The 72,089-nt window shown below is 38.9% G+C and overlaps 4 protein-coding genes across 5 annotated transcripts; all 4 read left to right on the forward strand.

The window, feature by feature from the left end:
• Window positions 1-7,559: 7,559 nt before the first annotated feature.
• Window positions 7,560-8,186, forward strand: LOC145164850 (uncharacterized). The gene has a single exon (XM_079083512.1). The coding sequence runs from the start codon at window positions 7,560-7,562 to the stop codon at window positions 8,184-8,186; it is 627 nt and encodes a 208-aa protein (XP_078939638.1).
• Window positions 8,187-13,297: 5,111 nt separating this feature from the next.
• LOC145167534 (Pentatricopeptide repeat (PPR-like) superfamily protein) lies at window positions 13,298-16,288 on the forward strand. The gene is made up of 3 exons (XM_079086750.1): window positions 13,298-13,396; window positions 14,219-15,772; window positions 15,873-16,288. Exon 2 carries the CDS (start codon window positions 14,308-14,310, stop codon window positions 15,679-15,681), a length of 1,374 nt encoding a protein of 457 aa, XP_078942876.1. The 5' UTR covers window positions 13,298-13,396; window positions 14,219-14,307; the 3' UTR covers window positions 15,682-15,772; window positions 15,873-16,288.
• Window positions 16,289-22,852: 6,564 nt separating this feature from the next.
• LOC145167535 (Pentatricopeptide repeat (PPR) superfamily protein) lies at window positions 22,853-25,769 on the forward strand. 2 transcript variants are annotated; one of them, XM_079086752.1, is made up of 2 exons: window positions 22,853-22,958; window positions 23,562-25,769. In XM_079086752.1, exon 2 carries the CDS (start codon window positions 23,600-23,602, stop codon window positions 25,616-25,618), a length of 2,019 nt encoding a protein of 672 aa, XP_078942878.1. In that variant the 5' UTR covers window positions 22,853-22,958; window positions 23,562-23,599; the 3' UTR covers window positions 25,619-25,769. The 2 variants fall into 2 exon arrangements, with proteins under 2 accessions (XP_078942878.1, XP_078942879.1); XM_079086753.1 differs by having other exon boundaries at window positions 22,860-22,958; window positions 23,572-25,769.
• Window positions 25,770-27,536: 1,767 nt separating this feature from the next.
• Window positions 27,537-28,332, forward strand: LOC145163118 (uncharacterized). The gene has a single exon (XM_079082005.1). It carries the CDS (start codon window positions 27,572-27,574, stop codon window positions 28,169-28,171), a length of 600 nt encoding a protein of 199 aa, XP_078938131.1. The 5' UTR covers window positions 27,537-27,571; the 3' UTR covers window positions 28,172-28,332.
• Window positions 28,333-72,089: the final 43,757 nt, after the last annotated feature.

Genomic DNA, 72,089 nt, shown 5'->3' on the forward strand with positions numbered 1-72,089 from the left:
AGTGTGAGAGGAAATGAAGAGAGAAGTGGAAGAGTGAAGGTTTAAGTTTAATGATTGAGTTTTGGGAAGAGAGAGGACATAGGGAGGGGAGAGTGGCTGGATTTTTGAGGCATTAAGGCCTTCTCTCTCCTCAATTCAAATTTTATAAAAATCCCTCCTTAATTTTTATAAAAGTGATTCTTTAAGCAATTTTTTTTTATTTATTTAAAAATCTTGTTTTTAACTAATAAATTATGATTAATGCATGATAAATTATATTTCTATTTCATTGGTATAATCCATAATTTGATTAATAAAAATTTGATATTAGGAAGTTTATAGCCAAATTTTATAAAGTTTTTAAGCTTTAAGATTTATAAATTTGGATTTTGGGCTCTTTAGGGTTTTTGGAATATTGTTTGATATTCATCATCATAATGAAGTATAATTAGAATATTTTAATTTATTTTTAGGGTTTTATACCCTTTTTCAATTATAACAAAGCTTGAAAGTTTCATTCAAATTATAGCATTGGCATTTCCTATTGTAGTTAAGCAACTTACTAGAATCGTAAGTGTCAAGTATATTAGTCCTAGATCTTAGTTGGGTCCTAGTTTATGCAAGATTTTGACCTAATTTATACTACTAGGCCATGGCATGATGTGCATGAATGGTTATTATAAAGATGCATGAGTCCGAGAATGACCTGAATTCACAGTTGTCACATTAATTGTCTGGTGATTAAACATAATAATTATATTATTGTGGGTTGAAAACCCTATGTACTCACCAGGTTTCCCAACCTGACCCACTCAGTTTATTTGTATCACAGGTGTCTATATGAAGTTACATTACACTGAGAGATTAAGGAGATGTAAATCACTAGTGATAATGAGGTAAGTTCTGTTTATGCTTATGTTTCTGTATTGACGATGACATCCCAATGTTTTAAAAATGAATAAAATACATTTCTTCGGAAATGTTTGATAACGTATTTATCATGTTTTTCTAGGAAACAAATTCCGCAACACTTTTATTTAAAAGGTTACTCTGATTTTATAATAAGCATAAATAAATTTTTTAAAACGGCTATGAATTTGGGGATGTCACATGCCCCGTCTTGCCGCACTTGTAGCAACTCGATCCCCCAGCCCTGCATTCTCCCTCGTGTGGCTTGCCACACTTCCCGTAGCGGATCCGGCTCTGATGGCCCTTCGACCTAGAGTCGAATCCCTTGGGTTTCTTCCCTGAAACCCCAGTACCCTACCCAGCCTCTGCCTTCCTCTTCCTGAGGTGCTCAATGTCAATCTCCCTCTCCCTCGCCCTGGCAATCATGTCATCTAGGGTCGGACAAGCTGAATGGCTTACATGTTTCCGAATGTCAGCTCTCAACATGTCATGGTAGCGGGTCTACCACATCTCCTCATCCCCCGCATACTGAGGCACCAACAAGGCCATCTCCCTGAACTTGGCGGTAATCTCCGCTACCGACTCAGTAGTCTGTCACATGTCCATAACTCCTTGGCCAGCTGCTGAAGCTCCACAGCTGGTGTAAACTCCGCCCTAAATCTGGTCACAAAATCTGACCAAGACATCGCCTCAATATCCTGGGCTCCCAGCGAGTCACTAACTGCCTCCCACCAGTCCCTCGCTCTCTCCCTCAAACATCATGCAGCTAACCGGACCTTCAACCCCTCAGGGCAGAAGCTCGTCAACTGCGCAGACTCGATGTCTGCGATCCATCTCCTGTCTACGATGGGGTCCTTCACCCCATGGAAGTCTGGTGCACCACTCCTCCTGAAGTCCTTTAAGGACAGTGTGTGCGTGCCTAACTGGCTGGACGCCATGTCACTCCGAAATGCCCTGAGGCGATCCTCAATCAGCTTAATAATCCCTTCCTTGATCGACCCGAAAATCACCGGGGTCAACTAAAGGATGCCTCTCGTGATCTCAGAAGCAATGAACTCACGTAGTCCCTCATCAACTGGCTCGACACCTGATCCTGAGCTTCATCCTAACCCTGAACCTCCCCGTCCGTGTAGCATAATCATCACCATTATGAAACAAAACACATAATCTTCAGGGTCATACATAACCTCAAGAGGTCTCACACATTCTACAAGTTCTCTGGTTCTACCTCGGCCCTCCTTGACTCGAGTATGGATCCTATGTTTTCAATAGTACGGGCCTATACTATCTTCCACATCTATCCGTACTTTCCTCAAGGATTGCCTTGACTTTACCAAGTCCCTTTCACTACCACTGCTCGCTGCACTGACCTCATCCAAGGCTTACCCTAGGGTAACTCTCCGACTTACTCTCCACCATCAGCTGCATAAGAAATCCCTATTACCTTTACCTAACTAGCTCGTGAATACCATTACATATCACTAAGACCAGATAATTCTTCGAATGAGAGGCCCTACCCTACAACGGTTGGACTCAGACAAGAGCTGCGAAATAGGGCTAGACCTAACCTTCTGAAATTATTTAGTCCTCGCAACATGTAACTTACGTATTTGTTTGCTGGTTAATTAAAGATAACTAGGAATTCTAAAAGCACAAAGCACGCAGCATTCGGACATTGAGTAACCCAAACCAAGCGTATTCTAATCAGGCTATCATATCACTGACTATTCAGTTCTAGCATGAATCTCAATAAGCACATATAGCAGGCACATAAGACATCTTCCTAGATCCTTAGTCCTAAACTAGCATGCAGTTCTCACAAACATATCATAACATAGCATATATGGGTATCTTGGGGAAAACTTACTTGAGCTCGGCTGATTGCACACATCACACACCTTGTTCTTTTCAAAGGTCCTTTCAAATTTATTTTTATGAAATGATTTTTCTTTTGAAAATTTTCATACCAAGTCCTTAGTTTGAGTCCAGACACACCCGAGAGTGTGCATGAATCCCTCAAACCAAGGCTCTGATACCAACTTGTAACATCCCATAAATCATGACCAAAAATTTCGTTTTGAAATAAGCAACTTATAAAACGGTTTACTGAAAAACATCATCGATATCATATCAAACCCATAAACCCATAAGTCAAATGCCATAAAACATGTCATGGAATAATAATAATATCAATGTATAATCCCAAGAACATCATAGTGCGGAAATCATGTGTATAATGCGCTGCAGTCAAGCCGGCTCCTTTCCCCGCGAGGAAGATGTACCTAAAACCAAAACTGAAAACCGTAAGCACGAAGCTTAGTGAGTTCCCCCATCATACCACATATCATACCAGTACATATTGTCAGGGATACCGGGGTGCCCGACCTACCCCTGACAGGTATATCTGGGTGCCCGACCTACCCTGTTAAGCATACCGGGGTGCTCAACCTACCCCTTGTCAGACATACAGGGGTGTCTGACCTACCCCTTCCGGTTTATCTCAACCGGTTCTAAGGACTATTTCACCCCTACCACTACCACATAATAACATAACATAACGTACTGCTAGGCATGCATGGGTAATGGCTACCCCTTCGGTATATTTCAACCAGTATCCGAGGACTATTTCACCCCTACTACTACTAACACATATAACATAGCATCCTAGCACATAAAGCATATCAGATAATGACAAACCAGATAATTATCACAAAGACAATCATCTCATAAAACATCTCCTACTAGTGGGCCGACATTGTGGCCTTATACCCACTTCTACTGGAAGGTAACTCACCTCAATGTCGTGCAGTAACTGAACTATCATCGGTGCTGGAATCGACTCTGCTCAAACTGCTACGCATAACAGTCTCCTTCAGTTACCCATTCATGTACATATCCCCTTTAAGGGTCAATCTTGGGTAATGGTCAAAGTCAAAGTCAAGGTCAACGCCCTGGTCAAAGTCAACATCCTGGTTGACTCAACTCGTCGAGTTACCTCCTAACTCGACGAGTCCCTGCACTATTCAGACTCGTGATCAACCGAGTCAACTCGTCGAGTCCCTTTACAAACTCGTTGTGCTCTACCTGGTATAAAATCGGGACTAAGCAACTCAACTCGTCGAGTCCCCCTCTAGGCTTGCCGAGTTCCCCTGTCTGTTTGGCTATCTCAAAGGATTAAGCCCCTACACTTCAGATCCAAGCTTCAAACTCCATCTACACACTGGGAATACACCTTTAAGGGTAAAGTTTCCAACTTTACCCGCTCTTAGTCCTTCTTAATGGGTTTGGCTCACACCCTAACTTACTAGAACATAGATCTTGGTCAACAAGCCATAATACCTTAAACCAAGGCATACTAAACTAGATCTAGGCTCTGAAAATCAGTTGAACACATAAAGTTCCAAGCTTTTCCTCCATGCATGGCCTTCTAGGGCTAAAAAGGCCATATGAATGCTTAAAAGCTTGCATGGGCTTCCATGGTCATAAAGTTTGCACCTTTATGCCATGGAACTCCTCCTAGATCCCAGATCTGAGATATAAGTCACTTGGGATGTCCAAATCCCAAAGGCCAAGGTTCTTGAATCAAAACCCTCAGAAAAGGGAAGTAGATAGATCTAAGAAAGGAATGATCGAGTTAGAGACTTGATTACCAAAGAATGTGTAGCTCCTGGATCTACTCCTTCCCTCTTGAGCCCTTTATCTTCTCCTTCTTCCACAAGCTTCAAAAGTGCACAAAGATCCCTCAAAATGGCACTCAAACACACACAAAGCTCAAAAATGGCGGTTTAGGGTTTTCTGGACGTTGGGAGGTGATAAGGGAGGCCACAAGGGCCTTATGTTCCTTTAAATAGGGTGCCAAACCCTTAAAATTAGGGTTTCCATCAGGAAGCCCTACTCGTCGAGTCGAGGCTCCCGACTCGTTGAGTAGGTCACTTAAACCCCGCGTCCAAATAGGTTTCTAGTCGATGAGTTAGGGCTACCAGCTCATCGAGTAGCTCTTACAAAATGAATGCTTAAATGATTTAAAAGCATACCAGGACTCGGGTGTTACACTAACTCTTCATAAATAACCTTGTACAAACTAATATGATTCCTATAAATCATATTATTACTTTCAACTCAAAAATAACAACCCTTAATATTATGAATCAATTTTTCCGATAATTAACGATTTCAAAATATAAAATGGAAAATGGGGCGTTATAGGAAGTTAAATTGAGGTCTTGGGTCTGCCCAAAAGTTGGGTATATCTCCATGGAAGTTAAATATATGACTTCGAGGAATGAGGCCAGCTCTCACGTTTGTCCAAATGGCACTATTGCCCATTGCCCAGAGGAATAGTACTCTTATTGGATCCTTATCGAGGATGATTGTATATAGTATGCGTAATGTTCAGTTACAGAGTAATCAATTTTTGTTATCACGTATTTTAATGTTTTAGTGAAGATTAAAATTTTGTTTTCCCATGCAGATACATTATGAAGACGGGCATGTTAGTTACTTACTAAGCTTTACATAGCTTACTGTTTTGTTTTGTTTATATATATATATATATATATATATATATATATATATATATATATATATATATATATATATATCTTTCATGGTTACATGTGTTAGTAGCAAATATAATAAGTTGACTTGACTTGAAGATATTTAGAAAGATTTAGAAGATAATCTTCTTTGTAGTTTTTGTATATATAAAAATGTAACATCCCGTTAGGTTAACTTTTTGTAGTAAACTATGGTTAGTGATATGCATGTATGCTTAGCTAGTTCAATGTACACCTCTTGTTGTGTTAAATAATTTCAAATCAATAAATTTTTTAAGTGTACCTTGTTCTAGTTTTAGGGTGTTGCACTGAACTAATATCAAATCATTAGTAAAATCAAACACAAACAAACATAGAATATAATATTGAGAATTATGTGCCGAATCGTCGCAAATAATAAATCACATTATTTTTTATTTATCAAGTTTCGTCTACAAATCAGACTGATCATTTACAATCAAATATGAGACAAAAAATAAAACCAATCTGAAGATTGACGATTCTTAACCTTTGAACTAAACAAAATGCCTATTATTCTCAAAGGTATTACGATGTTCAATGGTTGTAAGCTTCAAAGTAAAATCCATATTTTAATGCAAATTATCATTTGTTTCAACAACTATGGAAGAACCGGTAAACGTAAAGCGGATACTTGGAAACTCGGAAGAACTCAAATTGCCTCGTTGCAAATCGTAAGGAAAGAGGAAGAGGAATAGATCTTGATTTTGGGGTGTTGAATATGGCTCCAATAGAATTTTATATATATATATTCACATAAACCATATGAAGACGTCAAAAAATAAAAGCTCCTCATCTCCTTCGGAAGTGCAAAAGGCACAATTTCGCAAACCTCATGTCTCGTGTCTTCAACCCTGCTAGTTGAAAATGTGGGTTTTGCCCATCTGTTCACTTTCACTAAAGGGGAAAATGCCAACTTGTAATTTAACCCTCTAAATTTCCAACATAACCTAGGAAGCTTACATTCTAAGATGGTTAACTTATGTGAAATATTCATGAAATTGATGTTTTTTATGAAACCAAATTGTGAATCCATGGGAGAATGAAGAGAGCTACTGACTAAAATCTAGAGGTGGTGTTACCTTAAGACTAAGGTGTTGTTTGTTTTTTTAAAGCGAAAACGGCTGAAGTCTGCGGACCACCTCTGCAACCCTACAACCCTCTGTGGCAGAAGAGGTAGACCAAACGACTGCAACATGTAATAAAAAGTCTGTTTGTTTTTTAACGTCTGTAGACTACTGCAATAAGTTAAAGTAAGGTGTGAAAAGGTTTGAAGCAGATGGTCCAGTGATGCACCACGCAACACACACACACACACACACCAGTTTTTAAGTCAGAAGTCTTCTGAAAAACAAACAGCTGCGAATGACTAAGTGTTGCACGTGTGCTGCGCGGCGCAACAATAATTGGTTAAAAGTGGTTTTTTAGAAAAAACAAACAGTCCCAAAGGGTGTCCATGGACACCCATGACTTGGGATTTTTTTTGTAGCTTTTATGGTGAAATTTATGTGGATGCCTGTAGGAAACCGAAAAAGAACACTTGTGGGAAACAAATAAAATGCAAATTTTTTTTACCAATTTTGAAATCTTCAAATTATCTCAATGTATAAGGGAGTTAACCAAAAAAATCTATATTGTAGATATCATAATTGATTTTAATATTTTAAACATGTAAAATACAATATAAGATGAAAAATAATAATAATAAAAGAAGTGTGGAAAAGTACAAAGTTTACAATAAATTTGGGATCATCAAACAATGCTGCCGCCAACCTCAACCTCTCTTTGTTGCAACTAATTAGTTGATTATTTGTTTTCTGTAAGGCCATGTGGTATACTCTCAATGAGAGCATCCGTGGTCCATGTGGCCATGAGAAATGTTCGTGCACACCACCCCGACAAATCGTGGTCGGGCGTGGTCGTTGTGCATCGTGTTGCCGACGATGATTCTAAACGCAAAACTTGATTGGTGCATCGCTTTCTCGACCGTTGAACGACTATTTGGCCATTTTTTGTCAAACTCAATTCAATACCTATAAATAAAACCCTCTATTTTCATCAAATCTTACAACTTCATTCTCTAAAACCACAAAACACATGGATTCCACAAAACACATGGAATTCTTAAAAACTTTTGACTCGGATGACAACGTAGAATTTATTGAGACATTCTTCAACGTTGTGCAACACATTCACGACGAAGAAAGTTCGAATGTTGCTCGTACAAGGGCGGTCGTCAATCATGATCGTCAAGCCGCACACGACTTATTGGTACGTGATTACTTTACCGATAACTGTCTTTATAATGACGACTTGTTCGAACGCCGTTTTCGTCTAAATAAGGCTATATTTTTACGTATTAGTAATGTTTTAGAATCTCGTTATGATTTTTTCAAACAAAAACCCGACGCTAGAGGAAGAATGGGTTTTAGTAGTATACAAAAATGTGCGGCTGCTCTTAGGTATTTAGGATACGGTATAGCATTTGATGCATCTGGCGAATACTTGAAAGTGTCCGAAAGGACCGCAGTTGAATGTGTAGATTGGTTTTCTGCATGTGTGTATAAGGTTTTTCACGAACAATATTTGCGCAAACCTACTCAACGTGATATTAAGAGATTATATTTGGCTCATGAAGAGAGACATGGATTTCCGGGTATGCTTGGCAGTCTAGATTGTATGCATGTGGCTTGGGAAAAATATCCAAATGCATGGCGTGGTTAGTTCACTCGAGGAGATATAGGTGAACCAAGTATCATCCTAGAAGCTGTTGCATCTCAAGAATTGTAGATATGGCATGCCTTCTTTGGAGTAGCGGGGTCTAACAACGACATTAATGTTCTTGGTCAGTCTCCTCTTTTCAACGATATTTGGACCGGCAAAGCACCTGATATGACGTTCACGGTGAACGGGAACACGTACAAATACAGTTACTATCTTGGTGATGGTATATAAACGGATTATTCTACATTGATGAAGGCATACTCGGTTCCTCGAAGTGAAAAGGCAAAGTTGTTTACAAAATAAAAAATAGGAATCGGCGAGAAAGAATATCGAGAGGGCATTTGGAGTCTTCAAGCATGCATGACATGTAGTGAAATATGCTATACGACTCTGGGATAAAGAAAGAATTAAACGAATGGTCCTAGCATGTATTATAATGCATAATATGATTATTGAAGATGAGTGTCGATCGATTTGCACGTATGATCCGAACGACGTTGTCATTCCAATTGAGGAGTTCGTACCGGGAACGAGTGAGTTTTTATAGCGAGTTGTTGAAATTCATAACAGTGAAATGTGTTTCAATCTTTAAGAAGATGTCGCGGAACATTTGTACCAACGTAACATGAATGGAGATTAGTTTTTTTATATGTATGTTTGTTTTTTTTAATTAATGTAATGTTTTTGTATTTCTAGATTAATTAAGTAATGTAGTTTGAAGTTGTAATTTTATTTTTATAATTAATGAAAAACTAGTTAAAAAATGAATGTTTTTTTAATTATTAAAAATGTAATTTTATTGTATTTTTGAATTAAAAAAAATAAAAATAATGATGTGGAGTGGTGTGTTAGTGGCATGTATCCCATGTTAGTGGTAGGGGAAGGTAGTGCTGATGTGGCACCCACCACATATGTGGTATGTGGTGGGTATAACAGATGGTCTAATTTGTCTTCGTTTACCTCGCTACCTATCTCATCTTATCGGTTCCTTTACTGTCGTCATTTGTTTCAACAATTTTGCTCATCTTCGCATATATGTGCGTATCTTCGGCACTGCTTCTTCACATTCTCAGTTTGCTTTTCCTTTGAGTTCTCACTGTCCAAATTTTTTTACGGGAAAATGACTCTTGAGGGTAACTAACTGTTGCGTTTGTTTTCATTTGGTCTCTTTCATTTTTTTTTGTACTCAATATACCATCGAACTTGTTGTTTGTGTTCACCATAACCCTTTTGACCGGCTTTTGACCTGTAATAGCCGGTCAAAGGGTTATGATGAACACAAACAACAAGTTCGATGGTATATTGAGTACAAAAAAAGGAAAGGGACCAAATGAGAACAAACTTAACAATTGGTTACCTTCCTGAGTCATTTTACCTTTACTCATTTACAACAAATCCCACGTCATCTCTTGCTGATATTAATGACTTTATGAGATTCATTATTGCTTCTCTTCAAAACATAACCCATGAAAGAACATTATTCATACATGTACAACTTTGTAATGCACTTGAATATTTATTAGGGGAATCTTGACTAAGCAGGTGCATTTCATGACTAAATTTACATTTCCAATCAAATGATTTATCGTATCATGGATTCTAGACAAGTCTACAAACGCATGGAATCACAAGTGCTGTGATTTTTGAGTTTACTTAGCTTTCAGATCGAATTCATGGGATAACATACAACATCAATATGTACAATATCATGCAGATTTTGTAGACACATCACCATAATATACCTTGAGGTAAACGTTTATGCTGATAAATATACCTCTCATACATAGTCATATCCTTTTGCAGAGAGGTGTTGACAACTAACCATAGTAAGCATATCACAGACCATGTTTTAACGAAGTTACCCCTCCGAAACGCTCTTCATATACGTTATGGCCAAAGAAGGTTGCAGTCTTTGATAATTTTGCAACTTTAATTTCATTTAATTTTTCGGGAAAAATGACTCAGGAGGGTTACCAACTGCTGAGTTTGTTCTCATTTGGTCATTTTTTTGTGTACTCAATATACCATCGAACTTGTTGTTTGTATTCAGCATAACCCTTTGACCGGCTATCACAGGTCAAAAGTCGGTCAAAAGGGTTATGGTGAACATAAACAACAAGTTCGATGGTATATTGAGTACAAAAAAAGGAAAGTGACCAAATGAAAACAAAAGTAACAGTTAGTTACCCTCAAGAGTCATTTTCCATTTTTACTGAACACGAGCCTTCAACACGATGTTAAAGCAACAAATTAAAATTGTGAGAAAAAGAAAAATAGACTAATTTCATCAGTACTTTTCAAGATTTAAACAAAAGTTAGAGAGCTTACCAACATCTCCACTAATTTTGTACATGTCATAGGTGAAATTTAAAGAAATAACGTTATTTCGAAAAACTATATCTAAAAACCTAAAAATAAAAATTTACAAATGTCATCAGTGAAAACCTAGGATTTATATGTGAAAAAAAAGGTTGTGTTAGAAGGTCATCGAAAACCATTTTTATAAGGGCCAATGAAAGCCTGATATTGTAGATATTGTAGTTGTGATATGCTAATGTGACAAACAAATAGATTCCTCACCATGGATTTAACGGATGGAGCCGAAGATTTTAGCGATGTCATTTGTGAAATTCATATGAGAAAACTTTTGAAAAACATTTGGAGTTTTTTAAAAGTTTCTTTTATTTTTATTTTTTTGTGATAGGAATCTTCAAAAAACTTTTATATCAAGAGGAATATTGAAGTTTTAGAAACGATAAAAGAAAATAAAGAACAAAATAATTTCTTATAATTTTTAAAAGATTTATCAAATGGATCTAAGGATTGAGGTAAGTTACAATTGAGAAAATAAAAAAGGTTGAGAATTAGGGAATCATTCTCACCCACTCATTTATTTTTGTCGCAAAAGCCTCCGTTGTACCAGCGGAAATGGATAAGGAATACTGTTTCAAATAAAACATGTTAATGATTAAACTATGTTAATCATTACCTTAATATATAAAAAAACATAGTTTTTTTTCGATTTTTTAATTTTTAAGAAGCTATTTTTATCGAAAAATGATTTAAATATATCAAAATTCATGATTTTTTATTCTCTACAAATAGACATCCATATTGATATACTTTTAAGATAATATATATATATATATATATATATATATATATATATATATATATATATATATATATATATATTTTATATTTTTAGCTATCGTTATTCATAAGTGAATAAAAATGCATCAGATTTTTGCTACAGTACATTCGTTATTCACTTATGAATAAAAATATATAATTAATTTTTTTTACAGTTTAAGTATCATCTATACTACTTATTCATATATAAATAACAAATTAACTATAACAAAAATCTGATAAATGTTTTATTCATATATGAATATAAAATATGACGACAACTAATACACATTTTATTCATATATAAATATAATATATGACGAAAGAAGATGTAAAAAATATATTTTAAGTAAGAAAACTTATTACGTGTCATATTCATATATGAACGATACCTAAACTATAAAAAAAAAGTTAAACATACGTTTTATTCATAAGTGAATAACGAATGTACTCTAATAAAAATCTATCTTTTATTCACTTATGAATAACAAGAGGTGAAACTTAAAAAAAAATAACTTTTTTTATTTTATCTTAAAACTATATCAATATGGATGTCTATTTATAGAGAATAAAAAATTATGAATTTTAATATATTTAAAATAATTTTTCGATAAAAATGGCTTTCTAAAAATAAAAAAAACAAAAAAAAGTATATTTTTGTGTATATTAAGGTTAGGGGTGAGCATTTGGACCGGTGGATCGGACCGGACCGGTGGACCGGACCGGACCGGACCGTTTTTTTGGACCCCCGGGGCCGGTTCTTGGTTTTAGGAATCCATCAAAACCGGTCCGGTTTTTTCCCCGGTCCGGTCCGGTTTTTACCGGGTTTAGAAGCGGTTGGACCCGATTTAAAAAAAATTATAATCTTTAAACAACCATAACTCATTCGTTTTAAGTCGTATTGACACGCGGTTTTTTCTAACGTTTAATTTACAGTTTGTAGATGAATTTATACTATAATTTTATTGATTTTGGTATTATACTCAATGAGTTACAGTCTTTCAAAGTTGAGCTATCAAAGATGAAAAATTTCAGCTTTTCAGCAAGATTTTTAAAATTTTGTGATCTGTGAAAATTTTTAAACAACCATAACTCATTCGTTTTAAGTCGGATTGACTTGCGGTTTTTTCTAACATTTAATTTACAGTTTGTAGATGAATTTAGACTATAATGTTGTTGATTTTGGTATTATATTCGATGAGTTACAATCCTTCAAAGTTGAACTATCAAAGCTGAAATATTTCAACTTTTTAACTATTATTTTAGACTATAATTCTGAATTTTATGTATCTTTGACAGATAAATCATATGAAAGGGATCTTGGTGAACTTGATTTATATGTTAGTTGTTTTTATTTGGAAAATTAATTTTGTAAGTTATAATATTATAACATCAAGGTAGATTAGTTATGCAGTAAACGGAAACGTAATCATTTTTACAAGTTGTATCGTATCAAACCCAATAACATATTCGTTTTAACGAGTTCTATCAAACCCAAAAACTTATTTTAACGATATGTACTCTATGCAATTAAAGTTGTACCAGTCCAAACGGGTCCAAGAACCGGAAAACTCGGACCTGGACCCGGACCCGGACCCGGACACGGACACGGACACGACTCATCCGGTCCGGTCCACGGTCCATAATATTCTCCATAACCGGTCCGGTCCAAAAGCCGGTCCGGTTCGGTCCAAATGCTCACCCCTAATTAAGGTAATGATTAGCATAGTTTAAGGAAACATGTTTGGTTGGAGAACACATGTTTATCGGTTATCCATTTCCGAGGGTACGCCTAAGTGTTTTGCGGCAAAATAAATATGTCGCTGAAAATGATTCCCCCATTCTCAACTTTTTTTTTTCTCAATTTAACCCTCTATCCAAGGATTCATATGGATAAATCTTGTGAAATTAAACCCATTGTTATACCTGAAATCCCTACTTTACCCCTACGTTTAATTGCACCCAATTTCCAAGGGAGTCGACCCTCCAAACATCAAACCCACTTCTAACTCAACAAAACGGAAATCTTCACTTCACTTCTCTCCGCCTGTCACCGGCAATCTTCCAAGTCAATTCAGGTGCCTCTCTTGCCATTTTTATCTTCCAATTTATATTCTATGAAAATGAGCGGCAAACGACTTCACAAAAAGTTCTATATACGTGCTTAACTACGTCCCATGGATCAAAATCATGGCTGTAACTGGTAAAAAATCTCAATTGATGAACGGGGATTTTGTAGGTTCAAGATTTGTTTGATATGGAAACTTTATGGCGTTAATCTAAAATGTTATTTTATTGGGATTGAAAGAGCAGACCTTATATCTACAGAAAATTGTGGACATATATGCGCATAGAGATCTTTGACGAGGCACATTTTGCTAATTATATATGAAAAGATGCTAAAAACACCTGTGTTTGATCTTTGTATTTGTGAAATTCTTCATTTGGTGGGTTTATTTGTTTTGAGCAATAACGCAGGATGAAAATTTAAATGAAGTGTTAAGCACACCAGTTGTTCGATGAAATGCCTTGTTATTGAAACTTCTAAACCTCTGTGGATACCTTGTTGTGGAGTGCATATTATGCATAAATAAACTACATCTAATAGATATTAGTGACATCTTTCTTTCTAATTTTCAATATACACTCTAATGTTTCAAGAACTCCATTAGTTTTGAATAGAGGCTCCACACTCCTGCAATAAATATTTTGCTATCATTGTCTCATATTTTGCACTTGCTTTTCTTAGCAAGTTTGAAGCTTTAATCACTTATTTTCCTTATTGTCATTGTTATAATTTGTGAATAGTTTTTGTCTTTCTTCAACTATTGCCTCTTTCTTGTTCTTATATATCTAACAAAATCTAGTTTCTAATATACATTTGTTCAAAAACCCTGTAGGTCATTGGCTTCATTTTGTACAAATACACACATGATCTGACATACAAAGATTTCCCATTTTCTCCCTCAAATTCATCTACCCTCGTAGAATGGTTTGTAAATTATCAACAAAGCTGATGAATATCTGTGTAGCTTCATTTTGTAAACTCCAACAATTGGAAAAAGCCGAATCAGTCATCATCGATGCCATAAGGTTAGGAACACTACCCGATGTTGTCACATACAACACATTAGTCTCTGCATATTGTCATTTTGTTGATCTTGATTCCGGATATTTAATCCTAAATAGAATGAAAGAAGCCAAAATACACCCAAATGTAATAACTTACAATTCTTTACTTTCGGGTGCTTCAAAGCATTCATTACATTCAAAATGCATAGAATTATTCAACGAAATGGGTACAATGGGAATTCAACCCGATGTATGGAGTTACAACATTCTAATACAATGCTACTTTAGATTAGGAAAACCAGAAGAAGCCAACATGATATTCCATAGTTTCAAATCCCAAAACCTTTCCCCTTGTTCAACCACATTCAACACCATGTTCAACGGTTTCTTCAAAACCGGATACACACACCACGCGTTATCCCTATTCCGGAGTTCACAACGGAATGGAATCTTCACTCCGGAGTTACTCACATACAACATATTAATCAATGGATTATGTAAATCCGGATGGATACGTGCAGCAAGAATGATTCTCAAAGAGCTTAAAGAATCCGGATTTAAACCCAATGCAATCACCTACACTACAATCATGAAACACTGCTTTAAATCAAGAAAATTCCAAGAAGGAATTGAAGTATTCAATGAAATGAAAAACAACGGGTATACATACGATGCTTTCTCTTATTCCACACTCAGTAGTGCTTTTGCTAAAAAGGGTAGATTAGAAGAAGCATATAGAATCTTTAAGTTAATGACCGAAAAGGGTATTGAAAAAGATCTTGTGTCATACAATATTTTGGTTAACATGTATTGCATAGAGGGAAAGATAGATAAAGCTAATGACTTGTTGTCTGAAATTCAAGAATTTGGATTACAATGTGACCAATATACCCATACTACTTTTCTTGATGGGCTTTGTAGATCAGGGGAAATTGATCGAGCTTTGGAATATTTGAAATATATGGATACATTAGGGTTTGATTCGAATTTGGTTGCGTATAATTGTATGGTGGATAGGTTATGTAAAGTGGGGTGTAGTAATGATGCTTTGAGGATTTTTGAAAGAATGGAGGTTAAAGATTGTATAACTTATACTTCCATGGTGCATAATCTTTGTAAAGAAAGGAAATTTTTAACTGCTTCAAAGGTTTTGTTGGCTTGTTTGAATAGAGGAATGAAGGTGTTGAGAGGTACTCAAAGGGTTGTTGTGAAAGGTCTTCATTCTTTAGGGTTATATTCGGAAGCAAGAAAAGTTCAGTTGAAAATTCGATTATCAAGATTTGAGCATTAACCAAAGGATTAATTGTGAAAATTAGAGAAAATTACAGACTGAATGGTTCAGAACTTCAGATTTTTTGACTGCTTAATGGAAGTTGTTTGAGGTAAAGCATATAATTATTGAGATGATTTGATGTGATAAAGAATTAAAGATAAAGTCTAATCCAATATTTGATTAATTACAATTTTGCCATTTTGTTTCAGGTATTTATTCCATTGAGTGGCTGGGCATGCTAGGTGGCGGGCCCACAAAGAGCATTAAAAGTCCCACACTCTATTCTAGTGTGACTCGAACCCTTGACCATTTCTGCAAGTAGAATCAAATTGGGGCTATGGTTTAGTGTTCTTTTTGAAGTCTCATGGAAGTGATTTTTAATCGAATTGGGTGATGGTTGGATCTGCTAAATGAGAATTTTTAGGGAAAGATAATGTAACAATGATCTTACATATAATATATACTTTTCAAATCATATTGTGCAAAGTTAGAAGTTAATAGGGAAAGTCTTCTTTTTCATAAGTTATTCGTTCTTTATTAGGCACAAATGAAACACTTGTAGATATCTCAGGGATTTATTTTAAATGGAAACAACACCCTATGCATTCAAAGATGTTTACTTTAAGATTGTTTCTCCTACTAATTGGTTATTAAATCTGTCTTTGTTAATAATCCATACATACTTATGTCTTACTCATTTATCTCTTAAGGGTTAATTACATATAAGATAAAGCATTTTTCATTTTTATGGTTTAAACCTAAACTTTCATTTTTTTTCTAAAAAAACCCTTGAGAAGTACTTTTTTTGTTTCACAAATTTAGCTGGTTTCCACGTTAACTCCCGGTTTGGCTTTATATTTATTCCACAAAAGACCCAATATTAATTTTCTCAAAAGACCTACATTTTGACATTTTTTTCGTTTTAAACCTAGTCACTATTCTATGCTATTCTATTATAATTTGATGATGATGAGTTTATGTTGATTATGGTTCTTTGATGCTTTAATGATGAGTTTATGGGGGTTATGACGACAATTACGATGCTTTCATAGGTGTGATGACTTTATGTGGTTCAAACATTTTACGAGGTTTTTGAGGCTTATCGCTCATGCACTTTGTATTTTCTTGGGTCTGTTTCATCCTTCATATCTCTTGCATATCCTTAGTCCTAATTGCATGATTTAGACACTTTATGAGGTTTTTGTGGTTTATCAAGGGCATTGACCATTCCAAATAAGTTTTCCCTAGCGATATTGTACATAATGGGTGAAAAACCAATTCATAGACATGCAAGCATATGAGGCATGAAGCAAAAGCCCATGGTACATATGTGATGAAGCAGACTCATCGCAACAATATGAACAAGTTTGTGTATGTGGATACTTTGGTTGATTCATCCTAATATAAGGGTTCTATATGTTCACATTGTGAAGCAACATCTTGTTTTCTTCTTTAACCTCTTTTAAAGCACAAGTTTTACTTTGATTGCCCAAAAATGTTGTCTCAATGCACATGATTCTTTAAATTGTTCTAAATTGTTTATTCCATTCATCAATTGTGTGGAGAGAGCTGATGTTATGTGTTCAACATTTTTTGTTTACACTTATGTTTATTTTTCAATTCCAAAGGTCAGTGGGAAAACCACCACTTATAACGCACAAATATGCATTTTTTTTTTGTTAACGCTATGCTGCAGAATTCCACACAAGAAGTCAAGGGTTCAAACCATGGCACACCCAAAACATCATTAGTGTTCTACAATTGACCTCCTATATGGACCTTGAGAGAGATTGATGTGGGCCGCTAAGATGGTGCGGTTAACCATTTTCAAACATATATTATTTTTTTCAAATGTATGTGTAATATTTTTATAAGTGCATGTGTAATATTCATAAAATGGAGTATGTTATATATGTAATATTTTTATTAATAAATGTTGTTTTAATAAATCATAATTAATTTGAATTAATTATATACAAATAATGTATTTTATTTTAATTTGATGATTATATAATTTTTTGATAAAGTTTTATTTTTATTTTTTTATAAAGGAGGGTGACACTTCCGATAATTAACAAAGTTATTGTAATAAAAAGATGTAATTCATATTTGTTAAAAGTTAATTAACATAATTAGTGTTTTAATAATCCATAGTTTACCAAAAAAAATGAGAATACACTTTTTTTTTGTATAAAAATGCTATAGAGTTTAAGATAAAATATTATTTATAATATTTTTTATCTGTATGTAAAAATGAAGTTAGGTTGACGACTTTATTAAGTATTAATCATTAGCTGCTACGTGTCATTCTTTTTCATTTATACAACCAAGTTTTATTTTTCAGACAAATATATAGTATTGTTTAATCTCTTGGTAAAATTATGTAATGTATGTATTCCTATGATTTGTATAACAACGCTTTTATCTTTATATCATTTTATACCATTAGCATGAATTATGTCAGGAATTTTTAACTTTAAAAATGTTGTGAGCAAAATATCAAATATACGCATTCTCGAATAAGAGTAATTACATATTCTATTTAAAATCATTTATCAAATAAAGTGGAAAATATATAGAACTAGTGGGTGGCTCGTGGGTTGGCTCGAGTTTATTAATCTTATATTTTCCATATAATTTCTCTAATGTTTAGAACATTGGGAAAATGACTTATCAAGGTAATTAACTTTTCGGTATGTTTACATCTGGGTAACTATTTTTTTTTTACACATCTAGGTAACAAACTTGTTGGAAGTGTTCACATATGACCATTATGACCTGCTGTAGCAGGTTACATCCTAGATGTGAACACTTTTGACAAGTTCGTTACCTAGATGTGTACAAAAAAAATAGTTACCCAAATATGAACAAAACGAAAAATAAGAGTAAATTACACGAATGGTCCCTGTGATTTGGAGGAATTTGTGTTTTTGTCCCTAACTTATTTTTTTAACTCGGATTGTCCCCTACTATTTATTTTTGTGTTGCACGTTTGGTCCCTGTCTTACATAAAAAGACTATTGTGCCCTTATTAATTTATTTTTTAATTAATTTTCTTATTTATATATTTATTTTTTATATATTTAAAAAAATTAATAGACCGCACATATCTGTATCTCCTCGGATGATCACTACTGTTTATTTTTTAATTAATTTATTTTTTTTTAACTCTGATGATCTCTACTGTTTATTTTTGTTATGCGTTTGGTCTCTGTCTTACCTAAAAATACTATTGTGCCCTTATTAATTAATTATTTTTAATTAATTTTCTTATTTATGTATTTATTCTTTATATATTTAAAAAAAATTAATAGACCCTACATATCTGTATCTCCTCACCATCACATCTCTCATCCTCCTCAACTTCTATTTTATTTTTCATCTTTAGTGATATTGACGTCTTCACCATCCCTTCTTTTTTCCGTCCTTCAACTCCGTCGAATTAACACCACAACCGAGTGAACCCACTAAAGATGAAGAGACAGTGGGTTATGGTGTTGGTTCGCCAGAGTTGAAGGACCAAAAAAAGAAGCATGGTGAAGACGTCGATGTCACTAAAGATGGAAAAGAAATAGAAGTTGAGGAGTATGAGAGATAGGATAGTGACCGGTGAGACCCAAATTAAATTTCTCAAATGTGGTTTCAGGTTTACGGTGAGGAGATACAAATATGTAGGGTCTATTAATTTTTTTTAAATATATAAAAAATAAATACATAAATAATAAAATTAACTAAAAAATAAATTAATAAGGTCACAATAGTCTTTTTAGGTAAGACAGGGACCAAACGTGCAACAAAAATAAACAGTAGGGACCATCCGAGTTAAAAAAATAAGTTAGGGACCAAAAACATAAATTTCCCGAAACCACAGGGACCATTCGTGTAATTTACTCTTACTTTTCGTTTTGTTCATATTTGGGTAACTACTTTTTTTGTACACATCTAGGTAACGAACTTGTTGAAAGTGTTCACATCTAGGATGTAACCTGCTACAGCAGGTCATAATGGTCATATGTGAACACTTCCAACAAGTTTGTTACCTAGATGTGTACAAAAAAAGATAGTTACCCAGATGTGAACATACTGAAAAGTTAATTACCTTGATAAGTTATTTTCCCTAGAACATTTTTTATGAACTTGGTATTAGACATTAACCATTTCTTTAGTTGTGTGAAATGTAAGCGTAATTTCTATAATTTTGTTTTTGGTAGGGATTATTTCTGTTATTTTATGAAAAGAAAGGAAAGTTTCTAAAATTTTGTGAACTATATGGGCCATTTATGTAAATTTGCTAATAGGCAGGGCCATATTATAATTTTTTGAAACATAAGAATCATTTCTATAAATTTGTTATTATGTTGGGGCCATTTATATAACTTTTCTAATTTGAGGAACCGTCCTTATAAAAATAATTATGCATAGGGATTTAGGCTCCGTTTGATAGAAGTTTTTCAAGATCCAAATAGATCTTTCTGACTAAATTTGCCAAAAGGATTTTTTGATTTGTAAAAAAAAATGATCTTTCCCAACAAGATATGTCTTTCTCACAAAGCCTCAAAACCATATATTTTTTGCTGAATGGGTCGGAAAGACAATTGTGCCCCAAATCCCGCATCTTTCTTTCTTCTCTTCGGTGCTCTTCATTAGACATCATCACCTCCTCACCAAGCTCCCTACTTCGTCACCGGCTAGCCTTCCCCCGCCGGAGTGCCGCTGCAGCCACGGTAACCATCTCATATATTATTATTATTATTATTATTATTATTATTATTATTATTATTTGTTTCTTTCGATTGGAGAGTACCATACGTAAACTTCATTTGTTTTATCTTATTTTCTTTCTTCTGATTTTCGAGCATAGGATTTAGAATGACCATTTCATATACAAAGTTTCAATCAGAAATTCTGATTTTAACATACATTTTGTGTAATTTTGATTTTGTATGCAATTTGTATTTCAATTTTTAAATGATTATTATGTAAACTAAGGGAACTGTTTTTGTAATTTGTTTTATATATAAAGACATTTATGCAATTTTATTTTAAAATAGGGACCATTTTATATTAGAGGGACCATTTTTGTAGAGAATTGTTTTTGGATGCAAATATCGAATAAATCTAAGGAGTTATAGAATCAAGAATCGTACCTTTCTAAGGTCGGACGGTATGGTGAGCAGGGAAGGCCGCGGGAAACGTCCTGCATGGAGAAACACCGCACCGGGGGTGCGGGAAAGGAAACGCGGGAAAGAGGTGGGGGAGGGAGTCTCGCACTCTCTCTCTTCACTTGATTGGGTGTTTAATTTTTTTTTTCTTTTTTTATTCCAAACGGCTATATAGCCGTTATATACAAAAAAAAATTTCTTTCCCTTTTCTTAAACTATAAATACTACAACATCCTATCTTTTTTTAACCCATAACCTATATTTCTCTCCAAAAAATATTATTCAAAATGTCATCATCTTCATCATCCGATTCGACGGCTGTAGAGGAGGCTAAGTTTATCGGTTCCGTCATGGCGAAAACGGTTACATACTATCAAAACCGACTAGGCGAAACATCACGTGCACGATCTAAACCAAGAAAGCCGCGGTTGCGTAGAAATCACGAAGCCGGACACGATCGCCTTATAGAAGATTATTTTGCAGATGACGCCATCTACGCTGTAAAGTTTCGACGTCGGTTCCGGATGAGGAAGGAACTATTCCTACGTATTATTGGCGATTTGGAAGGCCGCTTTCCATATTTCCAATTGAAAATGGATGCAAGGCGGATAAAAGGTTTCTCTCCCATTCAAAAATGCACGACTGCAATTCGTTAGCTAGCATACGGCATGGGCGCAGACAAATGGGATGGGTATTTTAGGATGTCAGAGCGTACCGTGCGGGAGTGTGTGTACAAGTTCTGCAAAGTGATCTGTTTGGTTTATGGGCAATGATATTTGCGCAAACCAACTATCAACGATATCCACCAATTGTACACGGTGCATGAAGGCAAGCATGGATTCCCTGGAATGCTAGGTAGTATCGATTGCATGCATTGGAGTTGGTCATTATGCCCCAACGCATGGCGTGGTCAGTACATGAGAGGCGACCACAAAGAGCCGACGATCATTCTAGAGGTTATCGCATCACATGATCTTTGGATATGGCATGCATTCTTTGGTTCAGCTGGTGCAAACAATGACATCAATGTGCTAGACCAGTCGCCGGTATTCAACGATATCTACCTTGGAAAGTCGCACGATGTACCTTTTCAAGCAAATGGGGTAGCATATAAGCGTGGATACTATCTTACTGACGGTATATATCCTCCCTTGTCTGTTTTTGTGAAATCGTTTACATGTCCTAATGACCCGAAAAGGAAAAAGTTTAAAGAGGCGCAAGCGTCAGCTAGGAAGGATGTGGAGCGAACATTTGGTGTACTTAAGAGACGTTGGCAAGTACTAACGGTCGGGGCAAGGTCATATGAGGTGAAAATGTTACATCACGTAATGTATGCATGTATCATATTGCATAATATGATTCTTGAAGACGAAGGAAGAGCGATATGTCGGTACAACGAAAATGAAGTTTTGCCAAATGTCGAAGGAGTAGCCGTTGGTACACAAGAGTAAAGGGTGAATAGAAGAGAAGTACACAATCGCGACATTCATCACGCCCTTCGTGCTGATTTGGTGGAGCACATTTATAGGGCTCATATTCAGCCCCCGTTAGAGTTTTCTCACGATGATTTGTTTGACGAATCAGGCGAGGATTCTGATATGTTCGTCGAGAGTGAAGATTCTGATGACGAGAGTGACGTTGGGGAGAATGATGAAGACGATCAAGGCGACGACGAGGACGATGACGAAGACGATGATTCCGAGTGACGTAGTTTGGTTTAAATAAAATTATGATATTAATTATGTTTTCTATGTTGTGGGTTGTTTGATATTTTTTTTTTTTTGCGTTTTTATTTTTATTTTTCTACTTATTTAAATATTAGGTTTAATGTAATTTTTATTTTAATTAATGAATTGCTTTTTATTTTTAATTAAATTTTATGTTTAGTATTAATTTAAAAATTATAAATCATAAAAGAAAATTAATATTATTTAATTAAAATAAAATAAAAAAAAAAATTAAAAAAATTAAAAAAATTAAAAAAAAAAAAAAAACCTATTCCTTTAGGTGAGGAAAACAAAAATGAGGGAAAGGGTTTGAGACCTCAGTTCTAAAAGCCCGAAGCTTCACCTTCACCTCCTTCCCCCATAACTCATTCACGTTCGTTCCCGGTAATCTCTACAACCAAATCAGGTACCTCTCTCTCTTTCTCTCTCGCTGTTTTCTACTCTGAAGTTCAATGCAAACTTCAGCTTTCATATGTTTTGGGATCAAATTGATATCTTTACTAGTTCGTAGCACAACTATGTCAAGTTTTATTTTTGAGCTTCAGAATTTGGTAAAATGAGAACCTTGTGATTGTAAGGGATGTTTAATTCGAAAACTGTGATGAAATTTTATGGGAAGGAAAGATTATATGTTATATTTGTAGGAATTCTGTGTAGAGAGCTCTGGTGATGCCTATTCATTAATGGAATTCTTGAATTAATAAAAATACTTGTTTTTGGTTTTATCTGTTTATTCATGACTTGCATTAGTAAAATTATTAATTCGGTTGGAATATTTGTTGAGTTGTTGATGCGAATTAGATAATTTTGAAGAAATTGAGGACGAACGCCAGGTGTTTGATAATATGCCTACTTGAAATTAGTGGGTATTTGTAACTGGAAAATTTAGGAGATCTTTAAGTTCACTGTCCAGCAACAAACTGAGTTATGCAAACTCATTTCTTCTATGATAACTATATTGTTAAGTATTCATAATCCTCTTAAACTTCCTTCTAATAATCATTTTCAGTTTTCTCAAGGTAATATGCATAAACAGCATGGTCACTCATGAGAGCATCCATGTTTCATCTCTACTTAATCCGCTACAATTGCAGCAAGGTTTTTCTTTCAGACATTTTCCCAAAAATACCCTCAAATATCCATCTCAGATATCTCTCCAGTAGCATAAATCCAAGAACACTTTCATGGGAAGGATCTTCCCATGACATTCTACTCAAAAACCTTGAAACTTTTGTAAAAAACCATCAAGTATATGAAGCATGGGAAGCTTACACAGATTTCAAAAAACTTCACGGTTTACCAGACACCCGTTTACTAACCAAATTCATAACCGAATTATCCTACTCATCTGAACCCAAATGGCTTCAAAGAGCATGCGATATAACCCTTTCTCTCTCCAAAGAAAAGTCAAACTTACTTCACATTGACCACCTTCACAACCTCTCACTCTCCTTAGCAAGAGCACAAATGCCAATTCCTGCATCCAAGATTCTCAGAACAATAATTGAGAAAAATATCATTCCATCAAACAACTTATTAGGGTCAATCACTCTTCATATGGTCAAAAAAGAAATAGGTACGTATCTTGCATCAAATATCTTGATTCAAATTTGTGACCATTTTCTTCATTTGGGTTCTAACAAACCGATTAAACCCGATATTGTAATTTTCAACATTGTTCTTGATGCTTGCTCAAGTTATAACTTATCTTTTAAAGCTCACCAAATCATAGAGTTAATGGCTCAAATGGGAGTAATAGGTGATGCGTATACCATCATAAATATTTCCCGAATCCATGTGATTAATGGTCAAAGAGATGAGTTAAAGAAATTCAAAGATTGTGTTGATGAGGTGGCAGGTTTTTTAGGTCATCATTATTTTCAATTTTATGATAGTCTTATGAGTTTACATTTCAAGTTTAATGACATTGATTCGGCTTCTGAACTCATATTGGACATGATTAGTCGGAAAAAAACTCATCCCTATTTAACAGAAAAGAAGCCTTTTGTTATCCCTATTGGATCTCAGAATCTTAAAATGGGATTAAAACTACGGGTTTTACCTCATTTGGTTGATGAAAATCTAATGAAGCAAGAAAGAAACGAGGGACTTGTTATGTATAGAAGCGGAAAGTTTGTTATTTCCAATAATGCCCTTGGAAAGCTCATTGTAGGATATAAGCGACAAGGGCGGGTTAGTGAGTTATCAGATCTTTTATGGCGAATCCAAAAGGAAAATGTTTTATTAAAAATGAAAGATTTGATTTCTAATGTTGTTGAGGCGTGTATTCATGTGGGGTGGCTTGAAACTGCTCATGACATTTTAGATGATATTGAACGAAAAGGCAACGTTATTTGCTCTAATTCATATGCATTGTTGTTAAAAGCTTATTGTGAAAGTAACAAGCATAGGGAAGCCGAAGGACTTTTGAAACAAATCAAGAAACTCGGTATAACAGTATCTGATAAAAGTACAAGAAGGGTCCCACAGATATCTGAGACCTCATTTATGGATTCTCACCTTTTTACTACTAGTAGAAGATCGGATTTGGCTAAATGTATAGTTCAAGAAATAAGAGAAGGGGAAAAAGATTGTTCGATTTACAATTTCAACTCCTCAATTTACTTCTTCACAAAGGCAAAAATGATTGAAGATGCTTTGAAAACATATAAAAGTATGCAAGAAAAGAAAGTGTATCCTAATGTGGCAACATATATATACATGGTGATGGGGTATTCTTCTTTAGAAATGTATCGTGAGATTACTATTTTATGGGGCGACATAAAGAGGAGTTGTGATGATGGAAATGTGACGATTAATAGAGATTTGTATGAGGTTTTGGTTTTGAATTTTTTAAAAGGTGGTTATTTTGAGAGGGTGATGGAGGTCATTGGGTGTATGAAGAAGCATGGTATGTATCTTGATAAGTGGTTGTATAGAAGTAAGTTTTTGAAATTGCATAAGGGTCTTTATAGAAGAATGAAACTATCGGATGCTAGATCTGAGGCTCAAGGAAAAAGGCTTGGACATGTGAAAGCTTTTAGAAAGTGGGTTGGCATTGATTGATGTATGATCATGATTCATGATAAGTTGTATTGAGTGTTTCTTTTTGACTTAATGCAAAAAGGACTTAATCGATGGAAGAAGAACTCGGTTGAGTTTCATCATTCTTGTATGTGCCTTTTCTTCTTGAACAATGTTGGTGTTTAATTGATTATCTGTTGTATGCGTTTATTGCTTGTGAATATATCTATGTTCATGATTCTTCTTCTAAGTAGACAATAAACATAATCTCTTGAAGAGGCTAAGGTGTTGTTTCTTTTTGACTTAATGAACTTTTTAAAAAAAAAAAAAATTCAATAAGCTAGCTATATGCATGTGTTTTTTTATTTGTTTTTATTTGTTTTTTTTTTCAGTTAATATAGAAAGAAACGACTTAACTGAGAAAGTTAGAGAAATAAGTCTACCCTTTTAACTCAAGTAAAAAGGTTTTATGATAGGATGTCTTTCGAAATATTTCGATTGTTTTAGATGCATTCAATATTTTATCTCCTCCTCCTCAAGAGACGACGTAAGGGGTGTGGTAGTCGATCACATCACAAGTAGGGGTGTCAAAAGTTGGCACAGCATGAAACAAAATTAGGACAAAATGTCTCCGTGCTCTTGTTAAAATTTCACTTGCTACTCAACCTTACTTGACACTATTATAAAATAAATTATGTACAAGAAATACAATCAAACAACAATGATATAAAAAATGGAAACCCAAAAGGGAAAACCCCAACATGAACGGCCAGTACTTATACTTATTGAATGGTTACATTGCTGATAAAAGGGAAGTAAAAGATAGAAAAAGATGTAGGAATGGATAAAACTTGACATTTAAATGGATTTATATAGAGCCTTACAAAAGAGTCTAATGTTAATCTAAAACCTTATAAATAGGAAACATTCCTAAAAGATGGCTAACTTGAGAGCCAATCGAAAGCTTTGAGAGCATCTTCAACAAACTCCCCTTTGAAACGAAATTAATCTTCAGCAAAAGAACCGTCAAATTTTAGAAGACATAAATCAAAAATAAATAGTGCCAAAAAGTCCCTAATGACTATACTCTCTTGAATGAGACGAACAGGAAAATGGTGATTGATCAAATCACCTAAACACGATTGGATACGAACCTTCAAACACAATGTAAGTACCTCAAAATTATAAATGCATCAAAATTTGTAAAGATGCCAAACTAATATTCATGCCATAGCATTCCTTCAAATGCACTCGCTAACTAAAACCGATACCTTGCTAAGATACATTGGTAACCGTAAAACAAAGTTCTATCCAAAATTAAAGATGAGATATTAAATAAGTAAAAACTTCTTTAATTAATGAGGCTGATATTTATGTCTTATGAGGCTGATATTAAGGCCTAGAAAAAACCGATCTCGTGGCAGATTTATTGAAACCAAGAAACCAAGATGTGGCTAGAGTTCGCTAAGAAAGAAGCATCTTCAATTTTAAGAAAAACGACCATTATGGGTCTTGTATAAAGATTATATGAGATTGGCATGTGGTTTAATAGAAACAGTTATAAACGACATACATAATATATATAGCAATTATCTGCATACAACTGTTATCATAAATGACGTAGACAATAAAGAATTACACTTGTATATGACAAACGAACTTGTTTTGGCCAAAATGTTTTATTTCTGTTCGATAACGTATCTTCTCAAATAAGTTAACAGTAATTAAATATTTTTGTAAAAAAATATACATGATGGATAACAAATTGTTTGGATAATTTACACGAACATTTTGAGGTTGCTTCCAAGAAGAACCACACTAATTTGGATAAATTCCCGGCTCATTCACAGCCATCAACTTCTCACGTGCCAGTCACGTGTCTCTTTTATTGTAGAAAAGTCGACTCTCTTGACCAACGACCAACGACTAATGACCTACTTTTTGATTATTTAAACAAATTTGTATTCCTTTCACAAATAAGTAAAACCATCAACCATGGCTACCTCCAACAATGAGTGGCTCCAAATTTACCAAAATAACCTCACCGGAACATCACAACCTTCGACCCTGCAGTGGTCCGGTCATGTCACCGACGCCACAACAGTCACCACCACCACCACTACTGCCAGTAGTGTATCTAATGATAAAGAGGGCCGTGTAACACGTCCCACCAACAACGGTCGCAGGTCCAGCAGGACTTCACGGAGGACCCCAACCACCTTACTTAATACTGACATCACCAACTTCCGTTCCATGGTCCAACAGTTCACCGGTCGTGATGGTTCAACGGCGTTTATGGATGCTCCTGCAACTATTACAGCTCCTCTTCAACCTTGGAGCAGTTACAGTGCTAATTCATCCAGTTTTCATTATTATGGGATGGAGTCAAGGATTTCGCCGCCTGATGTGGGTGGTTATAACGTGGAAGTACAGCAACCACCGCCCCAGCAGTACTACACAATGGCGGTGGGCAACCGTGGAGCTGGTGGTGATATTCATCATGGGTTTGTGCAGAGGGTTCAAGACCATAACGAGGTTGCAAACTTTTCCGGTGAGAATAACGATGGTGGCAAGGACAATACTTGCATGTTCTAAGATTTCATGAAAAAAATAATAAATAATAAAAGATTCATTAGGGTTTTCTTTCTCTAAATTTCTTTACAAAATTAGTTTTTTTTTTTCTTTTTTCGGTAATTTAATATGTCGATGGATGTATTTCATATTTGAGCTTTGTATATATTACTTCTTTTTTGACTTTACTAAATTTATTCAAAGAATCATTAGTCATCTTACTAAATGTCTACATTATGAATTACTTTCCTAGTGTTAGCCATGCGGTCCTTTGTGGAGACATAATTGCACTTTAATTGGACAAAGAGGGAAAAAGATGGCAAACTTGAGAAAAACTGGATTTATTTTAGAGATATTCATGATGATATCATACTTCTTAATTATGGTCAAAATATAAGTGGCTGCGAAGTGGGTGGGATGAGTAAGTTTATATCCGAAATTTTGGATCGTGGATCTCAATATCAAAATTTATATCTGAAATTTTAGATACGAATTCGGATAACAATCTAGATATCTGAAAATTTTCATATTTTTTCATTATTTATAAGCAACTAAATTTAAAACATAATCAATATAAAAAAATACTACGATATTAATTCACTACTATAAAAAGGCTAAAAGAACTTGGTTAAATACCTAAAATAATCCGGTTTGCAATTGGTTTTGTTACCCGGTCAAATGCATTATAAGAATTTCTACAAGTTGACTCTTGTTTGATTTCATATAGTTCACCTATTCTCTAAACCGTCTTGGTCAAATGCATTGTCAGAATTTTCCATCCCACCCCGGCCCACTGCCACACTCACACAAACACCCCCGCCTCCCAGACCCTACAACCACACCCACACACATCCCATCACTACATAGTACATATACTCACACCCCCACATCCACACTCACGCTCACACACCCACGTTAATATGTCAAAAACACCAACACGACAACACCGACATCATCCCACCCTACATGTATACCTACACCCATTCGCTCACGTAAATAAGCCAATGTAGGTTTGGATAGGTAAAAATTTAATAATGAAAGTCTTATCATATTTAAATATAATAATAAATCAATAAAAGATTATTTTGATCATATTACCTAATTAATTTCCAATAGCATTGACAAATATTTAATCAAATAGAAAGCATATTTCATTCTTCATCACTATTATCAACATAAACACCTTAAATTTTTCATTCTAGTTTTGTGGCAGTGTAATCAACATCGACACTTTCTAGTTTTGAACACTAAATTAATGATGATTAGATTAATTAATTTACGTAGCATTCTTCATCTTTGTTATAAAAAGGGCATTTTGTGATTGCTTAGTAAGAATCTACTTATATCTTTTTCTATCTTTTTCTTGGAACGGCAAATATAATCTATTATTCCTAAACTACACCTAAGTACCACATATCTTTCTAACGAGACTTGAACTTTCGATTTCAAAGAGGGATGACAACACCTGATATTGTTGTGCTAAAAACCATTTGGTAGAATCTTTTTATATCTAATTCTAAATTTTATAATAGTCATTAGCTTATTGATGTCAAAGAACACAATAATAATAAATAAATAAATAAAAAGCTTTGAGAAGGTATCTTTGTTGATTTAATTCATCTTAAAGTTTAGTACTACTAGTTTATACCATGACAAGTAAATAATTATACATAGGACCTTTTGTTATAAATGTTTTAATACAAGAACGGAGTTATGAACAAATAGGGACATAAATCGCATAATTGGATCGGGTATTACTATGCCGATATAAAAACTAATTAAAGAAGGTTTATAAACAATTTGAAACATCCAAAAATTATGACCCAAAAATTTCATTCTTGATTCACGTAAAAACAATATTCCAAAACATTGTTCATACATCCCGATCGAATAAATATGTCAATCATCATAAAAAAAATTAGAGTATGTCCCATAAACAGAATCCATATGGTGTGCGTGATGCAGTCAACCCGAGTTCTTTCCATTGGAACCGGAAGTACCTGAAACATAAACTAAAAACCGTAAGCACAAAACTTAATGAGTTCCCCAAGATACCGCATACCAAACATATCATATAATGGGCCCCACCCAATGAGATATGAGCCCCATTCATACTCGCATAACGGGGCCCGCCCAATGAGATATGGGCCCCGCTCACTCTCGTATATCGGACCCTACCCAATGAGATACGAGCCCCGCCCACACCGCATAACGGGCCCCGCCCAATAACATACATATACATGCACATGAAAGTATCACACAGACAACAAGTATATAGACATAACCAATCAAGGTTCGGCCTTGGTGTCTTAGACCCGCTAAACCCAGTGAGGAGACTCACCTCGAAAAGCTGAATGAAATGAATGATCCCTGACTGTTGGTCCTACAGCTTCCCGAGCTATCAATTGCCACATAAAAACTAATTAACATTTGGGATCTACATCATAACCCAAAAATCTCTACTTGGGGTAAAAGACCATTTTACCCCTAACCTAGTTTGGTCCAAGAATGAAGCCTATGACCACAATCTAATGGGCCTAAAAGTTAAATCATCCATCAAGGCCCACAATATGGCCCAATTCCAATTGGGCCCAATCCCTTCTCATGGGCCTTAGCCCAAGGTCCAATAACATACTTGGCCCAAAAACTACCAAAATCAGATGGCCCAACTAAACCCTTACCTTCTAAGCCCAAACCAAGGCCCAAACCAAAAGTCCAACATCGAAATGCCATCAGACTGAGTACGTTGGGCGTACTCAACTGGTACGCTAAGCGTACTGGCTCGAGGGCTTGTACGTTGCGCGTACAGGGTTGTACGCTGTAACGACCCAAAAATCCAAGGTAAAATTTTCATTTTTATTATAACCAAAACACTATTGTAATTTTGTTTAAGACATTGAAGAACATTTCAATTAAAACAAATATCAGAGTCTAATCCCAAAGATCACATATTGCGGAAAACACGGGTGTATGCGTTGCGATCGTCCCGAGCTCTTTCATTTGAAAATTGGAGTACCTGGAAAAAAAACTGAAAACCGTAAGCACAAAGCTTAGTGAGTTCCCCAAATACAGCATACCATACATATTCAAAGATCCATACAATTCATACATAACCGCGAGCCACACATATCATTCAGATATCATAATCAATAAAGGTGTTATGTGCTGCACATAGTCTTGCCATTATGCCACGAACCACCTCGTGGTCTTTCTTGCCAGGCCTGGGGCTACAACCCCGGGTCTTACAAACAAGTGCCAGGAGCTACCTCCGGGTCTTCCATGCAAGCATCACAAAGACAACTAGTATACAGTCTACAACTACTTAACTATTAATTGCCAGAGTTCAGACTCTGGTCTTTCATACAGTGTGCCAGGAGCCACCTCCTGGTATTTCATACATGATGCCAAGGGCTAACCCAAAATTCTTCCTACAATTCATAAACCAAATGGGCCGACATTGGTGCCTTTGACCCATACAAACAGTGAGGAGACTCACCTCAAATGCTGAAGCTCACTGCAAGAAATCCCTAGCTGCTGCCCTGACGATTTCCCAAACTAACAAATTACCAACACAATATCCAATTAGCAACTGAATTCCAAACCATGGCCATAATCCAAACTTGGGGTAAAATGACCATTTTACCCCTGGCCCAACAAGACTCACAACCAAGACCCAAGCCCAAAACCAACAAGGCCCAAAACTATAAGATCCATAAAAGCCCATTAATGGCCCAATTTTCCTGGTCCAATAATAATTCTCCGATGGCCCAAAGGTCCAAGCCCATTGGGCCCTCTAAAGTCCAAACCATTGGGCCCACCAAGGCCCAATAAAAATCTTGGCCCAACTAGACATGTCCAAACAGAAGCCCAAGACTCTAAGATTCCCCTGATCAAAAAGCCCAAAACACAAAACCCAAACCCATGCCCGAAGCCCAAGCATGAAACAAACCCATAAGCCCACTGATGCACATACGCGGTGGTACCCCCTTAAGTACGTTCTGCGTACTCGAAGGCAAAAATCGGGGCCTCAGACTAGTACGCGGGGGGTACAAGGACTTACGTGGGGCGTACCCGCAGATTCTCCAAACACCTTTTGTGACTTAACCAATTAAGAACTTTGCGTCTAAACTTTAGGAAACCTCCAAATGAAGCTCCTAATGCATAAAGTTGGCACCTTTATGCATTTGCATAACCCAAAGGGACCTAATAACCAATTCAATCCATTAAAACCTAAAAAGAACATGCATGGACCTCATCTAAGCATCAAGCAAGCATTTTTATAAACTTATAACCTTAGATCTGCCAAGAGTGGCAGCTCAAAGCTTCTGAAGTGGTGTCCAACCACTAAATCTCACTTATGAGGTCAAAATGGGACCAAAAACCCACATAATCATAAATATCAACTTCTAATGAACAAGCTAAGAACTTTTTACCTTCTATGAGCTGAAAATATAACAAGGTGTCCAGATCTACAAGCCCTTCCTTGAACCACCACCTTGTACCAAACATCCACTTCTTGAAATACACTAGAATCCACCAAAAATGCACATACAAGGCAGACAACCCTCTTGGATGAAGATATAAATCGAGATTTAGGGTTTAAGACACTGGAGGATGAAAGAGAGGCACACACCTTGGACTTAAGGTGCTTAAATAGTGAGCCAACCGTTAAAATCAGGGTTTTGAGGATCATGAACGTACGCTGGGTGTACTTCCTGTATGTTGGGTGTATGTCTCCCAAACCCGCGTCCATTTCCCACACATACTTTGGGTGTACCCCAGCTTACACTAGGCGTACTCACGCGCATGCCACCTTGCATGCATGGGAATGCCTCGCCAATTATTTCCATTAGGGACCAAAATTGCTAATAACTTTAAAATACCATAACTCCCTCATTCTAGGCCCATTTCCAACGAACCTTATATCCACGAAAAGGTGGCGAGTAGCCCTACGCTTCTAACAATACACCCAAGCCTTAAAACCTCCTGAACAAAACCCAAAATCTATAAAATACCGAGATACCCAATTACAATCATACTCTTGGCTCTGAAGACTCACTCGAATACTTGGATCACTTATACCATGGCAACTACATCCGCAATGGGCTGAATCCTTCCTTTCTTGAAGCCTTAAGCCTCATGACAACTGATGACTGGGCCGCAGCCCAAGGAAACGGAGCAAATCTGAAACCGAGTGTTACATACGCCTAACATACTCAACCAGATCAACCACCTTCTACTTTAAGCACTTAACTCGTTAAGACTTCACCCCAAAGTGCAGATCTAACCTCCTTAAGTTGAAATATCACGTAAAGTTGCTAACTTTACGTCCATTCATGACCATAAGAAGCTCTAAAGGTCAACAAGGACTTAATGAATGCATGAGGCCCCTAACTCCATAAAGTTGGCACCTTTATGCCAAAGGAGCCCATGAAGACCTTAGATCTGAAAGAATAAGACTTTGGGACTCCTAAACTCAACATCCATCCAAACCATTGCTAAAAGCATCACTATTTAACCCAAAAAGAGATCTAAGCATCTAGCAACCAAGATAAGAACTTGATACCTCAAACTTCTTGCAAAATGGGTAGAGGTTATGGATCCAAGACTTACTTCTCCAAGCTTAGCAACTCAAAGATCGTCTAACTCCTTCACAATGAACAACATGAACACCAAACTCTCTCCAAAGGCTCAAAATCTTGACAATGGAGGCTACAACTTGATTTAGGGTTTTAGAGGCGTTGGGTGCTAGTAAAGAGGCTAGCCCCAGAAGATAAGGATGCTTAAATAGGGTGCAACACCCCCATTTAGGGTTTCATTAAATTCTGCGTACGTGCAGCATACACATGGGTACGCCAAGCATACACGACCTAAGTCCCGTCTCGCCACCAACCCAGTACGCACCGCATACTACTTCAGGGATCAAAATGTAATTATTGAATACTTAAGGGGTTATAAGGCACATACCCGGACACAAATGTTACAATTCTCCCCCACTTGGATCAGATTTCGTCCTCGAAGTCCGCTGCCCCGAACAGCTCTGGATAGTGCTCCGTCATCTCCTCCTCGGGCTCCCAAGTCCACTCTGATCCCTTGCGGTGCTGCCACTGCACCTTCACCAGCTCAACTACCTTGTTCCTCAAGGTCTTCGTTCTTCGATCCAAAATCGCCACGGGTCTCTCAATATAATTCAGGCAGTCATCCACCTGAATATTCTCCAATGGTACCACTACGGAATCATCCTCTAAACACTTCCGCATCTGAGATACATGAAATGTGCTATGAATCTGACTAGGCTCGGTGGAAGATCAAGACGATATGCAACCCGGCCCAGCCGAGCCAAAACCCTGAAGGGACCAACAGACCTGGGGCCCAACTTTCCCGCTTCCTAAATCGGATGACACCTTTCCAAGATGACACCTTCAGGAGAACCGTATCTCCTACCTGGAACTCTAAGTCTGACCGGCACCTGTCGGCATAGCTTTTCTGCCGACTCTGAGCTGTCTGGATCCATCTCCGAACCTACTGAATCATCTCAGAGGTCTTGAGCACCACCTCGGTACTCCCCATAACTCGCTGACCGACCTCACCCCTAACAAATCGGGGTCCTACATTTCCTCCCATAGAGCATATCAAAATGAGGTCGATCGATGTTGGCGTGATAATTGTTCTTATACGAAAATTCCGCCAACGGAAGATATGTATCCCAACTCCCACCAAAATCCAACACGCACGCATGCAACATATCCTCAAGGGTCTGAATAGTTTTCTCACTCTGACCATCGATCTGCGGATGAAATGTCGTACTGAAATGGAGACGAGTGCCCATCTTGTCATGAAACTGCTTCCAAAATCTGGAAGTAAAACGAGCATCCCTTTCTGAAACCACTGATACTGGAACCCCATGGCGGGCCACTACCTCCCGGATATAAATCTCTGCCAACTTCTCTGCAGAAATACTTTCCTAGATCGGAATGAAATGCATGCTCTTGGTCAAACGATCCACGATGACCCAGATAGAATCCACTCCGCGAGCAGTCCTGGAAAGCTTTGTGATAAAATCCATAGTGATGTCTTCCCATTTCCATATGGGAATCTCTAATGGCTTCATCTTGCTGTGAGGTCGCTGATGCTCGGCCTTGACTTTCCTACAAATCAAGAACTGCTCCATGTACCATGCCACATCTCATATAATGCAGGACCACCAATAATCAGAACGAAGATCCCTATACATCTTCGTCGCCCCGGGATGAATGGAGAATCTCGACTTGTGAGCCTCCTCCATCAGAACTTGGTGCACACCACCCCAATACGTAACCCAGCCTCTTCGATGCAGAGTCAACAATCCACGGCTATCATAATCGAAGGAAGCCACCTGACCCACAATACGCTCGCTCTTCCGGTGCTCTTCCTTCATAGCCTCAACCTGTGCCTCACGAAGCCACTCCAAAAACAGAGTAATCACGGTCATCCTCAAACATAGGTCTCTGATCGGAGTCGTGACCGCCTTGCGTTTAAGAGCATCGGCCACCACATTGGCCTTCCCCGGGTGGTACAGGATCTCACAATCATAATCCTTCACCACATCCAACCATCGACGCTGCCTCATGTTCAGATTCGGTTGATCCATCAAGTACCTCAGGCTCTTGTGATCCATGTAGATGGTACATCGGACTCCATAGAGGTAATGCTGCCAAATCTTGAGGGCGAAAACCACAGATCCCAACTCCAAATCATGTGTCGGATAATTCGCCTCATGAGGCTTCAGCTGCCTCGAAGCGTAAGCGATCACGCTACCCCGCTGCATCAACATTGCCCCCAAACCTATGATCGATGCATCACAATAAACCACGAAGTCATCAACACCCTCCGGCAGGGTCATAATAGGCGCCTCACACAACCGCTGCCTAAGAGTCTCAAAAGTTGCCTGCTGCTCAAGCCCCCAACGAATAGTCACCGACTTCTTGGTTAGTCGGGTCAAGGGAACAGTGATCTTGGAGAAATCATGAATGAATCTCCGATAATAACCAACCAAACCAAGAAATCTCCAAATCTCATATGGAGACATCGGAACCTCCCACTGCATCACGGCCTCTACCTTGGCCGGATCGACCAGAATACCCTTCTGGTTGACAAGGTTCCCCAGAAACTATACCTCGCGCATCCAGAACTTGCACTTGGAGAACATTGTGAAAAGTCTATCCCTCATCAAGGTCTCGAGAACCTCCCTCAAGTGCTCCTCATGCTGCTCCTAAGTCTTGGAATAAACCAAGATATCGTCAATTAATACTATCACAGACCGATACAGCATCGGTCTGCACATGCGGTTCATGAGATCGATGAACGTGGCTGGAGCATTGATGAGCCCAAAAGGCATCACCACGAACTCGTAATGACCATATCGAGTTCGAAAAGTTGTCTTATGCACATCCTCATCCCGGAACCGCATCTGATGATAACCCGATTGTAAATTAATCTTGGAGAACCAAGATGCACCATGAAGCTGGTCGAAAAGATCATCAATTCTCGGGAGGGGATAATGGTTCTTCACTGTTACCTTATTCAACTCCCGATAGTTGATACACATCCAATGAGACCCGTCCTTCTTCTTCACAAAAAAAATCGAGGCTCCCTAAAGTGAACTGCTCGGCCTAATAAACCCCTTGTGTAACAGCTCCTACAGCTGTGTAGACAACTCCTACATCTCGAGAGGAGCCAGTCGATATGGTGCTTTGGCTATCGGAGCCGCACTAGGAACCAAATCAATCCTGAACTCCACCTGCCTCTCCGGAGGTACCCCTGGCAAATCCTCGGGGAACACATCCGGATAATCCCGCACGATCGGCACATCATCCGCGGTCGCCTTACCCTTATCCTGGGTATCCATGACATAGGCGAAAAAACCCAAACAACCCTGATGAAGATAGTGTTCGGTCCTCGCTGCAGAACACATAATCGGCCCACGCTGCGGTCTCTCACCCTGAATCACCAACTCTCCCCCACTTGGGGTCCGAACCCGAACTAACGGCTGCTCACAGTCGATCATTGCCCCATTAGGGCTCAACCAATCCATGTCCACAATAACCTTGTTCCCACACAGAGGAATGGGAACCAGATCAACCGGGTACTGCTCGCTTAATAACTGGAGAGTACAACCTTGATGAACCCTGGCAACCCGAATAGACCTATCATCAGCAATCTCAAAATATAGAGGACAATCCAGCTCCCCTGGAGCTCCAACAAATCTCTTGCTAAGCGCAAGAGATACAAATGATCGAGTAGCCCCCGAATCAAATAATACCAAAGCAGAGATACCGTTCACAAGAAACAATCCTAAAATAAAACACATAAACATAAGCAAACAATTCAATATAAAGAAATAAATAAGGAGAAGATACATACTCGTCACAACATCGGGAGCTGCACGCGCCTCCTCTGTCGTCAGCTGGAAATCCCTGCTCTTCATCGCAGGCGCATCTGCCCGGCCCGAGCGGCCGTCAGTGATCCGAAGAGTCGCATGAGCGGTTGCTGACATCGGTCCTGTTGCAGCCAAATTCGGACAATGGGCCTGTAACTCTTGGTTTATGTGTTATTCAGTTTTCAGCATTTTTAGAATTTTGGTTGGAACTCGACGAGTTGGGGAGTTCCAACTCGTCGAGTAGAGATCATTTTGGATGCGGAATGAAGGGTCTACTCGACGAGTTGGAAGGCCCCAACTCGACGAGTAGACACTGGAAAGGAAAACCCTAATTTTCAGGGTTTGTGCCTTATTTAAAGGCCTTAAGCCTCACATGTAGCCTCCCTTATCACCCCCCCCCCTTTGTCCATAGTAACCCTAGTTCATCTATTTCCTCTCATTTTGTGTGTGTGTGTGTAAGCTTGGAGAGTGATTCTTGGTGCTCTTTTGGAAGGAACTTGAAGCTTGAAGAGGTTGGATTGAGTGGAAGGCAGTAGATCCGGGATTTCCTCCTGTGTTGCAGCTACATTGAGGTATAAAGTCGAAACCTTGGCCTTTCATTGCTTAGATCTCCTCCTATGAAAGTTTATGGCCATTATTAGCATAGTTTGGGACCATTCTTGGATTTGAGCATGTTATGAAGTTATGGGTTCGAATCTGGACATCTCAGGGCCTTTGGGGACTTAAAGTTGCCAACTTTACCAAGTCTTGGCCCTCCTTCGTGCTCTAAGTCCCTTGACAAGCTTTGATTAAGTGTTTTTAGCCCTTTGATGCCTTGCATGGATGTAAAGTTACCAACTTTACGTGGTATCTTAACCCTAGGGGGTTGGATATGTAGTTTGAGGCTTTAGATTCAACTAGAAGGGGCTAAATATGTTACAACAGGGAAAACTCGACGAGTTGTCATGGAAACTCGACGAGTTGGATCAGGTTTTCCCGCTTTATGGGTGTTGAGTGAACTCGACGAGTTGATGAGATAACTCGGCGAATTGGCTTGGGTTTTTCCTAGTTTTTTAACATTGAAGGAACTCGACGAGTTGGGTCAACATGGACTGTTGACCTTGACTGTTGACTTTGACTTTGACCAGGAGTTAACTAGGGTTAACCATTCAGTAATTAAGGCCTCTTTGGACATTGGGCCTTCTCGGGTTTGGTCCATGATGGATTTGGGCCTTATTGGGCCTTGTGGGCCATTTCGGTTACGGACTATCATATGGGCTTGTAGTATATGGGCTTTATGGGCCAATTATAGTGTTGGGATTTTGTTTTGAGCTTGGGCCTTAGTTTTTAGATCACACTAGGCCAGGGGTAGAATGGTCATTTTACCCAATGTATGGATTAAGGATTATTGTATGGGACCCAATTGCTAATTTGGTATATGGATTAGTAGTGACAGCACGAGTAGCTGGCAGGGCAGCATCTAAGGATTTCATTCGGGAAGCTTCTGCATTCGAGGTGAGTCTCCTCACCATACCAATGGGTCGAAGGCATCAAAGCCGACCCATTATGTGTTGTGTGCTATGCTAGCTTTTATGTGATATGTGATGCCAGTTGTTTATGAGATATGTGATATGCTAGCAGTCGTTATATTATTCGTATGGAAGACCCCAGGGGGTTCCCGAGGCATTTGGGTATAAGACCTTGGAGGGTTTCCATGGCACCCTTATATGATTTCATGTATGGCCTATATGGCTTGTTTGACATATCCTTTTAGTTATGTGACATGCTATTTGTCTTTGTGGTATGTGGTATGCTAGTTTTCTTTATCATAATTGCATGAAAGCCCTCGGGGGGTTCCCGAGGCACTAGGGTGTAAGACCTTAGAGGGTTTCCACGACATCCTTAGTAAAGACCTCGGGGGGTTCCCGAGGCACTAGGGTGTAAGACCTTTGAGGGTTTCCACGACATCCTTAGTAAAGACCTCGGGGGGTTCCCGAGGCACTTGGGTGTAAGACCTTGGAGGGTTTCCAGGGCATCCATGGGCTAAGACCTCGGGGGGTTCCTGAGGCACCCAGAGTAAGACCCTGGAGGGTTTCCAGGGCATCCTTATATGTTTGTATGTATGGTTTATATGGTAGATAATGAAGAGCATGTGGGGGTTCCCATGGAAATGGGCTAAGACCATGAGGGGCTTCCTATGGCACCCGAAGTAAGACCTTGTAGGGTTTCCACGGCTTCCTTATATGATTACATGCATGGCTTATGTGATTGATATGGTTTATGTAGCTGATATAGCTAATATGGATTATGTGGTTATGTGGATTGTGATGGGTATGCTCTGGGGAACTCACTAAGCTTCATGCTTAGAATTTTGTTTATGGTTTCAGGTATCGTTTGTTTGGAAAGGAAGGGCCCGGCTTGATCGCAGCGCACACACCCGTGTTTTCCGCATTATACGATTTTGGTAAGTAACTCTGATAAATGTTTTAACTAAGCAATGTTTTGAATGTTTGGATTAAGTAACAATTGTATTTGACTATAATAAAAAATGAAAATTTTACCCTTGATTTATGGGTCGTTACAGGGCCTTCATGTGGCACACGCTGGATAATCTCAGAGTGATGGACTTGACCCTATTGCGCAGCTCTTGTATGAGTCCAACCGTTCTAGGGTTGAGACTTTTACTCGAAGGATTATTTGATCTCTTTTGCATGTGGCTATATTCATGAGGTATCTAGTTGACATGAATGGGAATTCTTCAACAGCTGAGGGCAGGGTGAGGTTGGGAACCTAGGAAAGCCTAGGATATGCTCCAGTGAGTTTAGAGGGGCAGTTAGGTGAGGTTGGGAACCTAGGGGGAGCCTAGGAGCTGCTTCGGTGGGTGACTTAGAGGATTCGGGACGATTGCTGAGGAAAGTATGGATAGGTGTGGAAGGTAGTATTGGGCTCGTACTACTAAAAGCACAGGATCCATACTCGAATCGGTGAGGTCTTGAAAAATCTAAGGTGCCTATGGAAAGGAGAATTATTGGTTATGCTTGGACCGTGGAAATAGTTGCTATGCGGAATGAGGATGAGCATGTATGGGGAAGGACCAGGGTTTGGTCCCGGCTCCGGTGGTGAGCCAGTTAATGGAAGGACTGCCAGGATTTTGAGTTCACCTTGGATCTTTTGTATCAGGCGGCAAGGATATTGTGCGATCTATTGCACTTTCGGGATTGGAGACTATGTATCGGGGGTAGTTTGTAGCCCGGTTTAGAGCAGAGGTTGCTCCATCCATTGCAGTTCAGCCGTTGACGATTGAGCTGGCGAGTGGGTCAGGGTCCGAGACCCTGAATAATATGGATCCCAGAGCCCGAGGGCGGAAGATCGATTTGGAATACCTCGAGAAGAGAGGTTCATGTCATGTACATTTAGTGGAGGGTCTCGGGAAGAGACCCAGGACTTGGAGCAGCGTTTGAGAGGCCAACAGGGTCGGAGTCCGTACGGTGCGTGCTAGAAACCGTACAATGGAGTTATCACTCCATGAGTATATGTTGATATAAGCGTATCAGGATTGATTATGTGAGTAGGTGACATTACGAGTGGGTGTTCGGCCCAGGGTGTGACCGGTCTGATTGATCGGTGGTAAGGTTTTGGACCGTTGTGAGGAGGCGAGAGTGTTGTAAGACTGTGGGGTAGCCTGTAGCATTTACCAGTCCATAGGCAGCGGTAAGGGGGTTGTAAATTTGTATTTTCCTTCAGATTTCTTTGGTAAAAGGGCGCCTTGGGAAGTGATTGGATCATTCGATTGGTTAAGAATACAAGAGTATTCTTCAGGATATCCAGAGCTGAGTGATCATTGCGTTTGGTTAACTGTGGGACACTTGTTTTGTTCGGCGCAAGATTTGGACGGGTCGTGCTTGCGGAAGGTAATGGATCGGAGGTCCATAGGGTGTAAGAGGTGAAAGAGCATCGTCGAGCCCAAGTGGGGGAGAAACAAGCGGCTACTCAGGCCTAGGTTGTGTTGGTGGGAGTTCAGGAAACTCCCAATTTCCGGTCGGCATCGCCTTGATTAGGGATAGTAAGCAGTGGGAATCCGTTGGTCTAACCGAACTTCTGATGGGATATAGGATTCAGCTCGAGAGGTGCGACGTTGTGATAGTTGAGAGCGGAAGGTCCATGGGTGGTAAGCATGGCTGGAAGGAAGTAGCATTAGGCTACGATAGGATCGTAGCATTCGTCGGTTCGAAATAGACTATTTGTGTGATGGTCACAAGCATGGAAGAGAGATCAGCTAGTGCTTTGGGCACTTCAGCCAGGGTTGGCAAGGAATTATTCCCTATTCTAGGATGAGGATCTTCGGAGTCTGCGGGTAATCCCGGATGGTTATGGGAATTCGGGATAGAACTAGTAGAGACCGTGGGGTCAAGGGTTGGATCTTGAGTTCCAGTACATGCGGGTAACCGGTGCATGACATAGAGGAGTCTAGGTTGGGTGGCCTGGTTGTTGACTCTTGGGAACTTGGTGGTTGGACCAGGTGTAAGACTGGAAGTCCCGAAGATAGTATGGGCATACCAATCTATCGGATTGGTAAAAGGGTTGGTATTCAGGAAGTTTTGGTGCATTTTTCAAATGCAGATTCGTGGATCTCGGGGTAGGAGCGTAGTGTCGATTCAGTTTTGGGGTGAGATCCTGAATCGGAGTTCGCGCGTGTTCAGTGCAAAGTTCCGTTCCAGTAAGATGAGATTTGGGACAACTATATGCCAAGGGCATCAAATGCAAGATTCTAGGCTAACGAATGGGTTTGGTGCGATGGTAGCTTAAGCCATTGTGAGGTGTCTTGGGCTGGTTCTATCTGTAATAGAGCCACGACATGTTGGAATCAGGAAATGGCATGTTGAAGGAGACCAGGAATGATGTAAGAATTCGAGTACCGGGAAAGCAGAAGTAGTTCTTCTCAAGAAGGAAAGGAGTTATCTTCCATCAGGCATGGAGAGAGTTTGGTGTGGTTGGGTTCTGTTTCTTTTAAAAGGTCATTGAATGCTTGGGGTGACGGCTACATCTCTCGGGATGTCAAGTGTCGGTATTCGTTGGGTTCAGAACGGGTGGTCGGTTATTGGTGAGATTTGGATACTCAAGTTTTATCGAGGGTGAAGTACTCTCAAGGCTTCGCCTTGAGGGGTGACACCCGGTTCGGGAAGCAGGGCTGAAGGCCAGGTATTGTTATTCGGTTAGAATTTGGCCCGGTTGGGCTAAGCGATGCATCGTGTAGGGCTGTTGCGAAAGTTTAGACTGAATCATAGTGCATACTATGTATCAGCCACGGAAGTATTTGGACGACGACTATACTATACTTCCTTATAGTCGATATTCAGGCAGAGGAGCGTCTGAATCATGGGAGAAAGTTAGTGCTAGTTATCGAACAGAAAATGCAGGCCATGAGGAAGTAAGTAGCAAGATTAGTGAAGGCGCAATGGGAATCATCAGTCGGGTCGTAGTGGGTAATGGAAGTCGTGGGCGGGGCTCGTGAGTAGTGGCCGGAGGAGGAGATGAGGAAGCATTAACTAGACCTTGTGTATCAGCAGACTTCGAGGACGAAGTCTAGTTCAAGTGGGGGAGATTTGTAACTTTTTTTTCTATGTGTTATTTAGTTTTCAGCATATTTAGACTTTTGGTTTGGAACTCGACGAGTTGGGGAGTTCCAACTCGTCGAGTAGAGATCATTTTGGACGCGGAATGAAGGGTCTACTCGACGAGTTGGAAGGCCCCAACTCGACGAGTAGACATTGGAAAGGAAAACCCTAATTTTCAGGGTTTGTGTCCCATTTAAAGGCCTTAAGCCTCACTTGTAGCCTCCCTTATCACCCCCTTTGTCCAGAGAAACCCTAGTTCATCTATTTCCACTCAATCTGTATGTGTGTGTAAGCTTGGAGAGTGATTCTTGGTGCTCTTTTGGAAGGAACTTGAAGCTTGAATAGGTTGGATTGAGTGGAAGGCAATAGATCCGGGATTTCCTCCAGTGTTGCAGCTACATTGAGGTATAAAGTTGGAACCTTGGCCTTTCATTCCTTAGATCTCCTATGAAAGTTTATGGCCATTATTAGCATAGTTTGGGACCATTCTTGGATTTGAGCATATTATGAAGTTATGACTTCAGATCTGGACATCTCGGGGCCTTTGTAACACCCATAAAACTTAAGCCAATTTAAAACTTTTTAAAACATTTTAAACCGTTAAGTTATTACAATTTGTTTTCAAAAGTATGTCTATATCGGAGTATCCCAGAAACAACGTCATAAAATGTGAGGAGTTGTACGATCATGCCTTTGCCTTTCCGCGATCATCTGAGGTACCTGAAACCAAAACTAAAACTGTAAGCCCGAAGCATAGTGAATTCCCCCAAAATACCCATACACACAACAATATACATATAATCACGAACAGCATACTATGGGTCCAGTCAACCATCGGGTTGGAATACCCCAGGCCCTCAACCATCCGGTTGGAATGCCAACATACTATGGGTTCAATCATCCTCGAGATGGAATACCCCAGGCCCACAACCAACAGGTTGGAATGCCCACATACTACAAGTCCAATCATCCTCGGGATGGAATACTCACGGCCCACAACCATCGGTTTGGAATGCCCAGGTCTATTGGCTTTAGCACAAAGCAGAGAAGCCTCAACCACTAATCAAACATGTGCACATATAACAGATAACCACATAACAGTCTTTACACCAACAAACCGATCTAACATATCATAACCGCATATAACATCCTATCTACTAGGATACTGATCTAACGGATCGTAACAATATATACAATCCTATCTACCAGGACACCGATCTAAAAAATCATATAATACTCAGCATATAACATATCAGGATGACAATCCAAAGGGCCGGCCTTGGTGCCTTAGACCCTTGAGTATAGTGAGGAAAACTCACCTCACAACTGTCGAACTGAAGTGATAAGCTCAAACTCTCAAATCACCGCCACGTACTCCACCGCCTATATTTACCATAGAACCATATTCATAAATTTCCAATTTACCAAAATACCCCAGAAGTCCACTAGTCAACCCTTGGTCAAGGTCCAAGTCAATGGTCAAGCTCAACAGTCCATGTTGACCCGACTCGTCGAGTGCAGTTCACCGACTCGTCGAGTCCTTCCTGAACTCGAGAAGTCGTGAAATCCCCCATCGACTCGTTGAGTTTCCCTGCAACTCACCTAGTTCATGCATGTACAAAAGTCAGGAAAACCCTAGCTGACTCGCCGAGTCTTCCTACTGACTCGTCGAGTCCATGCAGAAACCCTTGCACGACATTCTTCATCGGACTCGCCGAGTTAACCATGCAACTCGTCGAGTCCCTTCAGTCTTTTCTCCATTCACATGCTTTTTAAGCCATTCCAAAGCTCCATAACGTAGATCTAAGCTCCTAAGGCATACTTCTTACGTAAAGTTGCAAACTTTACGTACATGCAAGGTGCTAATGACTTAAATCAAGCTAAAGAAGAGATTCTAGTCAAGGAAATTACGCTAACATGCTAAAGACTGAGACTTTATGATTGTAAGGGCCAAGATGAGCCTAGATCTGAATTTGCAACTTCAGATCTTGGTTCATCACTCGAAATGAAGCACCAATATGCCAAAATGGCCCCAAAACTCAAATATAGAAGGATCTAGCTAGAAGAAGATCAAGGTAACGACTTGATACCTTCAAACCTTCAAATGATGCTAAACTGGGGTAGACTTCAGATCCACACACGTTCCTTGCCTCTAACTTCTTGATCTTCAAGTTCCTCTCACCAAGATCCACCTTCCAATTCTTAAAACACACAAGTATGAAGAGAAAACGGTGATTTAGGGTTTCTGGACTCACAAGGGCTGTAAGGGGAGGGTAAGGGGGGAAAGGATCCTTTAAATAGGGTGCAAAACCCCGGAAATTAGGGTTTCATCCCCCGGCTCCAACTCGTCGAGTCTGTCCTCCGACTCGTCGAGTCGGTCACTTAAGACCCGCGAACAAAACCGTGCCTATTCGACGAGTCAGGCATCCAACTCGTCGAGTCGACCTTTTTCAATGGAAATATAATACTGAAAGTTTGTATCGGAGAGTCGGGGTGTTACAACCATTTGGGACTTAAAGTTGCCAACTTTATCAAGTCTTGGCCCTCCTTCATGCTCTAAGTCCCTTGATAAGCTTTGATTAGTGTTTTTAGCCCTTTGATGCCTTGCATGGATGTAAAGTTAGCAACTTTACGTGGTATCTTAACCCTAAGGGTTGGATCTATAGTTTGGGGCTTTAGATTCAACTGGAAGGGGGTGAATATGTTAAGACAGGGAAAACTCAACGAGTTGCCCTGGCAACTCGACGAGTTGGATCGGGTTTTCCCGCTTTATGGATACTAAGCGAACTCAACGAGATGATGAGATAACTCGGCGAGTTGGCTTGGGTTTTTCCCGGTTTTCTGAACACTGAAGGAACTCGACGAGTTGCTAGATGCACTCGACGAGTTGGGTCAACATGGATTGTTGACCTTGACTGTTGCCTTTAACTTTGACCAGGAGTTGACTAGGGTTGACCATTCAGTAATTAAGGCCTCTTTGGACATTGGGCCTTCTCGGGTTTGGTCCATGATGGATTTGGACCTTATTGGGCCTTGTGGGCCATTTCGGTTTCGGACTATCTTATGGGCTTGTAGTATATGGGCTTTGTGGGCCAATTGGAACTCGATTTATGGACATTATAGTGTTGGGCTTTTGTTTTGAGCTTGGGCCTTAGTTTTTGGATCATACTAGGCCAGGGGTAGAATGGTCATTTTACCCAATGTATAGATTAAGGATTATTGTATGGGACCCAATTGCTAATTGGGTATATGGATTGATAGTGACAGCACGGGTAGCTGGCAGGGCAGCATCTAAGGATTTCATTCGGGAAGCTTCTGCATTCGAGGTGAGTCTCCTCACCATACTAATGGAAGGCACCAAAGCCGACCCATTATGTGTTATGTGCTATGCTAGCTTTTATGTGATATGTTATATGCCAGTTGTTTATGAGATATGTGATATGCTAGCAGTCGTTATATTATTCGTATAGAAGACCCCGGGGGTTCCCGAGGCAGTTGGGTATAAGACCTTGGAGGGTTTCCATGGCACCCTTATATGATTTCATGTATGGCCCATATGGCTTGTTTGACATATCCTTTTAGTTATGTGACATGCAAGTTGTCTTTATGGTATGTGGTATGCTAGTTTTCTTTGTGATACTTGCATGAAAGACCTTGAGGGGTTCCCGAGGCATTAGGGTGTAAGACCTAGGAGGGTTTCCACGGCATCCTTAGTAAAGACCTCAGGGGGTTCCCGAGGCACTAGGGTGTAAGACCTTGGAGGGTCTCCACGACATCCTTATTAAAGACCTCGGGGAGGGGGGGTTCCCGAGGCACTTGGGTGTAAGACCTTGGAGGGATTCCAGGGCATCCTTCGGCTAAGACCTCGGGGGTTCCCGAGGCACCCGGAGTAAGACCCTGGAGGGTTTCCAGGGCATCCTTATATGTTTGTAGGTTTGTATGGTAGTTAATGAAGAGCATGTGAGGGTTCCCATGGCAGTGGGCTAAGACCATGAGGGGGTTCCTATGGCACCCGGAGTAAGACCTTGGAGGGTTTCCACGGCTTCCTTATATGATTACATGCATGGATTATGTGATTGATATGGTTTATGTAGCTGATATAGCTAATATGGATTATGTGGTTATGTGGATTGTGTGGGGTATGCTCTAGGGAACTCACTAAGCTTCATGCTTACAGTTTTGTTTATGGTTTCAGGTATCGTTGGTTTGGAAAGGAAGGGCCCAGCTTGATCGCAGCGCACACACCCGTGTTTTCTGCATTATGTGATTTTGGTAAGTAACTCTGATAAATGTATTAACTAAGCAATGTTCTAAATGTTTGGATTAAGTAACAATTGTATTTGACTATAATAAAAAATGAAAATTTTACCCTTGATTTATGGGTCGTTATAGGGCCTTCTTGTGGCCCCTCTGATTGCACTGAAAGCAAATCAGAGCAGATATCGGGGTGATCGTGGTGGCAGGAGTACAATCCCTTCTTATCTGACCAGTCCGGCCGCACTTGAAGCAGCCAGAACCACCCACCCTGCACGTCCCCTCGTGCGACCTGCCGTAATTTCTGCAGTGGCCTCGGCCATGCTGGCCCTTCCCTATCGTATCAACCACCTTGGGCCTCTTGCCCGAACCCTCAACACTAGACACAGAATTTGGCTTCTTCTTCTTCTCCATCTCCAAATCAATCTCCCTCTCCCTAGCCTTCTATATCATGTCTTCCAGCGTCATGCAGCTTGATCAGATAACAAACTGCCGAATATCACTCCTCAGCATTTCATGGTGCCGGTCCTTCTTCATATCCTCGTCTACCACATACTGCGGAGGCACTTGGGTGTAAGACCTTGGAGGGATTCCAGGGCATCCTTGGGCTAAGACCTCGGGGGTTCCCGAGGCACCCGGAGTAAGACCCTGGAGGGTTTCCAGGGCATCCTTATATGTTTGTAGGTTTGTATGGTAGTTAATGAAGAGCATGTGAGGGTTCCCATGGCAGTGGGCTAAGACCATGAGGGGGTTCCTATGGCACCCGGAGTAAGACCTTGGAGGGTTTCCACGGCTTCCTTATATGATTACATGCATGGATTATGTGATTGATATGGTTTATGTAGCTGATATAGCTAATATGGATTATGTGGTTATGTGGATTGTGTGGGGTATGCTCTAGGGAACTCACTAAGCTTCATGCTTACAGTTTTGTTTATGGTTTCAGGTATCGTTGGTTTGGAAAGGAAGGGCCCAGCTTGATCGCAGCGCACACACCCGTGTTTTCTGCATTATGTGATTTTGGTAAGTAACTCTGATAAATGTATTAACTAAGCAATGTTCTAAATGTTTGGATTAAGTAACAATTGTATTTGACTATAATAAAAAATGAAAATTTTACCCTTGATTTATGGGTCGTTACAGGGCCTTCTTGTGGCCCCTCTGATTGCACTGAAAGCAAATCAGAGCAGATATCGGGGTGATCGTGGTGGCAGGAGTACAATCCCTTCTGATCTGACCAGTCCGGCCGCACTTGAAGCAGCCAGAACCACCCACCCTGCACGTCCCCTCGTGCGACCTGCCGTAATTTCTGCAGTGGCCTCGGCCATGCTGGCCCTTCCCTATCGTATCAACCACCTTGGGCCTCTTGCCCGAACCCTCAACACTAGACACAGAATTTGGCTTCTTCTTCTTCTCCATCTCCAAATCAATCTCCCTCTCCCTAGCCTTCTATATCATGTCTTCCAGCGTCATGCAGCTTGATCAGATAACAAACTGCCGAATATCACTCCTCAGCATTTCATGGTGCCGGTCCTTCTTCATATCAGCGTCTACCACATACTGCGGAGGCACTTGGGTGTAAGACCTTGGAGGGATTTCAAGGCATCCTTGGGCTAAGACCTCGGGGGTTCCCGAGGCACCCGGAGTAAGACCCTGGAGGGTTTCCAGGGCATCCTTATATGTTTGTAGGTTTGTATGGTAGTTAATGAAGTGCCTGTGAGGGTTCCCATGGCAGTGGGCTAAGACCATGAGGGGGTTCCTATGGCACCCGGAGTAAGACCTTGGAGGGTTTCCACGGCTTCCTTATATGATTACATGCATGGATTATGTGATTGATATGGTTTATGTAGCTGATATAGCTAATATGGATTATGTGGTTATGTGGATTGTGTGAGGTATGCTCTAGGGAACTCACTAAGCTTCATGCTTACAGTTTTGTTTATGGTTTCAGGTATCGTTGGTTTGGAAAGGAAGGGCCCAGCTTGATCGCAGCGCACACACCCGTGTTTTCTGCATTATGTGATTTTGGTAAGTAACTCTGATAAATGTATTAACTAAGCAATGTTCTAAATGTTTGGATTAAGTAACAATTGTATTTGACTATAATAAAAAATGAAAATTTTACCCTTGATTTATGGGTCGTTACAGGGCCTTCTTGTGGCCCCTCTGATTGCACTGAAAACAAATCAGAGCAGATATCGGGGTGATCGTGGTGGTAGGAGTACAATCCCTTCTGATCTGACCAGTCCGGCCGCACTTGAAGCAGCCAGAACCACCCACCCTGCACGTCCCCTCGTGCGACCTGCCATAATTTCTGCAGTGGCCTCGGCCATGCTGGCCCTTCCCTATCGTATCAACCACCTTGGGCCTCTTTCCCGAACCCTCAACACTAAACACAGAATTTGGCTTCTTCTTCTTCTCCATCTCCAAATCAATCTCCCTCTCCCTAGCCTTCTATATCATGTCTTCCAGCGTCATGCAGCTTGATCAGATAACAAACTGCCGAATATCACTCCTCAGCATTTCATGGTGCCAGTCCTTCTTCATATCCTCGTCTACCACATACTGCGGAGGCACTTGGGTGTAAGACCTTGGAGGGATTCCAGAGCATCCTTGGGCTAAGACCTCGGGGGTTCCCGAGGCACCCGGAGTAAGACCCTGGAGGGTTTCCAGGGCATCCTTATATGTTTGTAGGTTTGTATGGTAGTTAATGAAGAGCATGTGAGGGTTCCCATGGCAGTGGGCTAAGACCATGAGGGGGTTCCTATGGCACCCGGAGTAAGACCTTGGAGGGTTTCCACGGCTTCCTTATATGATTACATGCATGGATTATGTGATTGATATGGTTTATGTAGCTGATATAGCTAATATGGATTATGTGGTTATGTGGATTGTGTGGGGTATGCTCTAGGGAACTCACTAAGCTTCATGCTTACAGTTTTGTTTATGGTTTCAGGTATCGTTGGTTTGGAAAGGAAGGGCCCAGCTTGATCGCAGCGCACACACCCGTGTTTTCTGCATTATGTGATTTTGGTAAGTAACTCTGATAAATGTATTAACTAAGCAATGTTCTAAATGTTTGGATTAAGTAACAATTGTATTTGACTATAATAAAAAATGAAAATTTTACCCTTGATTTATGGGTCGTTACAGGGCCTTCTTGTGGCCCCTCTGATTGCACTGAAAACAAATCAGAGCAGATATCGGGGTGATCGTGGTGGTAGGAGTACAATCCCTTCTGATCTGACCAGTCCGGCCGCACTTGAAGCAGCCAGAACCACCCACCCTGCACGTCCCCTCGTGCGACCTGCCGTAATTTCTGCAGTGGCCTCGGCCATGCTGGCCCTTCCCTATCGTATCAACCACCTTGGGCCTCTTGCCCGAACCCTCAACACTAAACACAGAATTTGGCTTCTTCTTCTTCTCCATCTCCAAATCAATCTCCCTCTCCCTAGCCTTCTATATCATGTCTTCCAGCGTCATGCAGCTTGATCAGATAACAAACTGCCGAATATCACTCCTCAGCATTTCATGGTGCCGGTCCTTCTTCATATCCTCGTCTACCACATACTGCGGAGGCACTTGGGTGTAAGACCTTGGAGGGATTCCAGGGCATCCTTGGGCTAAGACCTCGGGGGTTCCCGAGGCACCCGGAGTAAGACCCTGGAGGGTTTCCAGGGCATCCTTATATGTTTGTAGGTTTGTATGGTAGTTAATGAAGAGCATGTGAGGGTTCCCATGGCAGTGGGCTAAGACCATGAGGGGGTTCCTATGGCACCCGGAGTAAGACCTTGGAGGGTTTCCACGGCTTCCTTATATGATTACATGCATGGATTATGTGATTGATATGGTTTATGTAGCTGATATAGCTAATATGGATTATGTGGTTATGTGGATTGTGTGGGGTATGCTCTAGGGAACTCACTAAGCTTCATGCTTACAGTTTTGTTTATGGTTTCAGGTATCGTTGGTTTGGAAAGGAAGGGCCCAGCTTGATCGCAGCGCACACACCTGTGTTTTCTACATTATGTGATTTTGGTAAGTAACTCTGATAAATGTATTAACTAAGCAATGTTCTAAATGTTTGGATTAAGTAACAATTGTATTTGACTATAATAAAAAATGAAAATTTTACCCTTGATTTATGGGTCGTTACAGGGCCTTCTTGTGGCCCCTCTGATTGCACTGAAAGCAAATCAGAGAAGATATCGGGGTGATCGTGGTGGTAGGAGTACAATCCCTTCTGATCTGACCAGTCCGGCCGCACTTGAAGCAGCCAGAACCACCCACCCTGCACGTCCCCTCGTGCGACCTGCCGTAATTTCTGCAGTGGCCTCGGCCATGCTGGCCCTTCCCTATCGTATCAACCACCTTGGGCCTCTTGCCCGAACCCTCAACACTAGACACAGAATTTGGCTTCTTCTTCTTCTCCATCTCCAAATCAATCTCCCTCTCCCTAGCCTTCTATATCATGTCTTCCAGCGTCATGCAGCTTGATCAGATAACAAACTGCCGAATATCACTCCTCAGCATTTCATGGTGCCGGTCCTTCTTCATATCCTCGTCTGCCACATACTGCGGAACCAGAAGTGCCCTCTCCCTGAACATAGCGGTGATCTCAACCATCATCTCAGTAGTCTGGCGTAGATCCTAGAACTCTCGCGCCAGATGTTGCACCTTAATCACCGATGCAAACTTGGCTCGAAACCTGGTCGAGAAATTACCCCAGTTCATCGAATCAACAGCACCATCACCCACAACACGCCCTACCTCCTCCCACCAATCATGTGCCCTATCCTTCAAGATTCAGGAAGCTAGTCTGACATTGTCCCCTTCGAGACATTGGCTGGTACGAAAGGGGTTAGCAAAAGCTGCTAACCCCCTGCTGCTCACAATAGGGTCCCTCGCCCCGTGATAATCTGAAGCTCCACATGCCCTGACCTCCCTGAAAGTTAGAGAACACGTCCCGACCAAAGCCACAATGTCAGCGCGAAAGGCGCTCAACCACTCATAAAGAATCTCCAGAATACCCTCCTTGACCATGCCAAAGATCACAGGAGTCCGCTAAGGATACTGCGCGTAATCTTAGACGAGATGAACTCCCTCGTGTGGTCATGCCCGACTCTAGAACCTGAGCCCGAACCCTCCCAATACCGGAATTGCCAACTGGTCTGCCTCGTAATACCACCATACTGAAAATAGACCATATAAAGCATCAGAATACGCATCAAATATACATATCAGGGAAATCACAACTCCATAAGCTCCCTGGCTTCATCGCAGCCCTCCTTGAATCGAGTATGTATCCTCTACTTTCAGTAGTACGGGCCTATACTACCTTCCACATATATCCGTACTTTCCTTAAGAAGTTCCTTAACTCAGCCAAGTTACTTTATATCCAACAATTCCCTCACAGATAAGGCTCCCAGCACTAAATCTCATCCTAGGTTTTCCTAGGGAAAACTCCACACCACTCTCTGCCATCAGCTGTAGAAGGAACTCCCGCTAACTTCCTCTAACTAGCCCACGAATACAATTACATATTACAAAAACTAGATAATTCTTCGAATGAGAGGTCTCACACTACAACAGTTGGACTCAAACAAGAGCTGCGCAATAGAGTTAAAACCTAACCCTCTAAAATTATTTAGTTTATGTAACTTAGCATATGCGTTTACTAGTTAGCCGATGCTAGTTAGAACTCCAAAAAGCACAAAGCAAGCAACATTCGAGCATCAAGTAATCAAAATCAAGCATAACCTAATCAGTACATCCTATTACTGACTGATGAGTACTAGCATGCAAGTCTATAAGCTCATACAGCAGGCATACAAAGGAATCTCTACTAGATCCTTAGCCCTAATCTAGCATGTGATTCACAGATTCACAATTCAAAACATATTATAAGCATGTATGGGCATTTTGGGATAACTTACTTGAGCTCGGCTGATTGCACGCACCACACCTTTTCTTATTTTAGAAAACCTTTTCTTAAAATATGTTTATCTTTTGAAAACTTTACCAAATCCTCAGTTTGAGTTCAAACACACCCGAGAGTGTGTCCGAATCCCTCAAACCGATAAACATCCAAAAATTAGGACCCAAAAATTTCATATTTGATCTAAGTAAAAATAGTATTCCAAAACATTATTCATACATCCCGATCAAATAAATATGTTAATCATCATAAAAAAATCATAGTATCTCCCATAAACAGAATCCATATGGTGTGTGCAATGCAGTCAACCCGAGCTCTTCCACTTGGAACCGGAAGTACCTAAAACAGAAACTAAAAACCGTAAGAAAAAAGCTTAGTGAGTTCCCCAAGATACCGCATACCAAACATACCATATAACGGACCCCGCCCAATGAGATATGAGCCCCTCCCACACTCGCATAACGGACACCACCCAATGAGATACGAGCCCAGCCCACACTCGCATAACGGGCCTCGTCGAATGAGATATGGGCCCCGCCCACACTCGCATAACGGACCCCGCCCAATAACATACATATACAGGCACATACAAGTATCACACTGACAACAAATATACAGACATAACCAATCAAGGGTCAGCCTTGGTGCCTTAGACCCGCTAAACCCATTGAGGAGACTCACCTCGAAAAGCTGAATGAAACGAATGATCCCTGACTGCTGGTCCTACAACTCCCCGAACTATCAATTGCTACATAAAAATTAATTAACATTTGGGATCTACATCATAACCCAAAAATCTCTACTTGGGGTAAAAATACCAGTTTACCCCTAACCTAGCCTGGTCCAAGAATGAAGCCTATGGCCACAATCCAATGTGCCCAAAAGCTAAACAATCCATCAAGGCCCAAAATATGGCTCAATTTCCAATTAGGCCCAATCCCTTCTCATGGGCCTTAGCCCAAGGCTCAATAACATACGTGAACCGAAAACTACACAAAACAGATGGCCCAACTAAACCCTAACCTTCTAAGCCCAAACGGAGGCCCAAACCGAAAGTCCAACATCAAAATGCCATCAGACTGAGTATGTTGGGCGTACTCATTCTGGTACGCTAAGCGTACTGGCTCGAGGGCTTGTACACTGCGCGTACAGGCTTGTATGCCCAGCGTACTCAACCAAATCAGCCACCTTCTACTTTAAGCACTTAACTCGTTAAGACTTCACCCCAATGTGCAGATCTAACCTCCTTAAGCTGAAATATCACGTGAAGTTGCTAACTTTACGTCCATGCATGACCATAAGAAGCTCTAAAGCTCAACAAGGACTTAATTAAGAACGTAATGAATGCATGAGGCCCCTAACTCCATAAAGTTGGCACCTTTATGCCAAAGGAGCCCATGAAGACCTTAGATCTGAAATAATAAGCCTTTGGGACTCCTAAACTCAACATCCATCCAAACCATGGCTAAAAACATAACTATTTAACCTAAAAAGAGATCTAAGCATCTAGCAACCAAGATAAGAACTTGATACCTCAAACTTCTTACAAAATGGGTAGAGGTTCTAGATCCAATACTTCCTTCTCCAAGCTTAGCAACTCCAAGATCTTCTAACTCCTTCATAATGAACAAAATGAACACCAAACTCTCTTCAGAGGCTCAAAAGCTTGACAATGGAGGCTACAACTCGATTTAGGGTTTTAGAGGCTATGGGTGTTGGTACAGAGGCCAGCCCTAGAAGATAAGGATGCTTAAATAGGGTGAAACACCCCTATTTAGGGTTTCTATAAATTCTACGTACACCCAGCATACATATGCGTACGCGACCTAAGTCATGTCTCTCCACCAACCCAGTACGCTAAGCGTACCAAGTGGTATGCCTCGCGTACTACTTTAGGGAGAAAAATGCAATTATTGAATACTCAAGAGGTTATAAGGCACATACCAGGGCACAAGTGTTACACAATTATAATGAACTCTACCAATAAATGGTAATGGTGTATAATTGTATATTATAGAGACTCAAACAGTATATAAAATATTACAAAATTAAAAAAGAATCTGATATACAAAATATTGGAAATTTTATAAAATAGCTATTCATATCCGAACCTGAATAACCGGATATCCGAAATTCGGATATCCAAATTTTTGGATAATTTCAAAACGGACATCCAGATGTTTGGATTCGAATATATTTTATCACCCCTATGGATGAGGGAACATATATTTGTTAGTTTTTTAAAAGGTAAATGTCAACAGTTCTTTTTTATATTTACAGAAAAAGATATGGATCAAAAGTTTGCAGTTGTAAAATAAACATATTGTTTTTAAAAGTCTTGAGATTGCATAAATGATATTACACCATATTGTTAGTTTTTTAAAAGTAAATGTTTGCAATTCTTTTTTACATCTGCAGAAAAAGATGTGGGTCAAAAATTTGTAGTATGTAAAAAAGATACATTGTTTTTAAAGTCTTTAGACTACATAAATGATGTTACACCAATTTATTAGTTTTTTAAAAGGTAAATGTTTATAGTTCTTTTTTATATTTGCAGAAAAAGATGTGGATTAAAAGCCTCCTCATGCCCCATTGTTAAAACTCTTCCCACACCTCCGACATTCCTTGCTTTTGGGCAATCCCTCTTGAAATGCCCTATTTCACCACATCCGTAGCAAGCCTGTCTCACTCCGACATTAGTGGCTTGGATGGTTTGCTGTGTCGGTGCCTTACAGAAGCAGGCAGTGTGCCCCTTCTTGTTGAAATTATTGCAGTGCATCTCTCTGCAGGCTCCATAATGATGAAAGTTGCACTTGTTGCATTTTGGGAGAGGTCCAGCATATTGTTTGGTGGGTACTGGAGCGGTAGGAACAGTAGCAGCATGGACTACCACAGTTTTTTGTTTCTTTGTGGGCTCTTGTGTCGGCTGGCCCTTCCTTTTGTTCCAAAATTTCTTTTTGTTGTCTCCCCCTTTTGCTTACTCGGGAATGGTTGTCATAAAGCCCTGGCGGACTCCATGATCCACAAGTGTTTGTGCCAAGCATTTGGCACTGTCAAATGTGGATGGGTTTGCAGATATCACATTTCCTTTAATCTGGGGGGATAGTCCCCAGATGTATCGCTCCACCTTTTTACTTTCCCGGGTGACCATCCGGGGAAATAATACTGCTAGACCGTTAAACCTGGCGGTGTAGGCTGCGATGTCGGAGTCCTTCATTGTAAGGTTCCAGAGCTCTTGCTCTAGCTTTTGTACTTCACCCATCGGGCAGTATTCTGCTAGCATCAAAATCTTTAAGTCCTCCCAGCTCATGACGTTGGCCACTGGGAGAGTCAGCGATTTAACATAACCATTCCACCAGGAGAGGGCTCTATCTATGAATATGCAGGCTACGAATTTGACCTTTCTAGTTTCTGGGCATGCGCAGATTTCGAACACTGACTCTGTTTTCTCAAATCACCTTGTTAGAGCAATGACACCTCCGGTACCATCGAAAGACTTTGGTTTGCCATTCGTGAAGTCTTTGTAGGAACATTCCCGCGGGTGTCCCTGGCTATCTCCTTGGTTAGTATTATTGGTACCGCCTCCAGTCCCAGTGGCACTATTTGTGCTGATTTGTGCCATGGCGGCTGCCACAGCGGCTGTTACAGCAGCTTGGAAAACGGTAGTGTCCATCTGTGGAGGTGGTGAAGGTGGTGGAGTTGGTGGTGTGTTGTTGACACGCGTGATAGATTTACGTGGTGGCATCTCTCTGCCATAAAGTTTAAAGATGTTTTCGAATTAGAACATCTTAACTATAGGCCTGTTTATGTTGACTATATAAGAATAATGGTATGAAATACACATAAATCGCCTATTTGTGTAGTCCTATAGTATCATAAAATACTCCTATAGTATTTTAAACTTTATGCTTGGTTCTAGAGTTTCCTTATATCGGGTGTTGGTAAGTTTTAGACTCGTTGTTCACCACGATCATTCCCAAACACATGTTAGTCATATCTCGCATAAATATAGTTGATCAGGCTATACTCATCCCAGATATGATTACATAACTATCTAGGCTTAACCGCATCGTCCAACTTATCTAAATACTTTTATGCGGTTCTTATTACGACACTGTTCTAGTATGCATATAGATACGTATACTTTTATAAAAATATTTATATTCTAAAAGTATACTTTTAGTCAGAGCATTTTAGCACCATTGTATTTATAGTTGTATATCTTACATGGTTTGATATACTTAGTTCACTATAAACAATGCTCTGATACCAATCTGTCACACCCCCAAACCAAGTAAAACGGCAGAAACGTCTGGGGGTGGATGACTTTCATGTACAGTATCATAACAATTGAATAATAGAGATCAAAGAATTACAAACATAATATTGATAGTTTATAAGTTTTGACATTGTATTCTAATCATTGTTTGTTTGACTCCAAAAACATACGACAAAAATATAAGACGTAACAATACTATGCACCGTCTTCACAAAACATGTGTGGGTACCTGTCTACTGATTCCCTGAGAATACAAGTGGTTTTGAAAAAGAGTGTCAACAATTAAGTTGGTGATTTCATAAGCATTTTGTATGAGAAAGATATGTCTTTGTTCCTTGAAAATGATAGTGTGTTCTTCCAGAAAATCCAATATTTTCTTTTAAAGTGAATTGTAGTCTTGGGAACTCTAAGACTGAAAATGTATAAGTATTACTGTACTCTGAAGTGGTATAATGTAGTTTTATATCTTTATAAAACCATTTGAATGCATGTTTCCAGGATGTAAATTATATTGTATTGGAAAATAGTGTAGTGTAGTTTTATCTAAATAAAACCATTTGAAGGTATGTAAGTATTCGTAAACCAAACGTATTGTTAATACCCCTTGTGAGTTGTTATAACCATGCTAATGACCTAGATGGCATGTACGACGTTCTTCAGACGTCGGAATGGTACGACATTTTTCACCCCAGACCTGTCGGTCTAACTGTAGCTAATAGTTTAGGTGCGGGTTTGTCAGTCCCATATAGATCTATATACAAGTGTCACGCTCTCTTACGGGAGATTCTGGTTATAATACGGTAACTTTAGTATGTACTTTGGTAAGTACGGTGAAGATATGTCTCACAAAGCTGTATTGACGGTTTACGTATAGTGTAATGAAAACTCCTTTTCTTGTAAATGTATGTATTATCTTTTTTACAGTGTTTACCTAGTGTAAAAATAATTATACTTTTAAACAATTATTTCTTTGTCCCCAAAAGGGTAAAATAGTGTGAATGTTCCATAAACTATACCTATTATAGTTTATATAAATGTTTCGTTGAAATAATAAATCCTTTGTATGCTATTATCAATTTACCATGATAATAAAATGAAATGAAATAATTATATATATATGTTTATATAATTATACCCTTTTTGCTCAACTTGTTACAAAAAGTGTTAAAGTCTTATAACTATACTCATTATAGTTTATTTTAGTGAACATAGTGTATTTGTACTCATTTTTCATAGCTTTGTAAATTTAGTAAAAACTTTGCATGTATATGTTCACGAATTTGGAAATAAATCTATTTCATGTATTTTAGCATTTTTTCACAAATGGTTGTAAAATTATGTGTAATCATATTGTATTTTTAACACAAGTTTTCTTGTGTTTTACTTGTATCCCCCCCCCCCCCAAAAAAAAAAAACATAGAAAATTGTGGAAAATGTAGGGGTATGAACTCACCTCGAGTGTGTTCTTGGCTGGATAACGAAATGGTGGGGATGATCTTCAAGTTAGAACACTTGAAGGTGTTCGTGTCCTATGAGTATTTAATACACGATAATGTGTATAAATTAGTTGAATCTACATGTAAATGTTGTATAAATTACTTGATTTAACAAGGGTACTTACAATAATTCTCTAGAATCAAATGAAGGATTAATTCTTCTGGGAAATTTTGAAGATGTTTCTGGGAATATTTGATGATGTTCTTGGGAAAATGTATGAAGGTTTGAAGATGTACTATGTTGATTTCGTTTCTTTGAGAGAGAAGTGAAGGAGTTTTGAAGATGTAAAATGAGAATTGTGAGGATGTTTTCGGCCTAATTATATATATATATATATATATATATATATATATATATATATATGGGGGTAAAAGTGATGTGATGTTTGCATTGGTAAGTGTAATTTATCACATTGGTAAAAGTGCCATCGCCTTAAACTATTGATCTCGGCCTAGGTACCACCGAAATACCCATGATTTCGGTTCAAGCTCCAACCGAGAACGTCAAGGTCTTCGGTCTAGTGGGTTCTCGGTCTAAAGGTGTTCTCGGCCAAGGCATGTGACTTTTGATTTTTGATTCCTAAAACCGAAAACTCTTAAGCAAGGCATAATTACATGCTTTAAGACTTATTTATTTGATTTTGTTTGACTTGATTGATTTTGGTTTGACTTGTTTGAATTTTATTGACCCGAAATAGCCGTATGCCAGATGGATGAACACATATATAAAGTAACTGATCAAAAGATAAATGGTATAGTCCACTTACAAGAGCGTTCATGTACATCTGCAAAATGGAAATTGGTTGGTATACCATGTTCTCATGTTATGGAGACCTCCATGGAACTGAGATATTAATACTATTATAAATATGTGGAATAGTATTTCACAATGGAAATGTATCGAGCAACATATCAATAGGTGGTGTTTCCTATGCTAATTCCTATTAAATATGACCAACTGGATGAAGTCATAGTTGTATTACCACAATTTATGGATTGATGACAAGTTAGGAATCCAGGAAACCATAACCCTACCCCATCGCAAGGCGAAGGTCCTATACATAAAAAATGAATTCGTTGTCAAAACATAGGACACACAAGTACAAACTGTGATGCTTTGTTCCCAAAAGAAACAACAAAATACGAATCATTAAGTAGGACTCAACCGATCATTAAGATAAAGGATAATTCTAAGTATAAGGTAAAATTTAATGAAGAAAATAGTCAAGAATATCCTTATGTTGATAAAACCCTAGTCATGTTTGGATTAATTTGTAACTTCTTAAATTGAAAGAAATATCTAGTTCCCTATCTTGTTTATATTACACCAACAAAACAAATCTTTTACAACATAGCCAGTAAATATACTCAAAAGTAACCCATCAAAAAGGTAAATCAATTGTCTCTATCCATGGCCAAGTATTAGACCATGACAAAGCACCATACTCATATTGAGTAGGTTGTAAGGTCTTGAACGGCCATTTTGCACATAATAATAAATAAACGTTAATGATAGCATGTTGTAGAAATATGGTAAACTAACATGTATACCATCACAACATCAAGCACAAAAATACATTCAGGTGACCCTAAAAGACTCATCCTCGCTCGTGAAACTACCTAAGAGACCACACCCATTATGGGGGTACCGAGTGTCCTACAGTATGGAAATGCCTCCATGATCCAAGTCTATAAAATTATGATGTCAAACAAGTAGAAAACATAAATATTTTCAAATAATGTTGCATAATAATGTAATATTTTCACCTTAAAGGCATACATAAACACATGTACGATATATATGAATGTCTCTGGTTTTGTTCTTGGATGGGTGAGGTGTAGATGTTCCTTGATTTTAACAAACACAGTAGATATCTATATGTACACATAATCCCAGATAACTCGTCCCCAAGTGTATTTGTGTTACCAATAAAACTTGCATTTTATTAAACTCTAATATCATATAAAATCATAATTTAATATAAATAATATGGTACATGTTGAAGTGATCCAAATTTAAGACTAGTGCAAGGCATTCATCCTGCATTGGTTTCCTAGGGTATCTACCATTAAACCTCTGCTCTAACATACAATATGGACACTTGGACTTCATCTTCATCGGATAACTCATTAAGTGAGTTAATGAATACATGTCGTAAGTCAACAAAATTCATAGATTCTAATTCCAACATAAATGGAAACACTAGATTATTGAACTATGAGGACGATAAACAAGTTGAAAAACTCTCTAAACCGCAAGCCCATAACAAGGCAGAAAGCTCTCTTATCAAAATAAAGTTGGTAGTCGTCCATCATAAATAGCAACTCCTCAAAATCAAATCGTGAATGAGTCACTACCTCCTCACAAAACAAGTAATAACATAGTAATTGGTGGCCTTCTACACCCATCGGTACATCAACTTACCACATGACGTCCTGAAAAGTGATGCTCATGACAGGGTTGGCAGCAGCCTAGCCATAATTACTTGACCCAATTTAGCTTTGCATGTCGTAGTGACAACTATGTCATGTGTGTATATATATATATATATATATATATATATATATATATATATATATATATATATATATATATATGAGACATCGGAATCCAATCACTGGGTTTTGAATGTTTGATCTGGATCGTGGATCTGAGATGAGCTATAACATCCATAAAATTCATAAAAATTTTAAACTTTTCAAACTTTCCAAAACCATCCATTGCTTACAAATTGTTTTCGAAATAGTTTAACATCAGAGAAAATCCAAGAAATCATAACATAAAATATGAGAAGGTGCACTATCAAGCCTTCGCCTTTCTGCGGTCATCTGAAGTACCTGAAACATAACCAAAAACTGTAAGCCCAAAGCTTAGTGAGTCTTCCCTAAGATACCACCACATAACATAACCAATGACAGCATGCATAATGAGCCTTTAGCCTGAATAGACTGCCTCGCAGGGCCTTCAGCCTATCTGGACCACTCCCGAGCCTTCGGCATGACTGGACCGCCTTGCAGGGCCTACAACCTATCTGGACCGCTCGTCGGCCTTCGGCCTAACTGGACCGCCTCACAGGGCCTACAATCTATCCGGACCGCCCAGGGTATCTTGGCCTTCAGCACAAAGCAGGACCGCCTCAACCCCACCACACACACAAACCATGTCGACATATACATAACAATTAAACATATAACCAGCCAACGGACAAACAGGCAGATCTTACAGATCACTAAGCATAGCAACATCCTATCTACCAGGATACCGATCTAACATATCATAACCACATAGAAACATCCTATCTACCAGGATACCGATCTAACAGATCACAACAGTAATAAAGCAGGATAACAATCCAAAAGGGTCGGCCTTGGTGCCTTTGACCCTAATAGTATAGCGAGGAAAACTCACCTCACAAGTAGTGTTGAACCGGTAATATCAATCCCAACTCACAGCTCCAACTCAACTGCCTACAATCACCAAGTGACTATCATCATCAAAATGCCGAATTACCAAAATACCCTTAAAGTCAACTTTGTCAACCATGGTCAAAGTCAACAGTCAATAGTGAAGGTCAACAGTCCATGTTGACTCAACTCGTCGAGTGCATCTAGCAACTCGTCGAGTTCCTTCAGTGTTCAGAGAATCGTGAAAAGCTCGAGGCAACTCGCCGAGTTACCAGAGCAACTCGTCGAGTTTTTCAACATCCAGAAAGTAGGAAAACCCTAACTAACTCGTCGATTTGGTAGGGCAACTCATCGAGTTTTCCTAGTCTTAATGCATTCAGACACTTCCAAGCGAAACCAAAGCCCCAAACAATAGATCTGGTCCCCTAGGACTGAGATACCACGTAAAGTTGCTAACTTTACGTCCATGTATGACATTAAAAGGGCTAAAACACTCAAATAAGGCTTATCAAGGGACCTAGGACATGAAGAAGGGCCAAGACTTAATAAAGTTGGCGGCTTTAAGTCCATGGATGCCATGGGATGTCCAGATCTGAAACCATTGCTTCATAACATGCTCAAATCTAAGAATGGTCCCAAAATAAGCTAATAATGGCCATAAACTCTCAAAAGAAAAGATCTAGTAAAGGGATGATCAAGATAATGACTTTATACCTCCAAATGGTTGCAACAACACTGAAAATCCCGGATCTAAAGCTTTTCCCTTCAACTTTGCACCACCATCTTCACACTCCTTCAAGAACAGCACCAAAGAACACTCTTTAAGTTTTCACACACTCAAAATGGGGAAAGAGGCACGATTAGGGTTTTCTTTGGACTGAAGGGACGATGAGGGAGACTAACAATGGGTCATAAGGTCTTTAAATAGGGCGCAAAACCCTGAAAATTAGGGTTTCATGTTCTTTTCTCGACTCGTCGAGTAGACATTGAAATATACGCGAGCATTAAATACTCTACACGACGAGTTGGAGCCTTCCAACTCGTCGAGTTGCCCTGAAATACATATATAAGCTTTTAAATTTATACCTGAAAATTGGGATGTTACATGAGCATCGTTAGCTGGTTCCCGATGGGATTCCTAGTTGCAACAGGTAACAAGACCGTTAGAACCACCCCAAGGACTGTGCCCCGGGAGCAGGATCTGACGATTAAGTTAGATCGATATGAGTGAGTAGATGGTCTCTCCTGTTCCAAAACTAAGTCCTTATTATGACCTTAACTTGTATTACAGCTCAAGCCCATGATCTTTTAGGGTTTCTTTCGTATTTAAAGCCTCTAACTCCAAGATTAGGGCATCCTCTTCAGCCTCCAATCTTCCAAAATGAAACCCTAGTCTCCTTTTGGTGATTCTTGTTGTATTCTTGGTGTTCTTGAGGTTTGAAGCCTTGCTTTGCAATTTGGGAAGAAGAAGAAGGTGTGCTTGCTAGTAGGAAGAGTGTATCTACTTCAGATCTTACATCTCCTACATCTTTTGGATCTTGGGAAGGTATAAAGCTTCCACCTTTTTCATTCTCTTCTTTTCTTTCATGCCATGAAGTCCCTTGAAGAAGTGTTCTTGGAGTTTTCAACAACTCCAGAACCTTAGGCTTGTTTGGTGACCATCTTTTAGCCCTTGGTGAAGGAAAAGTGTTAAGTCTCAATCCCCTTTGCTCCATGCACAAGTTAAGGTCAAAATAAGGAATTAATGGACTTAGGGTTGTAGATCTTGCTTTGGATTGAGGTCATAATGGATAAAGTTGGAAATTTTATCCATTAAGTCAATGAGATGGATTAGATTTGAAGTTTTAAGCCTTGATTTGTAAGTATTAAGCTCTTAATGAAGAAATATAGAATCTGTCAGTAACCAAGACGTAGCCAAGGAATGACCACGACGTGGTGGAGTCCAACTTCGCAATAGTTTTTTCATGTTATGCCCACAACATGGCCATGAGGTTTCCACATCGTCGTGGTTGTTGGCTTGGTTGACCATTGACTTTTAGTGACCGTTGACTTTTGACCTGTTTGACTTGGGGTCAAACTCGGAGGATTTGGGTTGTTGATTGATGATTCATCTCTTTTGGTGTCAGTCGGTTCATGGGATTGATCAGTGCATGGTGTGAGAGTATTGTTGTGCTTCTTTGGTTCTTCAGTTCATATGAGTTTCTCATTATGCCACGTATCCCAATGTATATCCTTTGCATGGTAGGATAGAGGTACTATTAGAGTACAAGTATGCTAGTTGACTAGGATAATTCCTTGTTATGTATGTGCAGTTTAGGACACTTGGTGTCTTGGTATGTTATGTGACAACCGTCAAATTTCGCTCAAGTCAAAGTCAAACAAAGTCAACAAGTCAAACCGGTCAACTCCATTAACCCTTGTATGTTAGGGTTTACATTATACAATTCGCTATTTCAATGAGAAAACATCATTTGAAAAATTCATGTGTTTGATTTTCCTTAGCCTTAACAGTGCTAAACAACAAACCAAAGCGATAAAACACTATTGCACAATCATCGGGATTGTGTAAGACACTAAATCATGGCTTAACGGGGTTTATGGACCTTTCGTTGCGAAGCCGGACACTCAAAAAGATCACAAACGAAACCTCTCACAATCTCTTTCACTCAACCTCTCTCTATTAAAATCTCTCCCAAATCTCTCCCGAATCTCTCCCAAATCTCTCTCAAAAGTTCCTTTAATTTTTTGTAATCATTCGGGCCATCCCGACCCTTATCTGGGTCAAAAAACCACTTGAAACGGGGTAAAAACGGGTAAAATAGGCTTAAGGACCCAAAACTGAAGCTTCAGGACCGAAGTCCCTGTCATAAAGGAAGACGACACACATTTGTCTGTCGTAACCTTACGACTCGCGTGTTGATGACACGCAATGAGTATCAAGGAAGCCCCTGTCATAAAAGAAGACGACATGCATGTTTGCGTGTCATAATTTTTCCGGTTTTTCGACTACGACTTCGTTTTAACTCCGTTTTTCATTATTTTAACGTGGGATTTTCACCCAAAACTTTATTTTATAAACTAAGGCCCCAAAATATATAAATCTCCAGGGTTTTTATAAAAATGTATTAAAAGAATTGGTGGTTGGACTAATTATTGAGGGAATATTTGCTTTTCCTTATTTTATGACAAAAGCAAGCCACCACCACCTCACTCTATGATCATCCACTCTTTCCCACTACTCCTTGTCACCTTAGTGGACCTTTACACCCAATCTCCAGCTCTTCCCATGTTCTAAGAGCTGGAGGATTGATCCTCTCTCCTCATTCTCCATAAAGTTCTTTCATTCTACACTTAGCAACCAAAGGACACTCTCCAAAATTCTCTCATCTTTTCTCTCAATTTCAAGAACTTCAAGGCTTTCTCCAGGGATTTCTTCCTTCAATTAGTAAGTATCTTCATCATTCACATAATTATTAAACTCCATTCTACTCAAATCATTGATATCTTACACAAATTCCATCTTATTCGGTGTTAGATTCTCGAATCATCAAGACATCTTCTTAGTGTTCTTGGGTTGAACACTTCCTCTATCTCACTTTCATCTACTGAAATCACATAAGGTGAGTTCATACCCCTACATTTACATGTTTTTCTTAAGTTTTAAGGGGGGAATACAAGTAAAATCATCAAGAACACAATTAAACTTTTTCTAACAGATTACATCAGAAAAGATGGACGTTCATCACGGACTGTTTTGGTCAACTTAAATATTTTAGTTTTCAAAACGGTTCCAGGTGCAAGTAGTTCAAACTCTTAGCTTTAAAATGGCTACTTGAACATCTCCATATGATGTTTCTTCAATTTATGGTGATTTTTACAAAACTGCCTGTCATTTCAGAGGCAAACCCGGACCAGTCTGTGATTATGAACATTTTCACCTCTGTTAGAGATCACTAAAAATCATGGTAAAATTTACGAACAAACTAGACTCATATTCCAAACTCTCAAAATTTGCGGATTTGGATTTAGAGCTTTGATGATTTTTTTATAAATTTTCTAAGAACAGTAACAGAAACTGTTTTTCAACGAAAAGTTGCTGTTAATTTCATTTCACCTTGTAACATGTTGAGCAAGGTGTATATCTTTATGTGATTATATGTTATTGCAATATATGACATTTTATCTTAATATTTAGACACACATCAGTTTACAAATGGATTTGGTCATATAAAATATAAAGAATAACAAGTGATTATAATCAAAGTACAATCGATACATTCAAACATTTAATAAACTATTTTGAATATAGTTTGCATACATTACCACGTACTACCCTTGGTTGATAAACTATAATAGGTATAGTTTATGATACATTACATAACAAATACATTTAAAAAGGGTACATTTATACAAAGGATATTTTCATTAAGCAAGGTACGGCCATACGGTACCAAGTTTTCATAACACGTAATTCCGTTAATGACTTTGTGAGACATTTACTTCAAATTACCATTAAGTCCTGTATTGTAACCAGAGTCTCCTTGAGGGAGAGCGTGATACTTGTGTATAGATCTATATTGGGTTTGACAAACCCACACCTAAGCTGCATGCAACAGCTAGACCGGCAGGTCTGGGGTGACAAATGTCATAACATTTCCGACGCCTGAAGAACGTCGTTTCAGGCCAACTAGGTCATAGCATGGTTATAATAACTCACATAAAGTATTAATAAACGTTGGAATTTACGGGAACTTCATTAAAATTTAACGAGTTTATGTCGATTTAAACTTGCATTGTTTTACTATAAATATGACAAATTACTTGTACATTTCGGTCTTTGGGTTTTAAGACTACATTTACACATTAAGGAAAATATTGGATTTTCTAACACAAATACTACTTTCACAAACGAAAGGCTTTTAATAATACCAAACAAAAGCTTATGAACTCACCAACCTTTGTGTTGACACTTTTTCAAACAACTTGTATTCTCAGGAAATCATTAAACAGGTAATCAAGTGCTTTTGAGGATGGGACGCTAAGGCGTCTACTATTTCATATTTTGTCAACATATTGTAATTGATTCGTAAACATGTAATTCATACAATGATGTAACTTTTTCAATTATATATATGTTGGTTGTGTTTGCTTGAATTACTATTACAATTGTTGTTATGATACTATACATGAAGTCCTCCACCCCCGGACGTTTCCGCCATCCTTGGTTTGGGGGTGTGACAGATTGGTATCAGAGCACAGTTTATAGTGAATTAAGTATATCAAACCACATAAGATATACAAACTATAAACACAATTGGGACTAATAGTCTCTGATTTGTGCATTTTTCAAATAAATATACTTTTAGAAAATAAATGATTTTTTATTAAAAGTATAAATACATGCATACATGCTCATATAGTGTCATAACTAGAAGAACATAAAATAAAAGAAGAGGAGTTGTACATTATGGGTATGCCTTGGTATATGTAAATCAAGTCTGGGAAGGATATAGCCTGATCAACTATATCTGTCCGAGGAGTGACTTACATATACTGGGGGATAGTCATAATGGGCAACAAATCTATCAACCTAACTACACCCTACAGAGAATACTTTAAGAATCGAATCTAAACAGCTAAAAATACTATAGGAGTATTTGGTGATACTATAACCAACTTATGTGAAAACTAAAGACCTCTATTAGTAGGCCTATGATAACTGAGTGCATACGCCAAGGTTATACATAATTAAAGATATTATAGACTCAGAATCTATGACTATTGCTCTACTTCCTGTTCCTTGTTTGGTTGTGGACTTAGAGTAGAGTCATTTATTCGAAAGTCTATTCTATCTCAAATTATGTATAACGGATATGCACTACGTGATTATAGACGTAACTAATAAGGATCACCCCTATAAGTAATTATAGGATTAGGCGTCTATTAATTATCTCTTCTACCCCTATTCTCGCAGGAGCAACATGATGTGTAAATTTTAACGCCCGTACAAAACCTACTTCTACCCACTACCATAACTCCATCTCCAAGACGTTAACAGAAACACCAAGAATAGTTCACTAAAGTGCGAAAATATACATGTGTATATAAATGGTAAGGATATTTACTAAAAGGTTTATCAATGAAATAGGCATGCATTTTATTTCATTGAATCTCACTACTTGGTATTACAAACAATTTACAACTGGTAACTCTAAGATTCTTTAGGTGTACCTCGAAGTTATGTGTAATTAAGGAATGATTGACCTAGAAATGGTGAGTCCGCCTTAGGACCTGTTCCTTGTTTGGTTGTGGACTTAGGGTAGACTCATTAGGATCAACAGTCTAATAAAATTTTAATTACACATAACTGGGGGCATGTCAAGAGAATCTTAGGAGTGGATCAGACATGGAACAAATCACAAGATTATAATCAAGTTATTCCTACTAAATTCATAAGTCTATTTATATAGACCTCTGGTATAGAGTCGTCGGCGTAGTCGTGTCGGCAATCTAAAATATGGCTAAATACATAATACAAACTATAATACCCAAATTATACAAAATTTTCTGCATTAAAAATCAATAGACAAATACATAAAATGAAACTAAAAAAAAAAAGAGTATCAAACTATCAAGAGAAAAACACATACAATGTAGATTAAAATCCACTAATGATAACAAAATGGCTAAAAGAAAAGGTAAGGACTAAGGATTGTTAAGTCCTCTCTTCTTATAAATAGCTTTGAAGCAAGCTAGCCTAAGCTTCTTTGTTCTTTCTGTCAGTTCCATACCTGGCAATTTCTCCATCATCTTCTTGTGCCCTGCTAACGTCTCTACCTCCTCCTTTAATCCCAACTCCTAGTTTTTTTAGGTAGATGCAATATATTTTTCGTGTAAGTTCATAAAATTTACAATGAGTTAAGTTTATGTAAATATAAATCAGAAATCGTAGTAAAACAATTGATTCGATGTGGCATATGCCTAGGGCCTATGTTTATGTTATAAAGAAACTAATAATTAAAATTTTAGAAAATACCAAAACTACTTTGGTTACCAAGTGCATGCATACATGCATGAGTAATGTATAGAAGGTTATTATCGTAGTTTACCTTGGCATTTTGAATGAGGGATAGAAGGCTCTTAAGTTTTCTATGAGGCCATCTGTTTATGTTTAGCTCTCTACATCTTTTCTTCAACAATGTTAACCCTATCCCTAGTTCCTTTGCTGCCATGATTATCGGCATCTCAAAGTACTTCGCTATCTCTTCAAACTCCAATGGTCTCAATCTATTTGCCACCTTCCGGCCACCGTGATCAGTGGTGGCAGCACTAGAACTACCTGTAGCCTCACCACCGGATTTACAGTCTTCACTGAAACTAACCAATGGTAAATTACCATCCTCCCAACAATCCCATAAGCTTATGTCTTCAAGGGGATCAAGATCATGAAACTCATTTCTAGAAATGATGTTTTGATCTTTGTTAAGTACTGTGGAAACATTCTGATCGAGCACTTCATGCGATTTTTCCGACAACTCGAAATCCTGATGGTTGAGCAGGTCACCACTGCAAAAATCAAACCATGTTTTGATCAATATAAACAAAATCACTTTTCTGTGCGAAAGATGGTGTAATGAGTGACATTTATATATACCTGAACAGATACTGATGATCAAAGTACTGAAACCGATCGAGGTCATCTATGGGGTTTTGATGATCTGCAGGCGGATCCATTTGTGAGGGAGAAGTTAAAGAGTCGCGGTAAGAATGTGCTGATTTATATAAGGGAAGTGGGAGAAGTAATAAATAACAAATAAAGAGGAAATGAATGGTCTTTGAGCCGTAACCTTCTTCTGTGATGATTTATATAAGGTAAGTGGGAGGAGTAATAAATAAAAAAAATAAAGAGGAAATGAATGGTCTTTGAGCCGTAACCTTCTTCTTCAATTCACACACATATACGTATATATTGCTGCAAATTAGGACTTTTGTGCCTCATGCATTTAATGCATCACATGCCTACTGCATATTCTTGACTTTGAAGCTACGTACCAGTTTCGAATTTCCCCAGTAGCACACTTTTCATTAGAAAGTACTCCAAGTCTTCTCACATGCAAATTATGACTTGAGTGTCGCTATAGGTAACTAATAAAACTTTTTTTTTTAACCCCTTAAATATCAGTACAAGCATCTAACATCGACATTTAAATTCTAAATTTCTTTTTATTACTAAAACTAGCATCTATTCAAGTCTATAAACCATGAATCTTGGGAACACGGCAAAACCCAAATAAGTCTTATCATCTATGTAAAAACTCAGGGTTTTTACCAGTGAATCTATCAGTAGCGGAGCTTGAACAATTAACTTGGGGGAGGGGGCCGAAAATATTATAAACTGAAATTAACAAAAAAAAAAAAAAATCAAAATCAAAATTTGAGCAATAACCAATAACTCATTTAACAATAACCAAATCTATAAGTTCATAACTTGTAAATCAAATTGGAAAATCGCCAAATCACAAATGACAGCCAAATTAAAAAGAAACTCAGTAAGACAGTAGTAACGTATAAATAGGCAACGGATTGACTGAAAACAGCAGCAGCAGTGCAATACGCCAACACCAACAATCAACAATCTTACAATCAGAAAGGAAAGAACAGCTGAACAGGATATGGGTCTCGGGATTACATACCTGATTTCTGTGAAGTGTGAATAGGGATTTGGGCATTAGGCGATGGCGATTGGCGAGAGTAAGACCAGGCGACTGACTTAGCGAGACAGCGAGAAACGAACAGCAGGCGAGATAGGCAGCGAATTGGGCAAATAGGGATGAATCGATTTTGATTTCTTGATATCGGGCTTGGTAACACTTGCCTATAACCCAAGTGGGGTAACAAAGTGGATGTTCATTTGAGTTGGCCCAGTAGGCAATGTGGGCCTAAAGAGCCGAGGCATGTTATCTATCCACTGTCGAGAGAGAAGAGTTTTTGCAGCTCTGTGAAGCCAGCCTGACGCATTGCCTCTTTCTCTAAGACCCAAGCCTAAGCTCAAGCCACATGAATCAACTCTCGACTTGGAGCGGGCAAGAGTATTGGACCATTCTGATTAGGAATCGGGAGGGGCCAAAGCCCAAGTTTGAAGATAGCAGGCTTATAACAATTTTATTTTGAACTATAATTCCTACTCCTGGCCCCAATAATACTACGCCCCTGGAATCTATGATGGCTAGTGTAAACGTTATGGTCATATATCATTAAGATTCTATGGACTTAGAATGTGTGATTCCGCCTCATTCCCTGTTCCTTGTTTGGTTGTGGGCTTAAGGCGGGGTCACCCATCCAAAATGCCCTTGCAATCTTAATGATATACGACTAGTTTACACCAATCGACTATAAAAGAACTAGTAGGACTTATAATGCAAATTTCGTCAAAATTTGTTGAAACATTCGTAATGATGGAACTCGCTAACTATAAAATATTCATAGTGATAATACCAAGGATAAAACAGGGAGTATAAAAGCACACATAGAATACTCTATCATCCTAAAACAATAAA

The sequence above is a fragment of the Lactuca virosa genome, chromosome 3 (genome assembly GCF_052849685.1).
Source record: "Lactuca virosa cultivar CGN04683 chromosome 3, Lactuca_virosa_CGN04683_v6, whole genome shotgun sequence".
Taxonomy (NCBI): Eukaryota; Viridiplantae; Streptophyta; class Magnoliopsida; order Asterales; family Asteraceae; genus Lactuca; species Lactuca virosa.

Coding starts and splice junctions, on each gene's coding strand:
- LOC145164850 (XM_079083512.1), top strand. CDS start 7,560: ATGGATTCCACAAAACACATGGAATTCTTAAAAACTTTTGACTCGGAT.
- LOC145167534 (XM_079086750.1), top strand. CDS start 14,308: ATGGTTTGTAAATTATCAACAAAGCTGATGAATATCTGTGTAGCTTCA.
- LOC145167535 (XM_079086752.1), top strand. CDS start 23,600: ATGAGAGCATCCATGTTTCATCTCTACTTAATCCGCTACAATTGCAGC.
- LOC145163118 (XM_079082005.1), top strand. CDS start 27,572: ATGGCTACCTCCAACAATGAGTGGCTCCAAATTTACCAAAATAACCTC.